At 42.5% G+C, this 72,089-nt stretch overlaps 2 protein-coding genes across 2 annotated transcripts in view; both read right to left on the bottom strand.

Moving 5' to 3' along the window:
• Window positions 1-19,523: 19,523 nt before the first annotated feature.
• On the bottom strand, window positions 19,524-42,986 carry LOC142256303 (formyl peptide receptor 2-like). Its single transcript, XM_075327917.1, has 4 exons — window positions 42,904-42,986; window positions 42,651-42,721; window positions 41,804-41,875; window positions 19,524-20,988 (listed from the first exon to the last, which is right to left on the bottom strand). The coding sequence occupies exons 3-4, from the start codon at window positions 41,860-41,862 to the stop codon at window positions 20,010-20,012; spliced, it is 1,038 nt and encodes a 345-aa protein (XP_075184032.1). The 5' UTR covers window positions 41,863-41,875; window positions 42,651-42,721; window positions 42,904-42,986; the 3' UTR covers window positions 19,524-20,009.
• Window positions 42,987-71,207: 28,221 nt separating this feature from the next.
• The window catches only part of LOC142256026 (C5a anaphylatoxin chemotactic receptor 1-like), a 12,215-nt gene continuing 11,333 nt past the window's right edge, over window positions 71,208-72,089 (bottom strand). The window contains exon 3 of the mRNA XM_075327521.1: window positions 71,208-72,089. This exon is cut by the window's right edge and continues 2,472 nt beyond it. The gene's annotated coding sequence lies outside the window, so the exon portion shown is untranslated.

Below are 72,089 nucleotides of genomic sequence, written 5' to 3' on the forward strand. Positions count from 1 at the left end.
CACCGTTCGTACTCAATAATGGGCAACACCCTAGGGTACCGGTACCGTTTCCCGCTGCTGCACCTCCTCCTCTTGTGGCCGACTGGGCAACTAATGCCAGAGAGGTTTGGGATCGGACTCAAGAGTCGATCCAAGCAGCTAAGGACCGTATGAAGACGGTGTCCGATCGGTTTCGTCGCCCGGCTCCTGTCTTTTCTCCAGGGGACTTTGTGTGGCTCTCTGCAAAACACGTGAGACTTAGAGTGAGCTCTGTCAAATTTGCTCCTCGCTTCCTGGGTCCTTATGAGGTTCTTCGACAGGTAAATCCTGTAGTCTATCAATTGAAGTTACCTGTCCATCTTAGGATTCATGACAAATTCCATGTCTCACTGCTAAAGCCGGCTATTTTACCTCACGCTCGTGAAGTGCACTCTCCTGCCTCTGATTCCTCTCGCTCTAGCTATGAGGTACGAGCCATAGTTGGTTCTAAGATGGTTAGAGGGCGCAGGTTCTTCTTGATAGATTGGGAGGGCTATGGTCCGGAACATCGCTCTTGGGAGCCTGAGGAGGCTGTCCATGCTCCCGACTTAGTTGCCGATTACCTGCGTCGCCGGGAGGGGGGCCCTTGAGGGGGAGGTACTGTTACGGTTGCTGCGAGCACTGGAGACTATGTCCAGATTTCTTGCTACTGCACATGTGCGAGCGCTGGAGACTAAGTCCAGATTTCTTGCTACTGCACATGTGCGAGCGCTGGAGACTAAGTCCAGATTTCTTGCTACTGCACATGTGCGAGCGCTGGAGACTAAGTCCAGATTTCTTGCTACTGCACATGTGCGAGCGCCGGAGACTAAGTCCAATCTTGGAGCCATTGCACATGTGCGGGTGACATCATCGCTGACACGAGGTCACATGTCTCTGACACCTTCTATGCCGATTGGTCGCTGGTCATGTGCTTGTGACGTCTTGCTCGGTGATAGGCCAGCATGACGTCACTCCTGTCGTTCTGGCAGCGGATTGGCTCTGGTGTCCTCCATCTTGGATGAGGCACAGAGTCTATATAAGACCCTGACACACGCCGCATGGTGCTCAGTCCTCTTGGTTCATGCATATGAGTAGACGCTCTGTGCGCGTTCCTCTAGGCATTCCTCTGTCTATGCTAGGTGAGCGCTACCGGCAGGGTAGCGTTCTTATACCTTACAGCTTCGGCTGCTGTCCGTATCCTTACCTCTTAGGGGAGCGGACATAGGCAGGTGCCTGAGGCACATGGTCTGGCTGGGCCTTGTGATTCTACTCGTAGGTGGACGTTGCCGCTAGGGTAACGTTCCTTATACTGCGTCTGGCAGTTGTTCGTATCCTCGCACACTAGGGGAGCGAACAGAGGTAGGAGCTTTGTGCGGCTTACGCTGCTGTTCGTCTCTTTTGCACCACTAGAAGAGCGGACCTAGGCAGGTGCCATATCTAGTGGTTCGTGTCCTCGCACACTAGTGGAGCGAACGCAGGTAGGAGCTTTGTGCGGCTTATGCTGCTGTTCGTCTCTTTTGCACCACTAGAAGAGCGGACCTAGGTAGGTGCCATTTCGCACACATTGCCTTTGTCTCTGTGATTATTAACAGAGGTCATTCCACACACCCTCCAAGTAAGGGAGGAATTGCTTTACTTACTTATTATATCCTTCTGTGAGTTAACAGAGGTATTGCACTCTGCCATAGTCTGCAGCAAAGTCTTTGCACGGTGGACCCTGACTGTCTGATACTCCTTTCGGTTATTATCAGACAGCCCCCCGTAACAGGGGGTGGACAAAAGTATTGGCACTGTTTGAAAAATCATGTGATGCTTCTCTAATTTGTGTAATTAACAGCACCTGTAACTTACCTGTGGCACCTAACAGGTGTTGGCAATAATAAATCACACTTGCAGCCAGTTGACATGGATTAAAGTTGACTCAACCTCTGTCCTGTGTCCTTGTGTGTGCCACATTGAGCATGGAGAAAAGAAAGAAGACCAAAGAACTGTGAGGACTTGAGAATCCAAATTGTGAGGAAGCATGAGCAATCTCAAGGCTACAAGTCCATCTCCAAAGACCTGAAAGTTCCTGTGTCTACGGTGCGCAGTGTCATCAATAAGTTTAAAGCCCATGGCACTGTGGCTAACCTCCCTATATGTGGAATGAAAAGAAAATTTGACGAGAGATTTCAACGCAAGATTGTGCGGATGGTGGATAAAGTACCTCGACTAACATCAAAACAAGTTCAAGCTGCCCTGCAGTCCGAGGGTACAACAGTGTCAACCCGTACTATCTGTTGGCGTCTGAATGAAAAGGGACTGTATGGTGGGATACCCAGGAAGACCCCACTTCTTACCCCAAGACATAAAAAAGCCAGGCTGGAGTTTGCCAAAACTTACCTGAGAAAGCCTAAAACATTTTGGAAGAATGTTCTCTGGTCAGATGAGACAAAAGTAAAGCTTTTTGGGAAAAGCCATCCACATAGAGTTTACAGGAAAACAAAAGAGGCATTCAAAGAAAAGAACACGGTCCCTACAGTCAAACATGGCGGAGGTTCCCTGATGTTTTGGGGTTGATTTTCTGCCTCTGGCACTGGACTGCTTGACCGTGTGCATGGCATTATGACGTCTGAAGACTACCAACAAATTTTGCAGCATAATGTAGGGCCCAGTGTGAGAAAGCTGGGTCTCCTTCAGAGGTCATGGGTCTTCCAGCAGGACAATGACCCAAAACACACTTCAAAAATCACTAGAAAATGGTTTGAGAGAAAGCACTGGAGACTACTGAAGTGGCCAGCAATGAGTCCAGACATGAATCTCATAGAACACCTGTGGAGAGATCTCAAAATGGCAGTTTGGAGAAGGCACCCTTCACATCTCAGGGACCTGGAGCAGTTTGCCAAAGAAGAATGGTCTAAAATTCCAGCAGAGCATTGTAAGAAACTCATTGATGGTTACCGGAAGTGGTTGTGCGCAGTTATTTTCAGGAAGAAACTGAGTATTCTCTGACAGAATTGCAGGGGTGCCAATACTTTTGTCTGGCCCATTTTTGGAGTTTTGTGTGAAATGATCAATAATTTGATTTTTGTTTCATTCTCTTTTGTGATTTTTTCATTGCAAGCAAAATAAATGAAGACAATAATACCAAAGAATTTTTGATTGCAATCATTTTCAGGAAGAAACTGAATATTCTCTGAAAGAATTGCAGGGGTGCCAATACTTTTGTCCAGCACTGTATGTAAAGATTTCAAGTTTCTCCAGCTGTGCAAATAGGTCATAGTTAGGCCCTACTATCCACAACAGCCAAATGCGCTATTGATAGGGCGTACATGAAAGTATACAGCATGCCGGCTGGTATGCAAATTCCAAACCACGAGAACCTCTTCTTAGGCCAAAGTCCAACAACAATTATATTAGGCTTTGTAAATGATGAAACATTTAGTGGTTTATATATAAAAATCTTTTGTGCTTTAATCATTATAATGTAAACCACCCGATTCTTTACCTGGATGGTGAGCAGTAGAGATGAGTGAACCTGAGGTCTATACTTTGAGGTTCCGGTTCGAAAACCGACTTCCAAAGAATGAAGGTTCGGGTACGAAGTTCGAGTGAGTTATGAGGCAAACCACTGAAGCGAGCAGCGCTGTGCTTGGGTATGAGTGATGCTCAGCGAGCCGCATGCAATGTTTTAATGGCTCACATTTGGGGTAAAATCAGCATGATCAGATGCATTGTTCACACACAAACAAAAGAAATTGAATAAACTCACCCAGCTGCCCCTGGAAGTGTTTACTTATGGCTGGCTGTATGTGGGCGGAAAGACAAACTGCCTAATTTCTGACTTCCATTGAGGTTCTGTTTCAGTCAGGGTCACAAACCGAACCCTATCTAAAATTTGAAGGTTACTGGCTAACCAAACCTCCAAAGGTTCACTCATCTCTAGTTAGCAGATACCAGTTCGGCCATACCAACCTCATTTCAATGTATATTTAGATGTCAGAGAGTATATGGCTCATGCCCAATTATCTTGGAAGAAAAAGTTTGATGATTTATGGGTGGAGTCACATTATTAGCATTTGATTTATCCCCCGATCAAGAGCCAGGAGGCCATTTTTCACTCGTTAAAACAGGTAACCTGCATGTTAAAGTGTGGTTTGCGCTACCTATGCCACACACTGTAAATATGATCGTATATGCCCTGAAGTCAACTATACTTGAAATCAATCACAGAAGAGAAGTGTTATTTGAATAAATCTAATTATGGATACCCTGTAACTCACAAACCTGTTATAGTCCAATCACTATACAGAACCTATATTTGCTGGTGTATATACTTATGATTTTTTATCATCATATAGAGTGGCTCAGAGACCTGCTGTATACATTGTGAATACAGACGCCACGAGTCAAACCGGTTGCCATTGGATGTTAGTGATACTCTGCGATGATAAGAAGGCAGTATTGTTTGATAGTTATGGGTTCTCACCAGTCACTGTACTTTTTTCCCACCGAGTTTGTAAGTTTTTTAAACAGAAACACTGAATTATACTGCTATCAAACCCCTCAATTACAGAATACGCATAGTAGTGTGTGTGGCCAGTACTAAGTTTACGTTTTATACCATATAGCACGGGATATGCCAAACAATAAGACATTACAATGCTTTAGTACTAATTAATAGGGATGATCGAATACCCTATTATTCGCTTCGATGGATATCCGGCGAATACCTCGCCGCTATTCGAGTATTCGCGATTATTCGTCCCCCAATGTAAGTCTATGAGAAACTCAAATAATTTTATGTTGAACCTGTCGGTGACCTGTGGTGACTGAGGAAAAAGCTGAAATGGATGGGAAAAGGCTGAGACAGTATGGGCACAGCCTGTAGAAGGTGCCTGACTGCATTTCTGGTGTCTTTGAATAATGGGGTCAGAGCAGCACGTGGCGTTTATGTAGTCACCAGAACAGCTCTCAAACCAAAGTAAAAGAGGGGAAACTGCTAAGAAACAGTTTCTAGTGCCTAATAAATGTAATAAAACATCAAATCAAGCCACGACCTCCCAAAAAAACCAAAACACTTTAGCATATGTTCACACATTTCGTTTTTTATATTTTTCCTTTTTTGATTAGAAAGGGCTGTAACTTATACATTATATTGGTGTCTGTCTCACACCTCCTTTTTTGGGACATATTTGACAGCACTTTAAAAGGTCAGCTACAATGTGCCCGTTGGGATGTTGACCTTGCCCTCCTCCTCCTCCACCAGCACCTCCAGCTCCAGTGACCCTCTAAGGGCCACTGGCTGTCCTCAAATCTCAGACTTCTTAGGGCTCTCAGGTGGGCCCTGTAACATACATTGGGGAGGGATTGCAGTCATTTGTAGTTTTCTGCGTCCCCCATATCATTAGTGTGAAAATTGGAATACATACTCCATAACACTTTACAGTGCTATTGCCAATGTGGCCATTTGGGTGTTGGCCTTGCCATACTCCCCCTGCACCAACACCACCGGCTCCAACACCACAGGCCCTCTATTCAAATTCTATTTAAAAGATTCAGAAATGTATGTTTTATGGACAAACGAACGCCACGCTGGGACATCGAAGCTGATGTCATTGATGATGATTGCATCTGACCAAAAGCAGGTTGGGAGCAGGAGGCATCATCGCCTGCAGAATAGAACACAGTTTGTGAAGCATGCAGCACCGTGAAAGTGGCAGTTGTTTCACTCTGGAACTCAGGCTTTATTCCAAGGATTTCAAAAAATTCAGTTTTCCCAGGGGCAATGGTTCAAAGACCATGTAGCACAGCATCAGAAGTTATTCCCAACAGCTCCCAACAGTTTTTTTTTTTCAAAAAATTGATAGGATTTGCAACAGGGCATAACATGCCAAGGAGTTTAATACATTCAGTTCCCCTAGGGTGTAGTGGTTCAGACACCATGTAGCTAAGCATCACAAGGTACTCCCAACAGTCCCCAACAGCTTATTTTTAAAAAAAATTGGTAGGATAAGCAACAGGGCATAACATGCCAAGGTGTTTAATACATTCAGTTCCCCTAGGGAATTGTCCATTTTGTGTAATTCTCTAAATTCCCCTTAAGCCATGCAGATATGGGTGATCGAAGAGAGGAATGTAGCTTCTATCAATGTTCCAGATAGTTAAAGATAAAATGCAGAAACAAAAAAAATAATATTTCATTAAGACGTTGACAGACAGCAAAGGCAAATCATGAAGATCAAATGTATAGTTATTGCATGTGTGCAAAAAAACTATTAAGAGATACTAGAGCCAAATCATGCAGAATCGTATTATTGTATAGAATGAACTAACATCAATGAATCCATGTGCAGTGCCTTGAAAAAGTATTTATACCATTTTAACTTTTCCACATTTTTCATGATACACTCAGAAATTTAAATGTATTTTATTTGGATTTTATGTAATATAATAACACTAAGCAATAAGTATTTGTGAAGTGTAATTGATACATAGTTTTCTAATTACTTACAAATAAAAGAATTTGAAAATTGGGACCTCAAAAAAATGTGAAAATTGTGACCTCATGATTCTCCTGATGCTGCCGGATCCTTCATATTCTTAGGGGAACTTTGCACGCTGCGACATCGCAAGCCGATGCTGCGATGCCGAGCGCGCTAGTCCACGCCCCCGTCGCTGCTGCGATATCCTTTTGATAGCTACCGTAGCGAACATTATCGCTACGGCAGCTTCACATAGACTCACCTGTCCTGGGACGTCGCTCTGGCCGGCGACCCGCTTCCTTATTAAGGGGGCGGGTTGTGCGGCGTCACAGCAACGTCACACGGCAGGCGGCCAATAGGAGCGGAGAGGCGTAGATGAGCGGAATGTAAACATCCCACCCACCTCCTTTTTTCCGCATATCCTGCGGAAGCTGCGGTGATGCCGGTAGGAGATGTTCCTCGCTCCTGTGGCTTCACACACAGCGATGTGTGCTGCCGCAGGAGCGAGGAACAACATCGGACCGTAGCGTCAGCGTAATTATGGATTACGCCGATGCTACACCGATGATACGATAACGACGCTTTTGCGCTCGTTAATCGTATCATCTAACCTTTACACACTACGATGTCGCATGCGATGCCGGAAGTACGTCATTTTCAATTTGACCCCACCGACATCGCACCTGCGATGTCATAGTGTGCAAAGCCCGCCTTAGACAAACCTCAGACTAAATTACACACAGGGGGACTCAATTTACTAATAATGTAAATTCTGGAGGCACCTTGTCAGTCCTGCTTTAATTTAGGGGTATCAATAGATTTTCAGTCACTTACCTTGTCATTTCTCAGATTATTCCCTTCTACAGAAGATACAATGTATCATGTTATCCAAAGAAATAACCAAAGAAGAAATAAATAATGTGACTTTATATATATCGGCTTAATATACAAAATCAAGTGACCGGATGTTGAGATTGTACAATCTGATTAGTCAGAGAAATGTTCGCAGTTATCTTTCTGTGCAGTCACATACGGACGGGACCAGATATCACAATGAATGATGTATCTGATGTTACTTGGCATCTAATCATAGTTATATGTCTCATTATGACCGGTAAGGCTGGAGGTAAGGTTCCTTCTGTGGTCGGCAGATCTGGCTTGTATCCTGCACAGCAGATAGATCCTCAGTCTCCATTACCTTTATTGTATCATAAGTAAGAATTTGTGTCTGGGGTACAAGGACCATTAACTGCTATAGAAGGCCGATAGAGGGGAACAATTTTATTGATTTGATGTAGTAATAAAAATGCACATTGGAAACATCTATTACAGGGAATAATACTGCTTTAAGTGCATTTTTTTTTACCTTTGCAAAATCCACATAATTCATTGCCCAGAAGGAGCCTAATACTACTGGAAACACAAGGGAATCTACCAAACAACATCACTTTCTTGTCCGTGTTTTCGTTTTGTTTTCTTTTGCTCCCCTTCTTCCCAGAGCCGTAACTGTTTTATTTTTCCATCAGTCTTGCCATATGCAGACTTATTTTTTGTAGGACAAGTTGTACTTTTAAATAAAATAATAAGTTTTACCATATTGTGTACTGGAAAATGGCAAAAAATTTCTAAGTGTGGAAAAATTGTAAAAAAAGTGCAATGTTTTTGGGGATATTTTATTCACCGTGTTCACTATATGGTAAAACTCATGTGTTGGTGTGATGCCTCAGGTCGGTACAAGTTCACAGACACTAAACATGTATAGGTTTACTTTTATCAAAAGGGTTAAAAAAATTCTTAAGTTTGTCCAAAAAAAGTGGCACACTTTTTATGCCATTTTACAAAACCTGTAGCGTTCTCATTTTTCAGGATAAGGGACTCAGTGACTGTTTTGGTTTTTGCGTTCCAAGCTGAGGTACAATTTGCGCAGATGCTACATTGTGATCGCCTGTTATTGCATTTTGCGCAAAATTTGAGGCAACCAAAAAAATTGTAATTTTGGCATTTGCAATTTTTTTTTCCGCTACATTTGCCAATCAGGTTAAGTGATTTTATATTTTGATAGATCGGGCATTTTTGAACATGGCAATACAAAATATATGTATAAATATATATTTTTTTAATCTTTTAAATTTCAATGGGACAAATGGGGAAGGGAATTGAACTTTTAGGCTTTTTATATTTTTTTAATTTTTTAAAACTTTTTCTAAACTATTTTTTACTTTATTAGTCCTCCTAGAGGCTACAAAGATCAGCAGTTTGATCACTTGTTCATATCTCCTGATCATAGCTGCAGAGCTCAGACCAGGAGAAAGGCTACTTTTCTTTTACAGGCAGCTCTCTGCCGGCTCTAAGTGGAAGTGAGTTATGATAGCGAAAGGAGTCATCACATGACCCTGTGCTACCATGGCAATTATTGGCTACACGTAATCACATCACAGGGCCTCCAATGGCGGCAGGGAAAGGCAATTTCCCCATTGCGGCCATATACATGTGACATTTTGATCTAAGGGGTTAACAGGCACAGGTGTATTGAGAATCCACCTGCGTCTGTTAGCCGCACAAGTCAGCTGTTCAAATCAGTTGGCCCACGGCTGCAGCTGGTGGGGATTATAATGACATTAGACAATGTAGTAAAGAGGTTAAACCATGTAACAAATGGGTCATTACTGTACACAGTAGCCTGGAAAAACAACACCTTTCACCCAATCACCACACACCAATCTCATGTTTCTCCATTCCTCTTACATTCTTTCCTTTCTTTGTCTGCAGTCTACAGTTGTCTCAATTTGCTCTCTGGTTATGTAGTTCTTTGGTAGTGGTAGGATGATGGCTGGTTTATGGGAAATATCTGGGCTTCCCTTGCCTTTTCCTTCATTAGAGCTTGGACGTTGATGAAGGTAACTTTTTTGGGAAGCTTTAGTGCTCTGAACTGTTGTCTGAGCCCTTTCATCATTGCGTACAGCAGGGGTCCCAACCTGTAGATCAAGAGCCACATGGGACTTGTGAGCCCAAGATGTATGACACAACAATCTGAAAGCTTGGTGCATTAGCACTTGGTCTACCAACAAAAATGAAGAGAAGATCTCCACACGGTGACTTATAACAGTAGCTCCTCACAGAATAGAAAATATGGATGTGCGTATACTTACAGGATTATGATAGAGAGAAATAAAAATAGAAGAATAAAGATAGAATGATACTGTTAGAGGAAAGCTTGAAAAATGCCAAATCAGATTAAAGTTGGAACAATTGGATGTCATTATTCTGCCTATATAGGCACTAGATCTCAGTGTACTTTCTGTGGGAAATGTTTTGGCTGTCGTCATACCTAAAATGGTGGGCTTTGAGTGTCCCTTCTCTAGGTTTCTTGTCTGAATATGGCACACGACCATGCCTCAGATTAAAATGTGGCTCTCGATGTAAGAAAATGTTGGGGACTGCTGGTGTATGGACTTAGCTTTGTATCCAATGAAATACCTGCTCTTCCGGAAAAGTCATGTGCCACTCCGAAAGCATACCTGGAGTCAGTACAGATATTTGCTGTATGATCTTCTACCATTGTACAGACAGCAGCAAGTGACTTCTTCTCTGCATACTGTACTGAACATGAGGACAGTAGAAGTTTCTATCTTCTATGGTAACCACCATAAAGCTTTATAGCCTCTTTTCTGCAGTCATAGTGTAACCCTGTACATGTTGGATAATTTTTCCTTCTAGCTGCATATTTTGCCATTTAACTGACTTTATTAATAACAGTTGATAACAATTAACTGCTCAGTCACAAATAGAGATGGTTGAGTTTGGTTCATGTTCATCAATTTTACCATTGTTTACTGAACAGTGTGACAAACATATCCAAACACCATTGAATTCAATGGGAGGAAAAACTTATGTATTATAAGGTTTAGGGGGGCCGGTGTTAGTAAGAAGTAGGGGGCTGCAAAGAAAGAAAATAACTCTACTTCTTGGTCTGATCATTAGCTTTCATGCATATTCACTGCTTCCCCAATCCACAATAATTCCCAGCATACATCTAGTGATTGTCGGCAAACTGCTTCATCAGGGAGAAGAGAATTCATCATAATTTAAAATGTTTATTAATGTATTATGGAAATGGCTGGTTCCAATGATGTATTTGTAGGTTAAGGCAGTTGCTCTGGTGGGGACCTGATGAAGCTTATTGTGTAGCGAAACAGCTGTCATCTGATGGATTTTGGCATTTGAGAAATAAAGAATATTCTCTTAGATTAGTGAGCGCCACTTAAATTTTCTTTGTGTATATAGTAATAAAAGACATTACACTCTCGGAGAATAAACTCTCAATTAATTAAATTTCCAGGTAAAGTTCATGTGAATAGAAGAATTCAAATTTAGCTTAAGTCTTTTACTTTCATTAATTATCACATCATTCAGAACATAATGCAGAATGGAAATTACATAAAAAAATATTTATAATTTTCACACAGTCTGGTTACAAAGTCAACTTTAACACTAGTTGATGACTTTTTTATTTTTGATTTATATTTGTTATAATATTTTTATAATTGCAACTTATTTATACATTTAATACATTTTGCTCATGATATTCTGTTAGACATTCATGAATTACATTTCAGATTACAGAGATATAAGATTATATCTGGTAGAACATTATAACACAAGAGCAACAAAGCATGTAACATATATAGGTAATGTCATATTCTCATGGTGCAGGACACGTCCCACCTCGGGACCAACATCTACACTGGAATTTGGGGTCCCCCGTCCTGTGAATAATGTATAAATGTCTGAGATGATATTACCTCTAGAAGAAACACAACTGTGAGGAATAAGATTAATATCCAGAGACATTACAATGCCACATTACTACAATGCGAGAGGCCATTATTATTTCTCTTCTTGTGATATAACATTGTTATTATTGGAGCAGAGAAATACGTCGCACATTTACTCCTGTAACTTCTATATCAGTAAATACTGCTCAGGTTACAGATATAAGATTATTAGTAATTAGTGACATCAGTGATAGAAAGATACAAGAACACACTGGAGTAATATTCTCCGGGCACAGGACACGTTCTACCTATTACACACATTTCTAGGCGGGAACTTGGGCTCCGTCCTGTGATTGACTATAAATGTCTGAGATTATATTACAACTTTAAAGAGAATGTTAAATATACATAAATATATTAGTTATCTTATATCTATATTTATATGTAACATATACAGATGTGGGGTGTGTGACTTTGGCATTTAGTGCAGTGAATCTTCCCAGGTGACATGATTATGGGATGTCGCTCGCCATCGCTGCCATATTGCTTCTCCTGAGAGGATCAGTCACTGTTTGATCTTCAGAAGAGGCCGAGATTTCTCCAATATCCTGTAATACTATGTGATCGCAGTGCAAAGAATAAGTCATCACAGGGTCACATTACCTAGCAAAATCTAAAATAAAGGAATAAGATAAACAATTTGTATTTTAAATAATAAATTATATTTCAACTTTTTCCTTTGTAAAAATTGTGAAATTATAAACTAATCATAATAGACATTGTCACATCTGTTGTCTCCATCAAGAACATTGGAGTTTCTGTTTTTGAGTTTTTGTTTTTTTCCTCTCCTTCTTCAAAAAGCCAGAACTTTTTATTTTTCCATCAATGTAACTTGTTTTTGTGGATCAAGTTTTTTCCTATTTTGATGAACGATTTCTAGTTTAGCCGAAAACATTAATTGTAGCATTTAATGTAAAGGGAAAAAAAATGTAAGTGGTGTAAAAGAAATAATATTTAACCATTATTTTTTCGGGTATTTTTTTTTTTTTGGGATGATCGATATATAGTAAAAAATGACCTGAAAACAGGATTCTCCAGATCAGAACAATTACATAGGCAGAAAATTTGATGTGAACCTTGTTTTTTGTGCGGTGAGCTGACAATTTTGTTTTGATACTATTTTGGGGTAAATTGGACATTTCCATCACTTATTGAATTTTTGGGGCAATAACAGGAACAAATTCATGAGGATGTATAAAAAAAACACCGGACGACGCTGGACTTAAAGCTGAACTGAAGGAAGAGGAAGAATTTATAAATCATATGGATACATGATAAGAAATAATACTGTATCTGGAGCGACGTCAGAGACCTCCGTCTGTCCACTACTTTCCAGGACTGAGGGGGAATGTTTCTCTGCGCTTATGTAATACTTGTTTCAGAGATCAGATAAAATTTAAATTAAATTGTACTCATTAACTGAAGGGAACACCAAAAGCAATAGGGGCTTATCCGGTGGAGATTAATCCAGGGGAGGAGTAAGGGAATTACTCTCCTATTGGGGTTGTTTCACCCGCAACTGAGGAGGGAAAGTATGACATCTGCTGCAGAACGCTCTGGTAGGGAAATCCCACCATGGACACCAAATAGTAGGAGGATAGGAGTGGTAGTTTCCACTGCTGGTAATAAAATCAAGAAATCTGAAGACCGTATTCAAGATCGGATCAGGAGAACCTGATGAAAAAGCTGTTTAAGCATTGAAACACATAGAGAATAAACTGCATTGTCTTATGCTGAATATGGTCTCTGGATTTCTTGATTCCATTACCAGCAAAGCAGATTACTACTCCTATCCTCCTTATATTTGATTGTTCTCATTAAGCCCTTTACAACTTTCTATATACTGGTTCATCCAAGGTCGATGCAGGTGTGGCGCCCTGGACTAGCCAGGGGCCACAGGTAACAACACACACACACCCCCACCGCCAGCAGTTCACAGCTGTCATCCCCAGTGAGACCTGATTTCTTCCCTCGGGTTCAGACAGACACACCAGGTGGGTGGAGCTAAGCAGATAGGCACGCCCACCGAGGAGTCTAGCTGGCCTGAGGCAGAAAACAAGTGCAGACAAGTCCAGGCAGAGGAAGGGAGAGGAGGTCTGCAGAGAGGCAGATGCAGACTGGGGCCTAGGTTGGAGCCTAGGGCCCTCGTGTAGCCAGTCAGGCAGAAGGTAGTGGCCGTCTGTGGGGCCGGGAAGACAGTGTTGGTGGAACCGTAGGTAGCCGGGGTTGGGCGGTGGCCCACCGGTACCGAACCGGGGAGCCAGCTGGAAACCAGGGCGCAGGAGGAGCGTACAAGAAGGTGCAGGAAAGGACTTACACTACCAAACTGGGGTCAGGGGAAAAACACCGCAGCCACCTGTGGGACCCGTCCATCCAGCCGTTTGTTTTACCAGAGACTCCGTGTACGTTACTGGCTGAGTGAGTGCCACCGTGCCATCCGGCACCGCGCTGCCACCACGACCCTGCACCTCACCTGCACTGCATCCCTCCCTTCAGCCCTTACCGGGCACCGGGACCACCAACCCCTACCCACAGAGGGGGAAAACATCCCAGCTGCTACCTAGCAACGCTCCCGGGATCCCCGTCACCAGCAGCGGTGGTGCCCCAACCTCGCCGCGACCCATGGGTGGCGTCACAAACTCGATCCCCAAACCAGACCAACCCCTTTCACTCATGGGCGAGGAGCGCCGCTCAAATCCCCGGATCCGGCCCACCGTAGCAGCAGCCGGACCCGAGCCGCAAGCGCGCTCGAGCAGCGCACCCCCCGCCTTCGGCACAGGCTCAAAAACAATACTAGTAAAAAAGAATCAGATCAGGCCTTAAAAAATAAGTCATTACAGCCCCAGATCCCAAAAAGTGAAGACGTTACTGTTCTCGGAAAATAATGACACATGCCAATTTCTTTTTTTTTTTTGGGGGGGTGGGGGCAAATGTCTATATTTATTTCACCAATAAAGTAAAAAAAAATCCATATAGGTTTGGTATCTCCGAACTTGTACTGACTTAGGGAATCATAACCTGATTAGTTTTACTATATAGTTAATAATAATAATAATAATTAAAAAAAACAATTGTGAATTGCACTCTTTTTACCTTAATTTGTTTTCAATTTTACCAGTACACTATATGGTAAAATGAATAGTGTCATTCACAAGTACAACTTGTCCCACAAAAATGAAGCCCTCATATGGCCATATTGACAAAAAATAAAAAATAGTTATAGCTCTTTGAAGAAGGGGAGGAAAAAGCAAAAGTGCGAAAGAGGGAATAGGCAGGACCATGAAGGGGTTAAATTAATGTGAAATACAAGAACTTTGACACTAACTCCATCCCCTACAAATTGAGCCACTCATCTATAATCACCATAGATGTAATGTCCGGGGCAATCGTACTGCCGTGTAAAAATAGACAGAACCGGAGAACGAGAGTGTTGAATGCAAATAGGTGGAAACTTTATTAGAAAATTAAAATCATACACAAGGGTCAGATAGACAGATTGTTGGGTGAGGCTGGAGAAAACCCAGTGGTTATGGTGCACATTGGTACTAATGACAAAGTTAGAGGCGGGTGGAAGGTCCTTAAAAATTATTACAGGGAACTAGGAGAGAAGCTGAAGTCCAGGACATCCAAGCTGGTGTTTTCAGAAATACTACCGGTGCCACAAGCGTCACTAGAAAGACAGCAGGAGCTTAGGGAGATAAATACGTGGCTTAGAAATTGGTGCAGGAAGGAAGGGTTCGGGTTCATGGAGAACTGGGCTGACTTCTCAGTCGGCTACAGGCTCTACGGTAGGGATGGTCTGCACCTCAATGGGGAAGGTGCAGCTGTGCTGGGGGAGAAAATGGTCAGACAGATGGAGGAGCTTTTAAACTAGGATCTGGGGGGAGGGAGGGTAGTGGAGCAAAAAAGGGGACAGATAGAGCAGATGGAGACAGTGAGACGGTAGGGGTCAATGAAGGATTAGGGGGGAATGAGACATGCAAGGAACGTAGGGAGGGTAGGAGTAATAAATGTGTTAATAGGATTAAATGTCTACTGGTAAATGCAAGAAGTCTTGCAAACAAAATGAATGAATTAGAGACTCTTATGTCAACCATGGATTATGATGTGGTGGGCATTACAGAAACCTGGCTGGATGAAAGCCATGACTGGGTGACAAACATAGAGGGTTATAGTACATTTAGGAGGGACAGGAAAGACAAAAAAGGTGGTGGGGTGTGTATATTTATCAAATCTAACCTAAAACCTGTTTAGAATGATGACATTGGGGGGAACTGCAACAATGTAGAGTCAGTATGGTTAAATGTACATGGGGAGGGGAATAATGGAAAAATGCTAATTGGAGTTTGCTATAAGGCTCCTAACATACCTGAAGAAATAGAGGGTGAAATGCTGTAACAAATTGAAAAGGCAGCTAATAATAATAATAATCGGGGTCTTATTATGGGGGATTTCAACTATCCAGACATACAGTGGGACATAAAATCTTCTGGTTGTGCTAAAAGCTTTAAATTCTTATCCACAATTCAAGACAATTTCCTCTCTCAGATGGTAGATGAACTGACGAGGGGAGTTAATTTCCTAGATCTGGTCCTGTCAAATAGACCGGATACAATTTCAGATCTACAGGTCCGGGAGCACTTGGGCACCAGTGATCATATTATGGTAAGCTTCAATGTAATATTCAATAGAACATATCAAAGGGGAAATGCTAAAACCTGGAATTTTAGGAAAGCTGATTTCAACAAATTAAGGGAAGAGCTTAAATGTGTAGATTGGGACCAAGTCTTGGTAACTGGGGATACTGAACTTAAATGGGGTAAGTTTAAGGATATACTCCTAGAGTCCTGTAAAAAACGTATACCCTCTGGTAATAAAATGTCCACGAATAAAAAGAAACCACTATGGATAAATAAAACTGTACAAAGTATAATAAAACAAAAACAAAGGGCGTTTAAAATCTTAAAGGCTGAGAATACAGAAATAGCATTTCAGAAGTATAAAGATATCAATAGGAAATGTAAAAAAGAAATCAAACAAGCAAAATTAGCTACTGAAACAAAAATCGCCAATGACATTAAAATAAATCCCAAAATCTTTTATAAATACATTAATGCTAAAAGGAAAACATAGGATTGTATCAGCCCCTTAAAATATAATAACAAGTGAGTTATAGAGGACAAACAAAAGACTGAGATATTAAATAGGCATTTCTCATCTGTGTTTACCAAGGAACTGACTGTACCAGGGATCATTCAACAAGTGAAAAATCAAAGTTCACCACCCGAAATAATTAATTTAACACAAGAAGAAGTACGCCTACGTCTGAGTAAATTAAACATTGACAAATCCCCAGGGCCAGACGGCATTCATCCACAAATATTGAGGGAATTGAGCTCCATAATTGACAGACCGCTGTATCTCATCTTTTTAGACTCGCTTGTAACAGGGCTGGTGCCTCAGGATTGGAGGATTGCTGATGCAGTGCCGATATTTAAGAAAGGTAAGAGGGTAGATCCAGGCAACTACCGTCCAGTAAGCCTGACATCAGTGGTATGCAAAGTTTTTGAGGGCATTTTAAGGCATGACATGCAAAAATATATTGGAGAAAAGAATATAATAACTGACAGACAGCATGGATTCATGAAAGATAAGTCGTGTCTAACCAACCTGTTGGGGTTCTATGAGGGGTTAAGTGCAAACCTGGATATTGGTAATGCAGCTGATGTGATTTTTTTGGACTTTGCAAAGGCATTTGATACTGTACCACATAATAGCCTTATACTAAAGCTCCAGAAGCAAAGACTAGGGGAAACTATATGCAACTGGGTAAGGAATTGGCTAAAAGATAGGAAACAAAGAGTAGTCATAAATGCTACATTCTCTAAATGGGCTATAGTCAGCAGTGGGGTGCCGCAGGGATCTGTGCTAGGACCGATTCACTGGGGAACAATTTGAAAAACAATTTCTGTTGAGTTAGGTTTTTGAGCTGATTTATACTAAAATTGGCTGCTGATTCCAAAAATGTAGTCAGTTTTCTTCTATCACGTCAAGTTTTTCCTCCTCAACTTACCTGCCATAGAAGCACAATTGCACTGATTTCTGTAATAAGACTTGTTATCTGAGTACAATTCGACTCACATAGAGCTACGTGGCAACATGAGTGTTAAAAAACATATTTGTCATGCCTATTTCTTATATATTTCATTTTTTGTTCATATTTGTACTATTTAAAAAAAAAAACACTTTTTAGGTACAGTAGTTTACATACTTTTGAGAAGACAAAAATCCTATAGTTCAAAAACTTGACATGATAGAGAAAAACTGAGATAATTTCTGATCAGATCTGATTCAGCATCCAAAAATTAATTAAGAACAGTTGTCAGACCTAACTCCTAAAAAATTGTGTTCCCCAGTGTTATTTTTAATCTCTTTATTAATGCCCTTGTGGATGGGATTGATAGTAAAGTGTCAGTCTTTGCTGATGACACCAAACTATGTAGGATATTAAAAACTGACCTTGATAGTACAATATTACAAAAAGATCTGGATAAGATGTCAGAATGGGCAGACACTTGGCAAATGAGATTTAATGTTGATAAATGTAAAGTAATGCACCTAGGACGGAGTAATCCTATAGCTACGTATACATGAAATGGAAGTAAACTCGGGACTACAGAACAGGAGAAGGACTTGGGTATTCTCATTACAAATAAGCTGAGCAGCAGCACTCAATGTCAGGCAGCTGCTAAAGCAAACAAGATTCTAGGGTGTATAAAAAGGGATTACATCCCGGGATCCCACTGCATTGTTACCCCTCTATAAATCACTTGTAAGGCCACATCTGGAATATGGGATACAGTTTTGGGCTCCGCATTTTAAGAAGGACATTCAGAAGTTACAGTCAGTTCAAAGGCGGGTAACTAGACTTCTACAAGGAATGAAGGCCGCTCGTATGATGAGAGGTTGGAAAAGTTAGATATGTTTAGCTTAGAAAAAAGACGTCTCAGAGGAGATCTCATTTATATGTATAAATACATGTGTGGTCAATATAAAGGACTTGCAAATGACTTATTCCTTCCAAAGACAATACTAAGGACCAGGGGGCACTCACTGCGAGTGGAAGAAAAGAGATTCCGACAGCTAAATAGGAAAGGGTTCTTTACAGTAAGAGCAGTCAGACTGTGGAATGCCGACCACAAGAGGTAGTAATGGCAGATACTATAACAGCTTTTATATCAGGGCGGGATGATTTCCTCAGTACAAAACATTGTTGGTTATAATTGACTTAGTGACCAAATGTAGAACTGGTGGAGGAAGGTTGAACTGGATGGACCTAGGTCTTTTTTCAACCTTAGTAACTATGTAACTATGTAACTATGTCAGCAGAAAACCGTGCAAGGATAAAATGCATGAAAGGGTTGTGACAGAATGGACAAAGAATACCTCAAATAGAAATATTCATAGCAAGGCACCAGTGAAAAATATGAAAAAGACCAAGTTGTTATTGGGAACAAAATACATAATATAAAGTGCCTAGTGCAAGATAATACCCCATTGGAACGATGGATACAATATACATCAGTGGTATTATATACAAGCAAGTGGTGTATAGGTAATATAGCTCAAAAGACCAAGATTGGGTTCGGCCATAGCACAAATCGCACAGAAGGTGACAAGGGAGTATCATCAGGAGGTACATAGGTATATTACCTTCTGTGCGATTTGTGCTATAGCCAAACCCAATTTTGGTCTTTTGAGCTATATTTCCTGTGTTGTGCGTTGCTCTAATGATCTGATCATCTATGGAGGTGGGGGGGTAGCCTTGGTTTAGAAGATGGGTTAAGTGTTCATCCCCGTCTGCAGGGCTGGAACAGATATGATTTTATCGAAGGGCCTGGCTGTAGACAATGGACAATGGACAAGGTATCCCAACAAGATTATAATTTTGTTTCTCTCACTGAGAACAATCAGTCATTGAGCTATGTTACCTATACACCATTTGTTTGTATATAATACCACTGATGTATATAGCATCCATCGTGACAATGGCGTATCATCTTGCACCAGGCACTTTACATTATGTAGTTTGTTCCCAAAAAAAACTTGGTATTTTTCATATTTTTCACTGGTGCATTGCTATGAATATTTCTATTTGAGGTCCCGTCCATGGGTATTCTTTGTCCATTCTGTCGCAACCCTTTCATGCAATTTAACCTTGCACGGTTTTCTGCTGACCCTTGTGTATGATCTTCATTTTCTAATAAACTTTTGACCTATTTGCGTTCAACACTCTCGTTCTCCGGTTCTGTCTATTTGCTGAGTGTGCATGGCAATGGTTTGCCTGAGGTGGCACTCGATTTGCTACAATGAATTTTGATAATTTGAAATTTTTTATATTGATGCTGCGTAAAAATGCATTAAAAACTAAACCCAAAGAAATATGGTGGAATGCGGATTTTTTTTTTACCATTTCACTTCACTTAAGGTTTATATTCACCCATTTTCAGCACATTATATAATAATGAAGGATGACTTTAAAAATGAGAAAGTATCCTGCAAAAATCAATCCCTCATTAGGTTGTGAGGATGGAAAATACAATGTTCTGGTTCATGAATGAGAGGAGGAAGGAAAGAAAGTGAAAAAATAAATGGCCAAATCTTCAAGGGGTTAATAGGTGTCTTATACGGGAGATAACAGCAATATATATTACACACCAGTAGAGCGAGTATTTCCTGCATCTTCTCCTTCTCTGCACAGATCATTAGGAGGATCACTTAAGGCTCTTTCTACCCTGGCGGGGACGGATCTGAAGAAACCTTGTCGGAAACCCGGTCCCATAAACACATAAATGATTGGATTCATGCAGCTGTTCAGACAAGCCAGGGTGGTAACAATCAAGTGTAGAATAAAAGAAAAAAGGAGATGTACATCATAATACCAGTCTATAATTGGCCAGATGTAATATGGAAACCAGCAGATGAAGAAACACGATATAACAGCGGTGATGATCCTGGAGGATCTCTGAGATCTCTGGGGTCTCTTACTTTTTTTAATCTTGTAGAAAATGGTGACATAAGAGGTGATGATGATGAGAAAAGGGATCACACACAGTATAACGAATCTGATCAGCTGCATGGTCTCATTTAACATTGGGTTAAAAGGAGTTATGTAATGATGAAATAGACACCATTCATGTACAACACCTACACGGTATCTATATACGTAATACAGTACACCCGCCACAATGAGGCTCAGCCCCCAGATGATCGCTGCACAGATTCTCACCACATTACAGGTTCTATTAAATTTGGCCCAGAATGGCCACATGACGGACACCCAGCGGTCAATACTCATGGCCGTCAGGAGGAGAACACTGGCGGTCATGTTTAGATTAAACAGAACAATGTTCGCTGTGCAATTTGCAAAACTTGGGAAGTAGCTGTCGGAGAAAAGTGCAGCCCACTCAGCAATTCTCAGAGGCAGAGACGCACAGCACAGGAAGTCCGCGATGGCCAGGTGGAGGAACCATACGGCACTAACCGTCTTCGTCATCCTGAATCCGGCAATCCAGATGACTAATCCATTACCGATAACCCCGAGAGCAAAAACAATGCTGAATACTGGAATTGATATCTTCTGTGCAATGTTATGGTAATATTTATAAAAGTCATAATTGTCAGAAGACCTGAGGAGACAGGATAGAGTAGACATTAGGAAAGTTTACAATAATAATAAATAAATAATAATAATAAAGTTTTCATAAATGTCTGCCTTGCTGGGGCGGCCTTGGCCAGGTTGGAGGGGGGCTAGAAGAAGAGATGCCCCCCCGGACCGGTCTACTAGTAACTCTTCAGGGCCAGATGCTTCAGCCGCACTGTACTGTGAATACAATCACTTGTGGTCTCATCACAATCTGTAATGTGAGTTTGTGCTGTGACTGCAGACGTGATACAAGGAACAGTGATGCAGAAGCAGCCGGCGGCCCTGACCCTGCCCTAGTGGAGCTGCACCTTTACATTACTGCTAAGCAGAGAAGAGAAAGTAAGCACAGAGTACTGGGAGCATTACAATATATTATACTTTATCAACATGAAGAAAAAAACCCTAAAAATAAATTATGAACAATTAAAGAAAATGCACATAGGCTACAAGAAACCCATTAACGGATTCCTATAGAACCGTAACCCTCAATGAATCAGGGAATAGCGATGGGCGATCTCTCCAATGGATGGGGTTGGGGAGACTCGCCCGATCGTTTTGTAAAGATCCGGATTGAGATAATATGATCTTGCGTCCGATCGACGATCTTGGACTTTACAGTTATGGGATGGGGGAAGGCTGTAAAATAAAGAATATAGTTAATAATAAACTTTGTCATTATACTTACAGGTTCTGCAACACGTCCTGCAGACTGTTTCCTGCCACTGCTGTTTCCGAGTCTGATCATCACTGTGCTGCCCGGTAACCAGCACTGAATAAAGGACCTTCCGTGATGTCATAGCCATGTGACCAATCAGATGTGAATTTTGCATTACCTCGTTGGTTATGGACTGGTCACATGGGTATGACGTCACGCAAGGTCCTGTAGTGTCAGTGAATAAGGATGGGCGAGCATGCTCGCTAGTACTCGGTGCTCGCCCGAGTATCTCAGTAATCTCAGTACTCGAGATACTCGTTGAGCACAGAGTACCGGCAAGATGCTCAAGCACATGCTCGGCTCCTCCTCCCTGCATATTGGCGCTCTTTACAGAGTCAGCCCACATGCAGGGATTGGCTGCCACACACTGTAATGCCACTGCCGGTGAATAGCGGTGTCGGAAATCAGGTGATCGGAGATCACCATTGCTATTGTAATGTTAGGTTACTATGACAATGCTTACTAACACGCAGTCTCGGCTCACTCATTGAGTAATTACACAGCACGGGGAGCAGAAGCATTCCGTGCTTTCTGATGTAGCAGAGCTAGATCAGTGACAAAAGACAGAAGAAAGAAGACAGAAGAAAGAAGACAGAAGATCATGATCGTGGAGGAGTGAGAGGGAGTAATAAAGATGGAGTTCCTAAGTGTGTCTGTGTATTTATTTCTAATATATTATTTTTCTCTGTGTGGTGTCTTCTTTTAACCCTTTATTGGAGATTCTTAATGGCCGGGTCAAACTTGGTCTGAAATTAAAAATTTCAGGCTTAATACCAGCTGGTAAAACAAAGCTGGTAATAACCCCTTATTACCCAGCGAGCCACCCGGCACCAGAGCTGCTTGGAGAGTTGGATACAACGTCAGAAGATAGCGCTTCTATGAAAGCGCCATTTTCTGGGGCGGCTGTGGACTGTATTTCACAGCGGGGGCAGAAAGCATGGGTCACCCTGCACTGCGGATTCCAATCTCCAGCTGCCTAGTTGTACCCGGCCGGACACAAAAATTGAACAAAGCCACTTAGTTTTTTTTTAATTAGTTCATGAAATTCATGAAAGTATAATCATAATGTTTACAATAATGTGTTTTTTTATAGCCCCTGGACCCGATCTGTACCTGAACTGTAACACGAACTCCCCAGGACAGCTCGTGATCAGGATCGTGTGCATGATCCCTATATGATCGGTACGATCCCCAGTCCTTACAGATCGGGATCGCCCATCACTACCAGGGAAAGACTTACATATGAAATAAGCGATGTAGAGAATGCTAATTTACAATGGCTATTCAGCATGAAAATGACAATAAAATACAATTCAGTCACAATATGCTGTAGATGTTATAATAAAGGAGGGAATGTAAAACACCTGTATGGAAATAGGTTACTACAATAATAAAGTGTATGAATACAGTATAATTACACAGATCAGAAAATTATCATCAGTATCTACGTGCAGTCATAAAGGTGATAGGTATAAAGTGTGGTTAGACATGCATTAGGATTAGAAGTAACAAAATGTTATCAGCTTTCACCTCTTGAAGTTGAAGATATTTATGAGGCAGCAACAAAATTATTATAGAAATAGTGGAGCAATAAAAAGGAGAGATAGAAGAACAAGTGCAACAAAATGTAAAGTAATAAATGAACAAGCAAAGCATAGAAGAGTGTGGCTACAATATGGAAGAAAGACAAGAGGGTGGGTGGCACACCAAACCAACGGCAGAATAGGAGGCCGAAGAAGTGTGAGCCAGAGCTTGCAGGATTATAATGGGGAGGAGAATCACCCTACAAGTATCGCCACCTGCAGGGTCGGAAGAATGGCTGTGGTCAGAGAATGCTTTATATATGTACAAAGAACAAAAACATGAACTTTACCAGGTGCGTAATACATGCATGCATACTCAGATATTCAAAGCATTTAGCTCAGTTGTGTGAGTGTGTGACATGGAGGGTAGGTCATGAGCACTAATCTGCAGCTGCGCAATTCAGACAATGTCTGAGCAAGAACTCTTGATGCCACATTCCACAACTGCTGTTGCTGAGTCCGCACAGCCAATTATACTACTACGGCTGCATAGAGCCAAAGTTTCTGCAGTTGCATGGCTACAGCAACACAAAGCTACTGCGGCCGCACAGTCCTGGGGACATGTGTCAGTCTTGTGGCTCCGTCAATCCACTTGATAAAATTGTGGAGTGAGTCATAAAGTAACTGAGGATTACTGCACCTTGTAGGCTTGGAAGAAGTAGGCCTTCAGACTCCTTTTGACGGTTTCCAGGGTAGATGAAAGTCTGATGTTTTGGGCTAGAGTGTTCCAGATTATGTAGAAAGCATGGGAGAAGTGTATGTAATTGTGGGAAGAAGAGATTAGATGTGAGGAAAGAAGATCTTTTGTGTATTTTTGGTTTTGAGCAGTCCCAAAAGACTAGGTCACTGATATATGGAGCAGACAGGTTTTGGATAGCTTTGTATATCATGGTTAGGGTTTTGAACTGCAGTCTTTGAACATTGGGAAGCCAGTGACGGGAACGGCAAAGAAAAAGGCTGGGAAATAGCAGTGGGACAGGTGGATTACTGTTGGAGTAGAGTTTAGAATAGGTTGAAGGGGTACAAGAGTGTCATAGAGCACGAGGTTGCACTAGTCAAGGCAGGAAATGATGAGGGCACGCACTAATGTTTTTGAAGAATCTTCATTTATGAATGAATCAAATGTAATAGGCCACATTATATACTGCAAATAGAGTAAAAGTCCTGCACCGCCTGCCCTCAGGTTACCTTGTGGTTTTTTTCACACACGTGCAGAGGATGGGGTTGTAGCGCTTAGTAAGCTCCGAGTGCAGCGTGCACGTCAGAAAAGAAGATAAATCTCAGTCATCCAACAAGGAAGGAAGAAAACTGACTGCATTCAGCTGCTGTGCCGGAAGATTTATTTAGGATTTTTCTCCATAAGTGCAGGTAAAAAAGTGGGAGGTGACCTGGATGTGAGTCCCTCCAGGAGGATGACGGCCGTTTCGCCTGTCAATCAGGCTTCTACAGGTCCACATGTGGAGGCGATCGTACACTCCTTAAATAGGGGAGTGCACCCAGGTCACATCACCACACATTAAAAACAGAGGAATCACCACAAGTCAGTGATTTGCATATATGCAATCAAATGCTCAACATTAAAAAAAAACAAAAAACATGTTTACAAAGCATCACTGGACAAATTTAAAAGCAACATGTCCAACAGAAAAAGGAACAAAGGGTTGCATGGGCATAATACAATAACATATCATGATATACGAATTTTTTTTTTTGCAGACTCAATTGTCTGCTTCAAAATTATTTATAAGAACACAGTTAAATCGTTGCGGTCATTCAGTCCCAGATTACCCTGTGCTCCAAATTTTATTATTAATTTAGCCTCCTTTTGCAACAATAATTTTTGGAGATCGCCCCCTTGGGGGGGGGGGCAAGGAGATCTGAACTAAACCCGCAAATCGCAGGGTATCAGGGTTACCTTCATGTGCTGTACATATATGTTCTATTAATCTCGGGAACCCTTCCCAGTGGCGATGGATTTATAATGTTCCCTAAAGCGTATGTACATACATCTGATTGTTTTCCCAATGTAGAATCTTCCACATGGGCAATATATAATGTACACAACGTACTTCGTTTTGCAAGATATGAACTGCTTGACCTGGTGTGAATAGGAACCAATCCGGAGAGAGGTGCCGGTGATGTGCAAGCTACAAAACTTGCATTGACCACAGCGGTAATTCCCTACTGGGGAGCATTTTTCTAACCCCGTGGATGAACAAGTTAACCTATTCCTCACCAGCAGGTCTCTCAGATTGTTACATCGTCTATAGGAAACTAAGGGTCCTGCATCTGTCATTTTTTTCAAATCGGAATCATTTGCAAGAATGTGCCAATTTCTATTTATAGCTTTTCTTATTGCGTTATCCAGGGGGCCGAATTTAAAACTGAACACAAATCTATTTTCAGTATTTTTTCTCTTTCTTCTCTTTTTTACTTTCACCTCATCCTGTCCTGGAGTACAGACATGCGTAACCAAGGGCTCCTCCAGCTCCTCAACTAAAGTTCTCTTATAGGCTGAATCAACTACTGTATTAGGGTACCCCCGTATTAATAGCCTTGATTTTAAATTTCTAGCTTGTTCCTCAAAGGACTCCCTGTTATTATTGATCCTTTTTAATCTCAAAAATTGGGAATAAGGTAAAGCCGTCTTCGTGTGAATGGGGTGGGCACTCTGGTAATGTAAGAGGGAGTAGGAGACTGTCGGTTTTCTATACACTTTGGTCGATATCGTCCCCTCTTTTATCTCCACCTCTATATCCAAAAAAGTAATTGTACTCCCTCCAAACAAAGAAGTGAGAGGCATGTTCATGGTGTTAACGTTGTTCAGGTGAGTGACAAAACCTGAGAAATCCTTCTCAGTTCCATCCCACACCATGAACACATCGTCCACATATCTTAAATACAATTTAATATGTTTTAGGAAGGGGTTTGTGCTGCTGAAAACGTACACACTTTCAAAAAATCCCAAAAAGATATTAGCCATGGCACAAGATATGGGGGTACCCATAGCGGTACCCCCGCACTGAACGTACCATTTTTCAAGGAACATGAAGGCGTTTTTAGACAGCACAAATTCCAGGGCCTCATTCACAAATTCACAAAATAAACGGCTTTTACCACAACGGGCCACGGTTTCCCTCACTGCCTGCATACCCCAAACCTGTGGAATACGTGTATATAAACTTTCCACGTCAATGGATGTTAAACTGAAACCATCCTGCCAATTAAAACCTCTCAACAATGACACAAAGTCGCCGCTGTCTTTAACATAAGAGGGAATTTTTTTCAATAATGGCCTCAAAAGCCAATCCAAATAGTGGGACAGGGGTTCAGTCAAAGATCCGATCCCCGCCACTATTGGACGGCCAGGTGGTGGGTTATTGTTGTTTTTATGTATTTTTGGTATGCAATACCAGTGGGGTTTTGTTGGAAAAGCTGGGATCAATTTTTCAGCCTGAGTACGTGAGATAAAGCCCAGTGTCACATATCTGTCCAACAAACGTGAGTTGTTTTTTATATTCATTTGTGGGATTTGACTGCAAGGGAGTATATGTGGAGCTGTCCTGTAGTTGTCTTAAGCATTCTTTAACATATGCTGCACGTGTCAGTAACACGATATTACCGCCTTCATCTGCTTGGCGGAATATCGTGTCCTCCCACGTGCGCATTGTTTTTATTGCAGCCAACTCTCCTTCACTCAAATTCCTGTCCAAGCTAGGATATATCAAGGCCTCTACAGTGCCTACAAGTAGTCTTCAACCCCCTGCAGATTTAGCAGGTTTGATAAGATGCAAATAAGTTAGAGCCTGCAATCTTCAAACAAGAGCAGGATTTATTAACAGATGCATAAATCTTACAAACCAACAAGTTATGTTGCTCAGTTAAATTTTAATAAATTTTCAACATAAAAGTGTGGGTCAATTATTATTCAACCCCTAGGTTTAATATTTTGTGGAATAACCCTTGTTTGCAATAACAGCTAGTAATCATCTTTTATAAGACCTGATCAGGCCGGCACAGGTCTCTGGAGTTATCTTGGCCCACTCCTCCATGCAGATCTTCTCCAAGTTATCTAGGTTCTTTGGGTGTCTCATGTGCACTTTAATCTTGAGCTCCTTCCACAAGTTTTCAATTGGGTTAAGGTCAGGAGACTGACCAGGCCACTGCAACACCTTGATTTTGTCCCTCTTGAACCAGGCCTTGGTTTTCTTGGCTGTGTGCTTTGAGTCGTTGTCTTGTTGGAAGATGAAATGACGACCCATCTTAAGATCCTTGATGGAGGAGCGGAGGTTCTTGGCCAAAATCTCCAGGTAGGCCGTGCTATCCATCTTCCCACGGATGCGGACCAGATGGCCAGGCCCCTTGGCTGAGAAACAGCCCCACAGCATGATGCTGCCACCACCATGCTTGACTGTAGGGATGGTATTCTTGGGGTCGTATGCAGTGCCATCCAGTCTCCAAACGTCACGTGTGTGGTTGGCACCAAAGATCTCGATCTTGGTCTCAGCAGACCAGAGAACCTTGAACCAGTCTGTCTCAGAGTCCTCCAAGTGATCATGAGCAAACTGTAGACGAGCATTGACATGACGCTTTGAAAGTAAAGGTACCTTACGGGCTCGTCTGGAACGGAGACCATTGCGGTGGAGTACGTTACTTATCGTATTGACTGAAACCAATGTCCCCACTGCCATGAGATCTTCCCGGAGCTCCTTCCTTGTTGTCCTTAAGTTAGCCTTGACTCTTCGGACAAGCCTAGAGCACAGGGTAATCTGGGACTGAATGACCGCAACGATTTAACTGTGTTCTTATAAATAATTTTGAAGCAGACAATTGAGTCTGCAAAAATAAAATTTCGTATATCATGATATGTTATTGTATTATGCCCATGTAACCCTTTGTTCCTTTTTCTGTTGGACATGTTGTTTTTAAATTTGTACAGTGATGCTTTGTAAACACGTTTTTTTTTTTTCTTAATGTTGAGCATTTGATTGCATATATGCAAATCACTGACTTGTGGTGATTCCTCTGTTTTTAATGTGTGGTGATGTGACCTGGGTGCACTCCCCTATTTAAGGAGTGTACGATCGCCTCCACATGTGGACCCATAGAAGCCTGATTGACAGGCGAAACGGCCGTCGTCCTCCTGGAGGGACTCGCATCCAGGTCACCTCCCGCTTTTTTACCTGCACTTATGGAGAAAAATCCTAAATAAATCTTCCCGCACAGCAGCTGAATGCAGTCAGTTTTCTTCCTTCCTTGTTGGATAATAGGCCACATTAACCTCACTAACCATTAACCAGACTAAAGCTGGGGTTAAAGTGGCCTAGGCCAGATTATATCCCTGGTATATTATGGCCTACAACAAACTGTACCACAGGGTATAAATTGACCTAGGCCAGATTATACTCCTCCAGGCCAGAATATACCCGATGGGGTTTAAAGTGGCCTAGCCTAGACTATACCCACCTGGCCAGAGTACTGGTTTGTTTTTGTAGATCAGATTTATTGCTAGTGCTACAGTATATACGGGTGCACATGTATACACCATGTACAAATGCATCTCAATAAATTAGAATATCATTAAAAAGTTCATTTATTTCAGTAATTCAATAGATAAAGTGAAATGCAAATATTATATTGAGTCATTACACACAGAGAGATCTATTTCAAATGTTTATTTCTGTTAATGTTGATGATTATGGCTTACAGCCAATAAAACAAAAAGGTCATTATCTCAGAAAATTTGAATATTATCTAAAACCAACTGAAAAAAATATATTAAACTCAGAAATGTTGGCGCCTACTGAAAAGATGAAAAGTCTGTACATTAAATGCCTCAATACTTGATCGGGGATCCTTTTGCGTGAATTACTGCATCAATGCGGCATGGCATGCAGGTGATCAGCCTGTGGCACTGCTGAGGTGTTATGGAAGCCCAGGTTGCTTTGATAGCCGCCTTCAGCTCATCTGCATTGTTGGCTCTGGTGTCTCTCATAGATTCTCTATGGGGTTTAGGTCAGGTGAGTTTGCTGGCCAATCAAACACATTGATACTGTGGTTAGTAAACAAAGTACTGTTACTTGTAGCAGTGAAAACAGGTGCCATGTCCTGCTGGAAAAGGAAATTTACATCTGCAAAAAGCTTGTTGGCAGAGGGAAGCATGAAGTCCTGTAAAATTTCCTGGTAGACGGCTGTGCTGACTTTGGTCTTGATAAAACACAGTGGAGCTACACCAGCAGATGACATGGCTCCCCAAACCCTCACTGATTGTGGAGACTTCACACTTGACCTCAGCAGCTTGGATTGTGGCCTCTCCACTCTTCCTCCAGACTCTGGGACCGCGATTTCCAAATGAAATGCAAAATTTACTTTAATTTTAAAACAACCCCCTGGACCATTGAGCAATAGTCCTGTTCTTTTTCTCCTTGGCCCAGGTAAGATGCTTCTGGCGTTGTCTATTGGTCAAGAGTGGCTTGTCACAAGGAATGTGACAGTTGTAGCCCATGTCCTGGATACGTCTGTGTGTGGTGGTTCTTGAAGCACTGACTCCAGCACCGTCCACTCCTTGTGAATCTCCCCCAATTTCTTCAATGGCCTTTTCTTAACAATCATGTCAAGGCTGCAGTTATCCTGATTGCTTGTGCACCTTCTTCTGCCACACTTTTTCCTTCCACTCAACTTTCCATTAATATGCTTGGTAGAGTTGAGCGCGGTTCGCGGTTCGCGGTTCTCCAGTTCGCGGTTCGAGTGATTTTAGGGGGTGTCCTAGATCGAACTAGAACTCGAGCTTTTTGCTAAAAGCTCGACAGTTCGAGTTATGTTCGAGAACGGTTCTAGCAGCAAAAGCAGGGCTTTTTACAGCTACAGTGTGCAGGGAGCCATAGCTGGCAGCCTGCGGTAAGCTGGTAACCAAGAAAAACATCGGGTATAGAAAGCAAAGCGCTTTTGTTGGTAAACCGATATTTATCCTGGTTACGTGTGCAGGGAGCCAACACTTCCCTGCTCAGCTCGCTCCTCCCCCTCCTGCACGCGGCATGTACACACACACACACACACTCACACACACACACTCACACTCACCTGTCCCCAGCCTGGCAGTCCACGACACTGACGTCCTCAGTGCCACATGGCCCCGCTAGGCTCCGCCCACCTGGCACTCTGCACACGTGACCCTGCTAGGCTACGCCCACCTGGCACTCTGCACACATGGCCCCACTAGGCTCTGCCCACCTCGCACTCGGCACACATTACCCCGCTAGGCTCCGCCCACCTGGCACTCTGCACACATTACCCCGCTAGCTCCTCCACCCACCTCGCACTCCGCACACATGGCCGTGCTTGGCTTATCTGCAATGATGAAGTCCCGCCCTCCCAACCGCAGCGCTGTCACTGTCCTCCATGGCCGCCGCTTGTTACATCAACTTCTCTCGCTTCCGACCCGAGACTGTCAATAGCGGTGACGTCACAGGCTCTCGCGATACTTGGCTGTGAAGGTCATTGAAGTCAATGACAGGTGCTGTCAGCAGTGCCGGAGATCAGCACAGGTAATGTACCTCGCTCCTGACAGCAGCACTTGTCATCCCCTGCAGTGACCTGGGCTGACCTATTGATGTTAGCTCCGGTCACTGCATTGCTCTCCCAGCCAATGGGGAACATCTTGCTCTTCATTGACTGGGACAGTGTGGATCGTCATGGTAACCGCTTGGATTACAGCAGACCTGGATTTGTTTTTCTTTCTAATAAATTGGTGAAAGATGGAATGCGTTGGGGAGTGTTTTTTCAAATAAAAATGTGTTTGTCGTCTATTTTTTTTATTACTAACTTTGTTTGTGATGTCGGGTATCTGATAGACGCGTGACATCACTAACCCCAGGGCTTGATGCCAGGTGAAATTACACATCTGGTATTAACCCCATATATAACCCCGTTTGCCACCGCACCAGGGCACGGGATGAGCTGGGGCGAAGCACCAGGATTGGCGCATCTAATGGATGCGCCACTTCTGGGGCGGCTGCGGCCTGCTATTTTTAGGCTGTGGAGAGTCCAATAACCATGGACCTCCCTAGTCTGAGAATATCAGACCCCAGCTGTCTGCTTTACCTTGGCTGGTGATCCAATTTTGGGGGGACCCAGACGTGTTTTTTTTTAAATTATTTATTTAATTTAAAATGACAGCATGGGGGGCCCTCAGTTTTGGATTACCAGCCAAGGTGAAGCTGCCAGCTGTGGTCTGCAGGCTACAGCCGTCTGCTTTACCCTAGCTGGATACAAAAATAGGGGGAACCCCACGTCATTTTTTTTCATTTTTTTGGCTAAATACAAGGCTAAGCACCCCTTAGTGCCACATGAAAGGCACCAAAGGGTGCAAAATTACAAAATGCAGGAGAGTGGGATATTATGTGTCTTTCTGCTATTATAATGACAGAAGAGACTGATATGAAGTGTACAAGCACAAGAAAATCACCAGAGCGCTCTACGCTGTGAAAAGCAGTAGAAAATGGCACTGGAGTGAACATGTGACCGCCTCATGTAGTTTGAAGCTATGGATCCTGGGTAAATTTATGTATTTTCCCTCCTTCAGTTTTTTTGCAGTACGCAAAAAAAACAGAAGGCACACGGATGACAAACAGATGACATACAGACCGTCTACGGAACGGAAACGGATGCCACACGTATGCACCCGTGAAAAAAACGGACTGTTATTTGCGGACCGCAAAAATGGATCGGTCGTGTTAATGTAGCCTTATTCTGATCTGCCGTTTATAAACAGCAGGCAGAAATAAGTAAATAGCGTCCCCCAGCGTCAGAAAATCTCCGGGGTTTCAGGGCTAGCTGAGACCCTGGAGATCATGATTCAGGACGTTTTTTCCGGTCCCCGCTCACGTGATCACTGGTATAGATAAAATTATTTATCTCCCATTGCATGAACAAACATGATAAATCTCCTCCCCGGTCCCCTCCGGTCTCCCGGTGTCGCCAAAGTGCCCCTTCTGACCCCCTCCCGGAAATCCAAGATGGCCACGCACACAGCAGCGCGCCCGGCCGCATTCACCCTACTCCTCTGAAAACTCCTCCCCTGGCCCTGCCAGGTCACCCCCTATAACCCCACTGGTGTTCCCCGGTGTCCCACGGTACCTGTGCAGCGTTGATCCCCCACAGCCCTCTCCTTCACAATAGACGCTGCCGCATGCACAGAGTGGCTGTCAGCTCAGCTTCCTGTGTTCAGACACAGTAAGTGGTGGTTATGCATCTGTAAACTGAATGGGCGGCACGGTGGCTCAGCGGTTAGCACTGCAGTCTTGCAGCGCTCAGGTCCTGGGTTCAATTCCCAACAAGGACACCATCTGCAAAGAGTTTGTATGTTCTCCCCGTGCTCCCCGTGTTTGTGTGGGTTTTCTCCGGGTACTCTGGTTTCCTCCCACACTGCAAAGACATACAGATAGGGAATTTAGATTGTGAGCCCCAATGGGGACAGTGTTCCCAATGTATGCAAAGCGCTATGGAATTAATAGCGCTATATAAATGAATAAATTATTATTACTGCAATGCCTCCTCATGAGGTAAGGAACATAGTTGATTAGGAGAGCTATATTACATTTCCAAATGGAGGTATTTGATTTTATAGTTGCCCTGCTGAATGACTACCAAACATGAGAGTCCGTTATACGCCACAAGAAAACACGTCTAAATAGCGAGCTCTGTTGTTTAGTATTCATTCAGCTGGATAACTGGACTTAAAGGGGTATTCCATCTCCAAGATCCTATCCCCAATATATAGTAGGTGGAATAGCAAAATTATCAGCTAATAATAATATTTGGAAATGTAGAATAGTTCTCCTAATTAGGCATGCCCTTACCTCATGAGCAGGGCATTGCAGCTTTGGTAGCAACTGTTACGACATGGACTCTGCTGCTGTGAACCCGGGGGAGAGTGAGTGCAGATTCATTGCACCCACACTCCTCACATGGAGGGTCTGCACTCCTAGAAAATGGGGGATACGTTCCCTGAGTGTCTCCCCCCATATTCTAGACGGTCCAGAGTTGTCGTGGGACCCCCTTATTTTTTTTATTACAATAAATTGGTGAAAGAGGGAATGTTTTGGAAAGTGTTTTTTCAAATAAATTTTTTTTGTCTGTTTTTTTTGTTAGTGCTGACAGTTTGTGATGTCGGGTATCTGATAGATGCCATGACATCACAAACTGCTGGGCTTGATGTCAGGTGACTTTACAGCTAGTATCAACCCCATTTATTACCCCGTTTGCCACTGCACCACGGCACGGGATGAGCTGGGGTGAAGCACCAGGATTGGCACATCTAGTGGATGCGACACGCCTGGGGTGCCTTCGGCCTGCTATTTTTAGGCTGTGAAGGCCCAATAACTATGGACCTTCCCACCCTGAGAATACCAGACCACAGCTATCCGCTTTACCTTGGCTGGTGATCCAATTTGGGGGGGACCCTACATTTTTTTTGTAATTATTAATATTTATAAAGTAATTATAAAAAAAGAGCCTGAGGTGACCTCCATATTGTATCCCCAACCACGGTAAAGCTGCCAGCTGTGGTTTTCAGGCTACAGCCGTCTGCTTTACCCTAGATGGCTATCAAAAACGGGGGGACCCAATGTCATTTTTTTTAACTATTTTTTAAATAGAAAAAATTAATGGGGTTCCCTGTATTTTGATTGCCAGCCAAAGTAACGCCAGGCAGATGGGGGTGCAACCCATAGCTGTCTGCTTTATCTGCACTGAGAATCAAAAATACCGCTAAGCGCTACGTCATTTTTTTAAAGATTTATTTTTACAGCACTGTCATGTCCAGCAATCAAAATACAGGGAAGCCCTTTTTGTTTTTAGTTATTTAAATAAATAATTAAAAAAATATATATGGGTTCCCACTGCATTTTTTGTATTGCTTGCTAAGGGTAATTCAAGCAGTTACTGGCTGCTAACCCCCACTGCTTGGTGTTACCTTCACTGGCAATGGAAAATCCAGGGAAGCATTTTTTTTATTTTTTTTGCCAAAAAACTACAAAAAAAATTACGTGCGCTTCGCCATATTTTTGTATGCTAGCCAGGTACAGCAGGCAGGTACAGCTGCCCCCAAACCCCAGCTGCCTATTTGTACCCGGCTGGGAACTACAAATATAGGGAAGCCCTTTTTTTTACTTAATTCATGAATTTTATGATATAATTAAAAAAAAAAAACGACGTAGGCTTCGCCCCATTTTTGTGTCCAGCCGGGTTTAACTAGGCAGCTGGGGATTGGATCCGCAGCACAGGTTAGCCCGAGGTTTCTGGGCCCCCCTGCTGTGAATTGCAGTCCGCAGCCGCCCCAGAAAATGGCGCTTTCATAGAAGCGCCATCATCTGGCGCTGTATCCAACTCTTCCAACAGCCCAGAAGCCGGGTGGCTTGTTGGGTAATCATGGGTTAATACTGGCTTTGTTTTACTAGCTAGTATTAAGCCAGAGATTCTTAATGTCAGGCACATTTGACCCGGCCATTAAGAATCTCCAATAAAGGGTTAAAAAAAAGACCACACAGAAAAAAAATACTTTATTAGAAATAAATACACAGACACATTAGAGAATCCATCTTTATTACCCCCTCTCAGCCCTCCACGATCCTGCTCTTCTGTCTTCTTTCCCCTTCAACACATGCAGCTCTGTCTGCTCCATCAGACAGCAGTGCATGGGAGAAAGGACTCTGTGCTCCGTACGTGATTCCGGTGCCGCTGCGTGCTGGTAGCAGGACGTCCCCGTCACCGCTACCAAGCGCGTTGCTATGGCAACGGTGATCTCCGTTATTGACCGGCTGTGTCAGCTGGTCAGGAGCCGGCTTCTGCAGATGCTGGTAACTACGGTAAACATCGGGTAACCAAGAAGCCCTTTCCTTGGTTACCTGATATTTACCTTCGTTACCAGCATCCGCCGCTTTCACGCTGCCAGTGCCAGCTCCCTGCTCCCTGCACACATAGCCAGACTACACATCGGGTAAAACTAATTAATTAATGTGTACTCTGGCTAGGAGTGCAGGGAGCCAGCGCTAAGCGGTGTGCGCTGGTAACCAAGGTAAATATCGGGTTGGTTACCCGATATTTACCTTAGTTACCAGGCGCAGCATCGCTTCCACGCGGCGCTGCTGGCTGGGGGCTGGTCACTGGTTGCTGGTGAGATCTGCCTGTGTGACAGCTCACCAGCAACCCGTGTAGCGACGCTCCAGCGATCCCTGCCAGGTCAGGTTGCTGGTGGGATTGCTGGAGCGTCGCTTAGTGTGACGGTACCTTAAGGGAACGGGGAAGCAGAGCGGGGAGTCGAGCTAGAGCATGTCGCTGGTACACGGCGATACACAAACGTGCACCGTGTAACAGAGAGATGCAATGACAGGTCCTAGCATGAGGCGTCATAGTCATGTGACCACTCTGTAGCCAATGAGATAACAGACACGTGACTGGTCACATGCTATTTTGATGACGTCACGTAGGTCCTGCATCACTGCTGGTTGGCAGGAGGACGCAGCGATTATCGGGAGGAATAGCGGCAGGAGACAGAGTGCAGGACGCATCCCGGGGACAGGTAAGTGTTATGGCAATGTTTATTAACTGTATGTGTACATTTATAATGCATTTTTATGTGTTTGTTATTGCCTCCCATTGTTTCCTATGGGGTTCGAGTGGTTCGCCGAACCGATTCGCCAAACCAAACTCGAAGCAGACCTCTGTTCGGCAAACCGAACTCGAGCCGAACCGTGGCCGGTTCGCTCATCTCTAATGCTTGGATACAGCACTCTGTGAACAGCCAGCTTCTTTGGCAATGACCTTTTGTGGCTTACCCTCCTTGTGGAGTGTGTCAGTGACTGCCTTCTGGACATCTGTTAAGTCAGCAGTCTTCCCCATGATTGAGTAGCCTACTGAACCAGACTAACGGACCATTTTAAATGCTTAGGAAGCATTTACAGGGGTTTTGTGGTAATTATTGTAATTTTATGAAATAATGACTTTTGAGTTTTCATTGGCTGTAAACCATAATCTACAATATTAAAAGAAATAAACACTTGACACAGATCACTCTGTGTGTAATGACTATATATTATATGCATTTCCTTTTTGTATTGAATCACCAAAATAAATCAACTTTTGATGATATTCTAATATATTGAGATGCACCTGTATATATTAGGTGCTACTGTATCTAAATAAAAGTGCTATGACATCCATAAATATGCTATGACATACAGCTGATTTCATGCTTATGAGTTCCATTGAGTGATATACTCAAGAATTACTTAATTTTTCTAAATTTTATTATAGGTTCAGCTTTGCCAGGAAAGTGAGAAAGCTAAATGACTAAGTGCTCAAAAGGTTACATACATTTTTTTTTATTTCTTGGCCTTTTTTCAGAGAATATGAATGATAACACAAAAACATTTTTTTCACTCATAGTTAGTGTATTCGTTCCAAATAGCAAGTGCAATGCAAGTCAATGGGAAATGCGAGTAATTTTCTGCTGGACCCAACAAAGAGGTCTGGGGCTTGAGGAAAAGGCTGAAATGGATGGGAAAGTGATAAAACTGAATGTGGAGAGTCTGGAGGATATGCCTGCATGCATTTCTGACTCATATATGATTTCTGGGAATAAGGATGTCACAGTATTATGCTACTTATTCTCTCTCTCTCTACCTCAATCTCTCCCAGTGGTTCATACTCATCGATCCCCTGCATGGTGCGGCTGTCACACTGCTCCTGCGGCCTCTCATTTTTCTTCCCTACCCACTCAATAGGCTCATACATATTCACTGCACACACTCATTATTCTCATACATATTCACTGCTTCTCCTGACCAGACCCGCCCCCACGCTGGGTAACATCTGTCTCACTGGAACCAATCACAGACACCAGTGGGAGGGTCTATTTTGTACAGTAAAAAAATAAATAAATAATGAAAAAAACAGCGTGCGGTCTCCCCCAATTTTGCTACCCAGCCAATATATAGTCCCACAGCTGCGGGCTGGTATTCTCAGCCAGCAGCTGCCTGGATTTGCTGCATCCATTAGATGTGACAGTCCCGACACTTTACCCAGCTCTTCCCGACTGCCCTGGTGCAGTGGCATTCGGGGTAATTAGGGAGTTAATGGCAGCCCAGAGAAGCTACTAAATCCTAGATTAGTCATGGCAGGCATCTATGAGACATCCCCTTCATTAATCTGTCAGTGAAAGTAAATAAACACAAACACCCCAAAAATCGGGCAGGGAAGAAGAATGAGAGGCTGCAGAAGCAGTGTGACAGCCGTGCCACGCCGGTGATCGGTGAGTATGAAGCGCTGAGAAAGAGGCAGAGACAGAAGGACAGCGAGAGAGAATTAATTTATCCTGGAACAATGTGAGTGACCCTATGATGCTGCATGGCCAGCCAATCACGGTAATGCCCCCACCAAGATGACTGCAACATTACTGTGATTGGTTAAGAAGCTCAGCATGTTTAGTGGCTGCAAATCAGGTGCCCAACCTTCTGGGCGGGACATTTTAATACAATATACAAAAACTTGCAATGTAACGAGTAACCTGAACACCGTCCTATCCGTGCAAATACAAATAGTAACGATTACACTCGCTCATCACTAGTGGTGATGCGCCTCACTTCACATAAATTCTCCAACCAATCAGTGTCTCAAATCATAAGACCTTAAAGCTACTTCCTCATAATGAGCTTTTGGTAAGTTTTTGATTTTGCAAATTTTTTAACTCCAACCAATATTTAAATTAGTTTATGAGCGTTTTTATCATGTTTTTGATGCTGTGATTTTTGTCTTTTTGGGGTGTTAGGCTGCCATGTTTTTGATTCTTCCTGGAATTTCACTTTGACAAAACTTTATTGATATTATCATGTGCAGTTTACATGTGTTTTGGTGTGTTTCAATATATGCGTTTTGTTAATTGTGAATTTAGCACATAACACACAAGAGAAATTCTCATGTTTCGGTTTGGAATCTCGCAACGCAGGTCACTTTATGCTGAATATAAAACAAACTCCAGAACTGTACCATGTTTTGCTTTTGATGCAGAGAAAATTTGCAGTGTTAAAAACTTATCAAAAACTCATTGTGTGCACACAGCCTAAGGCCTCATTCACACTTTCGTGTGACCCGGGTGTGTTATATCTGTTTTTTTCACAGATACAACACATACATTGTATTCTATACTGCTGTTCACATGCACACGGATGGCATCAGTGTACGGTTCATGTGCTCTCCAGCTTAACATTACAAGGTATAGAAGAAGCTTTGTAATTTATTTATTTATTTATTTGTTTATTTATCATCTGCAAAAAACATTTATGACATATTGATGATAAAAATGGACTCACTGATGACACCGGTAACATTTTTCATGTACGAGTTTAAATACTGATGTGTGAATGAGGCCGAACAAGAGCAACAAAGTGCCGGCACCAGAGCAGCAGCGGAATCAATATTAAGGTATAAATATACACAGTACAATTTTATTTTATGACATTCCCTTACTTTAGAAAATAATTATGTATTCTATGGACCTCAAGTCGTAATAAACTTTCACCTCATCTCATTTCTTAAAAAATGATATATCTTTGAAGTGTTTTTTATTGGTGAATAGGGCAGCATAAAGGCTACTTTACACCTTACAATTTCTCGTGCGATCGCACCCGCCCCCATCGTTTGTGCGGCACGGGCAATTTGTTGCCCGTGTCGCACAATGTTGTAACCCCCCGTCACACGCACTTACCTTCTAAACGACTTCACGGTGGGTGGCGAACATCCACTTCCTGAAGGGGGAGGGACGTTCGGCGTCACAGCGACGTCACACAGCAGATGGCCAATGGAAGCGGAGGGGCGGAGATGAGCGGGACGTAAACATCCCGCCCACCTCCTTCCTTCAGCATTGCCAGCGGCCGCAGGTAAGCTGCAGTTCATCGTTCCCGGGGTGTCACACGGAGCGATGTGTGCTGCCCCGGGTACGATGAACAACAGGACGTGCGATTTTTAGAAATTGAGCGATGTGTCAGTGATGAACGAGAAGGTGAGTATTTCTGCTCGTTCATAGCTGTCACACGCTACGATATAACCTACGATGCCAAATGTGCGTCACTTACGACGTGACCACGCCGACATCTCGTTAGATATATCGTAGCATGTAAAGCCCGCTTTAGGCTGCGTGCCCACGATCAGTGTTTACAGTGTTTTGAATGTAGCATGCTTCAGCTGCTTCCAAGACGCTGCAATGTACAGTACAAGCACAGTGGACAGGATTTCTTGTTTTTTTCCAGACTGCAGCATGTCAATTGTTTGCTGCGGATTCGAATGCGTCCCCCGTAGGGAGAACTCAAGCAAGAGACTGCAGCGTACTGAACTCTGATCATGTGTACGAGCAGCTGCGGTTTCCTGTGGAGGATACTCGTGGCCCCGAAGGTCAAGACCCACTACATTTAGGACACAGCGAGTCTTGATGGCACATAACGTTAGTGTGACCACAGCCATGTTTATGGGTTAAATTGCAATTCCTATAACTTAATATCCAGAGAACATCACAGATATAGAAGCCGCCATTGCTAACACAAGACCAGATTAGAAATGCACTACAAGATGCAACAGACCCATAATAACGATGGGGACAGCAAAATACTGATGGAACAACCACTCACAATCTATAAATTCATGGAGGAGGTGGCTGCTACTATTAGTCATGCACACAGGGGACGTTTGTGTAGGACACCAGTCACACAGGTATGTGTGGTGCACAATGTCTGGGTCACAGCCTATTGATGACGCCCATACTATTAGATCGGGCAGCTGCCCTGCGCTATATAATTGCACCACACAGGACATACAACATTTTAGCTTTCATCTTTGTGCAGGATGCTATTATTGTTTGGGTGAATTGGGGTGTATGCCTTTGTGGGGTGTACTTATATAGTGCTAGGCAACTCGCCTGATCTTATAGTATAGGTGTCATCAATAGGCCATAATCTGGACACCATGCATCACATATACCTGTGTAACTGGTGTTGTATGCAAACTTCATCTGTGTGCATGTGTAATACCAGAAGCCACCTCCTCCATGAATTGATGGCTGTGAGTAGGTGTCTCATCAGTATTTTGCTGCTCCGCCTTTATCATGGGGATCTGCATCATGTAGTGAATTGGTGATCTGGTCTTTAGTTGGTAATGGCGGCTTCTTTATCTGTGATGATTTTTTAATTTATGTCTTATGTGAGACGCCATATATCCAGAAATCAGAGTGATACAGAATGGCTCGTACTCACAGATATTTCCAAGCACTCAGAGTAAATAAGGGCAAAGATTGGTTTGATGCAAGTGAATTTATTAACAGACTGCAAAAAGCGGACCTTGACCAGAGCAACACCAACGTTTCGGCTTTTACGCCTTTTTCAAGGTAGTTGCGTTACGCAAAAATACCAGATTCTGCGGGTCACACTGACGACCGTCTCAGAAAGTTTTGACAAGGGTCTTCACATTTTGCAGAACATAGTCAGAGTGGTCGTGTGAAAGTGGAACAAGGTAGAAGGAAGCGCCTGCAGAGGATGCCAAGGGGAAGCGTAATGTGCGGTGGCAATGGCAGTTGCGGCGGTGGTGATACTAGCAGGCCCCCTCCTCCAAGAATTGATGGTTGTGAGTAGGTGTCTCATCAGTATTTTGCTGCCTCTGCCTTTATCATGGGGAGCTGCATCTTACAATGGCTCGTACTTACAGATATTTCCATCCTTAACTTTCCCCAAAATGTAAGTATTGTATGGTCATCAAGGGAACCTGTCTGAGGATTCATGCTGCATAAACCATGAGCAGAAGAGAACAGCCGGCTGTGTGATTACAGATTACAGATATCTATATTGTTCTGATACTCTCCGGCATTTGAGAGAAAGTAGAGATACAAGATCAAAGATGGAGACGAGATTAGTCCAGTGCTGCCTCCCACCGGCTGTTCCCAAAGCTGCTACTGGTGATTGACAGGTCTCCCCTTTTATTATTTTAAACAGATAACCCCCAATAAAGAGAAGATCTAACTCATGTTAGTAAGTACATATTCAGATGAGACAGACTTGATTAGATGTGGGTTTAACATATCTGGGCATGTCTGCTGCTTTCTATACATTATTTTTGCTAAACGAAAAAATAAAATTGAATAAAACCTGCTCTGTACTTGTGTCTCTTCCCAATAAATGAATGCAGTGAGAAAGTCTATGTCCGACTCCGGTCCCAACTGTGTTATCATACAGGAGCCACAATACAGAGCCGAATTCTCTGCACAACAGACGCCACTGACGCCTGATGGACGACACTGATGTGTAGAGGGGTTTTGTGGGTTATGGTAGGAATAATGGCGCTGCAGGTGGAGCAGATGTATCCCTATGAATATTGATGTAATCGGGGCGGAGGCTCGGATATAGATGTGAATAGAGTCTGCACTGATATCTCAGAGAAATGAAGAATTAGGAATATAAACTTACCAGTTGTAGTATTCCTGAGTTGTATTATATGTGGTCAGATTATCATCACCAGGATCCATCCTGAGGATTCACCTACAAGAAAAGTAAATGATAATAATAACAGTAGTAATAATAATAATAATAATAATAATAATAATAATAATAATACAGACTGTCATGTAATCATCGTCTCTGTGCATCAGAAGTTGTCTACTTTTATTAACGATCACTGCCGTATTTCTGCCATTTTTTTTCTTTTACTGTCCCCTCTGTCAGCAATCAGTAATGTGTGCAGAGATTATATGACATTACATTCCAGTCTCCATCTTTTGCTGTTTCCAACTTTCCTTGCCCTGTTCCGAGTCTCATTGACAGACACTGAAAAGTGCCCTCTGCTCCACAGAGAAGAGGCTGAGTGATCCGGCAGGACAGAACTGCGGTCACATGATGGTGGAGTAGACTGGAGCAGCGCTGGAAACGGCAGAGGATGATGACTGGTAAGTATTGTATTACATTAATCACATTTATCTCCATCTTACACAGTATTATGGGGAAATTATAAAGGCGGCTGGAGGAAGATGAGCGGCACGCTGTATAGTTCTTGATGACAGCATCTAGAAATATTAGCATTGAGCACAATAAGGAAAATATAGAGAATAATATTATTTTTTTATTATTTTATATGGCAGTGCAAGGACAATGGCCACAAATCTACCTATATTATGAGATGCAAATATGTCTCCAAGGAGAGTAGGATCCCATCGCTGATAAAGACGTCATGTTCTGCTGTGGAATGACTTACTACAGTTATATCATTATCACTCATCACACGAGACATAACACCCAAACCCATCAGCTCAATATCTACCTGGAGACGCACGAAAGGGAATCTGTCTGCACAATCCTCTCCACACACTGATTATAGGGTCCTGTCCCTCTCTGAAAATAATAAATAGACAAAACATGACCGTAATAATATCAATATAATATCTTGCTGTTCTGTAATAAATAGAGATCTAATAATAAAAATAAATGATAGATCGAAAGATAGATAGACAGACAGAGGGATCGATAGATAGATAGATAAATAGATAGATATATAGATAGATAGATATCATTACCTTCCTTCCTTCTCCTCCAGGTTCCCTTCTCTTTGGTCAGTGAGAGCTGCGGATCCTTTGTCTATAACCAGCATTGCTCCTGTATATATATATATATATTCTTTCCTCCACCCTCCAATCCATCAGACACTTCCAGTAAGTGCAAATAATTATCAAAGTAGAAAATAATTTTTGATTATATCATTTATTTAGTTGTTATTGAAATATTGGGATATGTTGCTTTATACATATTTTATATATATATCATTTTTAATGCTTTTTCTTGACTCATAATTATTTGCGCTTTGAGTCCATTATGAGAAAACTTCAATACAAAAGTGTTTGTTCCTGTTGAATTTAGTGATAAAATCATGTAAATATTAATGCATTTAGTTAGGTATTAGACATACACTAAAGATGATAATGAGAAAACAACACACAATTTCCTAAATGTTGCAGTCATTGTGTCGTCCTATGTGATTATATCTTAACATGAGAAAACTTGCAGGATTTTCTGCTTATTTCATAAATTTAATTTATTATAAAGCCCATAATATAAATGTAAATCAGATAAATGAAAAAGACACTGATCAAAATTAGAGAACACTTTCAGATATCTGCAAGTTATTGGTGTTAATCTGGCTCTTGGTGCTAATTCTTTAATTATCCGACAAACCTAACTGGCAGCCTAACTTTCCAGTTTGCACTGACTTTGCAAAAATAGTGTGCCATTCCAAAGTGACTGAAACCCTTCAGCAGCAAATTGTCTAGATGAAGACCAAAGGGATGACCCTATCAGCAATAGCAAGAGAAAGTCTGTGATTTAAAGAATATTTCATCATTATAACATCACAAATGCTTTCTAGTCCCCCAAGAAGTCTGGTCTCCCTTGAAAGACAAATGCAAGCGAGGACAGGATAATGTGGAGAATCTCCATGGGTAATCATTCCAACACTACAGCAAGAATTGCTCAGCAGTTCAACACTGAACAGGGTAAGGATCTGTCTTGTTGTACAGTGTCACAACGTTTAAGGGCATTTGGACTGAAAGCCCACTCTACAGTGATTAAACCTCTCATTAGCGGAAAGAATCACAAGGCTAAACTCTTCTTTGGTGAGGAGCATGTTGTGTGGATAGAGAAGTGTCCACAGTTCATTTTAGTGATGAAAGCAAGTTCAACTTATTTGGGTCTGATGGAAATCATTATGTTTATCAACAAACTGTGGAATGACTGAACCCAAAGTGTGTTAAGAAGTCAGGGAGAGGCAGTGTAGTTAAGGTCATGGTTTTTGGAATGTTTTCTGAAGAAGGAGTTGTATCTCTCATACAGCTACATGCAGAGTTAATGCTAGTGTGGATCAGAACCTTCTTCACAATACGTGGCTCTTTTCTTGCATTCATCACTCAATCAGCAGCAAATTTCATGCAGGGCAATGTCCCCTGTCACACAGCAAAACAGGTAAAGCATTTCCCTGAAACATAAAACATTAAATCAATTAAATGGCCCCAGCCCGGAGTCCAGATCTTCTACTCAATTGAAAACTTCTGGAAAATCCTTGGTGACAAAGTTATGGCCAATTAACCCACAATAGTCAAAGAAGTGTGGACAAGAATGGAAGAAGAGGTGACCAAAATCCCACCAGAGCAGTGTGAGAGGCTAGTGATGTCCTGTGGCTGCAGATATGCTGAAGTCATTCACAGCGACGGCCGGTGCACGTCCAACTGATAGGTGACTTTTCACCTGCAGAACATTTACTGATATTCTTCCTCTGTGCCACGGTCATTGTTGTTCTCTAATTATCATCAGCACCTTTTGGGCAAAATACAGGTTTTATGTTGATAAACATTTAGATTTGTTGTAAAACCCTGTCCTAGTGACATAGTGCAAACTTTGCAAAAAAAAATATCTTCAAATATTGATCAATGTAGATTACATTATTTCTGAAAAAAAATCAAGTGATCATACAGTACATTGCTCTCTAATCTCGATCTCCAGTGTATATACCTGAGAACTTGGTAGTGTTTTAAATGTTTTCTGACTCTATACATTTTTATTTGTCTTATTAGGATTTCTTCTTTATTTCTGCCAGTATGGAGAAATACATTGTGCTGAATTCAGTCTGTGCAGCGTCTCGTCTCATATACTACAAATGGACAGTATTTGTTACTAAAATCTATACATATTGGAGTATCACAGTGAACACTCGGAAATGTATTTTGTATTTCTCTGCCTTGATACGAAGTTCTAATATGGCATCGAAACGAGCAAAAAATCCTAGTGTGAGGGAATGTTTTTCTTTAATTATCAAACTATTTTTTCTGTTTCCTTTCCTTTCTTGCGCTATATTATACCTTACCTACAAATCTCCAGATGAGTCTATATAGTGGCAGCAAGCTCAGTCTATTGACACAATCCTCCATGTAAAGCAATATGAAAGTCTAATACAGGTGAGAGCCGGTTAGTCATTAGTCATTGATTCACCATATTTACTATTTCTTCTTGAGCCTTACAAGTTATACCATGTAACAAATGGGTCATCTTTGTAGTCCGTAATCTGGAAAAACAACACCTCTCACCCAATCTCCGCACATCACTCTCATGTTGCTCCATTCCTCTTACATTCTTTCTTTCCTTTCTTTGTCTGCAGTCTACTATTATTTCTAGTTACAATCTAGTTATGTAGTTCTTTGGTAGTGGTGGGATGGTTGGCTGCTTTATCGGCAATATCTGGGCTTCCCTTGCTTTTTCCTTCATTAGATCTTTTTTGGGCAGCTTTACTGCTCAGAATTGTTGTCTGAGCTATTTCATCATTGCATAGAGCAGGGGTCCCGAACTTGTAGCTCAGCAGCCACATGGGACTTGTGAGCCCAAGATGTGACTCACAGCAATCTGAAAGCTTGGAGCATTAGCACTTGGGCTAGAAACTAAAAATGCAGAGAAGATCTCCACATGGTGACTTATAAGAGTAGCTCCTCACAGAATAGAAAATATGGATGGGCATATACTTACTGGATTACGAGGTAGAGAAATAAAAATAGAAGAATAAAGATAGAATGATACTGTTAGAGGGAATATTGAAGAATACCAAATCAGATTAAAGTCGGAACAATTGGATGTCATTATTCTACCTATATAGACACAAGATCTCAGTGCACTTTCTGTGGGGAATGTTTTGGCTGTCATCATACCTATAATGGTTTACTATGAGTGTCATTTCTCTGGGGTTTCTTGTCTGAATATGGCACACTACCATGTCTCAGATTAAAATGTGGCTCTCGATGTAAGAAAAGTTAATGACCGCTGGTGTATGGGCTTATCTGTGTATCCAATGAAATACCTGCTCTTCTGGAAAAGTCATTTGCCACTCCAAAATCATACCTGGAGTCAGTACAGATATCTGCTGTATGATCTTCCACCATTGTACAGAAGCAGCAAGTGACTTCATTTTGTGCCTAACATGAGGACAGGAGCGGTTTCTGACTTTCATGGTAACCACAATATAACTTTATTGTGTATTTTCTGTACATGTTAGTTTATTTTTCCTTCTAGCTTCAAGTTTTGTCATTTAACTGACTTTATTAATAACCGTTGATAACAATAAACTACTCTGTCACAAGCACAAACTGAGGTAAAATTCTTGGGCAAAAATGAGCGCACATCTGACTTAGGAAAGATGGAAATCTAGAGGAACACTTGTCTCTCTTTGGGCTTTCCTATATTCTTTTCCTCCTATCCTTGTCCTCATCCTCTCAGTAACAGCAGTTTTTGTGTTTTCCTTTCTTCTCCAGTTCCTCTTTCTCTTGCCTTTCTCTCCTGCCACTACCTTTTTATTGTCATGCTCACCATCCTTCCCTCAATCTTATATCCGTAGCTGATCTCACAACAGTTTTCTTGCTCTCAGTTTCCGGAGCCTGACGTCCTTGGGTTCCTGTGTCTCTCTATTATAGAGCCTCCATCTCCTGAGTTATTCATGCACTACAATTAGTCAGAGATATTTTGGGATATAAATGATTTTTAAGGCCTTTGTGTTAATTTTACCCCTCACTATATCCATTGATGTACATGTAGTCATAATACTATACGACACATCTTTGCTATTTGGAGTCAATATGGATTCCCTGAGACTGATTCCAGGTGGCTTCGAATGTTCTTAGTCTCAAAATCTGGTTCCCTTTTGCAGACTAATTTGAAGTATATTGAGATGGTTCTAGTCTTTTATTAAACTAATTTTAGGTATGTTGAAATACTTCTCAACATTCGTGAAAATAATTTCAGAAATTGCAAAATAATTCTAATCTCCTATAAAATTAACATTTAAACTTTCATTAGTATCATTGGACTCTATCATCTTACAAGATGTTACAAACGCATCCAGTAAATCAACTGTTTTTCTCTGACCAAAGTTACTTTGAAACATTTTACATAAATATATTTTGCATTTGGCTTTGAAAATGTTGATCCTGAAATCAACAAAGTCACAGTCTTCTTCTATACAAAAGTTAAGTCCCTTTTTTAGACCTGAATTACGCCATCATCCAACTTGTGTGTAGTAATTACTTATCAATTATTTTTTGCTGATTCCCAAGTTAATTTCTCCATGTGATTTGCTTCTGTTTTCTTCCTCTTATTGTATTTATTCTTCCTTATGCCCATCCTAATCTATCTCCTAAAAAATATGTGATCCTGAGACAATTCCTTATAAATCCTCAAAGCTGAAGGTCTAGGGCATTCCAAAGAGGCACTTGAATCTGAGTCTGTGGTCTGTGGTATTTCTTCTATTCCTCTGCATTTAATATTTTCATGATTATTATTATTATTATTATTATTCAAATTAAACACTTGTCTCATTTCATAGTCTCTTTTTTGTCTCTCAAGAATTTTTCATTTTTTAAAGAAGTTACTTTTTGTCCAGTTTAATAAGAAATGCTGTCTCTTGTTGGCCCAGTTACGCTTGTTAATAATGAAATTTTAACTTTTTACAGCTTTAAATTCACTTTCACATGTTCTTTTTCATTTTGTTCTGAGACCAACTTAACCAAATTAATTGCGAAGTCATGATTAGAGTTGAGCGCGGTTCGTGGTTCGTGGTTCTCCAGTTCGCGGCTCGAGTGATTTTGGGGCATGTTCTAGATCGAACTAGAACTCGAGCTTTTTGCAAAAGCTCGGTAGTTCTAGAAACGTTCGAGAACGGTTCTAGCAGCCAAAAAACAGCTAAATCATAGCTTGGTTTCTGCTGTAATAGTGTAAGTCACTCTGTGAATCAAACTATTATGACATTTCAGTGTATAGTGTGCGTGAACAGCGCCTTCAGATCACTGCTGTTTCTATAATGGCGATCGCCATTTTTTTTTTTTTTTTTTCTTGTCTTCCTTCCCTAAGTGCGCGCGTCTTGTGGGGCGGGCCAGCATGTCAGCCAATCCCAGACACACACACAGCTAAGTGGACTTTGAGCCAGAGAAGCAACGGCATGTGTGATAGGATCTGCATGTCACATGTCCCTGCATTATAAAACCGGACATTTTCTTCACGGACGCCATTATCTGCCTTCTGCGTCTTTGGTGTCAGACATCACTGTCGCAGCTCCGTCTTCCTGAGTCCTATAGCCGATACAGCTGTATGCGCTGCATACACAGCGTTAGACAGCTTAGGGAGAGCACTTTATAGCAGTCCTTTTAAGGGCTCCAACCGGCAGGGTCAGAGAGCCATAGGTGACAGGTCCTGCAAACAGCAACAGCGTCTGTGTAGCCCAGGTCAGGGATTTCCTCCCTGCATTTCACCATTAGGAGGGAATAGAAAGGCAGGCTTCCATTCCTCTACCCAGAGCACCACAATCCTGCCACTGTACCCTCTTGTCCTCTGCACACTCCAACTGATAACTAAGCCATTATACTAGCAAACACTCAGTGTACCTAGTGGCATCCTATACGTGGCTATTGGACTTTGCTATAGTCCCACTAGTGCAAAGACATTTGCAGAGCGCGTCTGCCTGCATTGCACACTACAACTCATTCTAAACAAGCCATTATACTAGCAAACACTCAGTGTACCTAGTGGCATCCTATACGTGGCTATTGGACTTTGCTATAGTCCCACTAGTGCAAAGACATTTGCAGAGCGCGTCTGCCTGCGTTGCACACTACAACTCATTCTAACCAAGCCATTATACTAGCAAACACTCAGTGTACCTAGTGGCATCCTATACGTGGCTATTGGACTTTGCTATAGTCCCACTAGTGCAAAGACATTTGCAGAGCGCGTCTGCCTGCATTGCACACTCCAACTCATTAAAACCAAGCCATTATACTAGCAAACACTCAGTGTACCTAGTGGCATCCTATACGTGGCTATTGGACTTTGCTATAGTCCCACTAGTGCAAAGACATTTGCATAGCGCGTCTGCCGGCATTGCACACTCAAACTCATTTTAACTAAGCCATTATACTAGCAAACACTCAGTGTACCTAGTGGCATCCTATACGTGGCTATTGGACTTTGCTATAGTCCCACTAGTGCAAAGACATTAGCAGAGCACATCTGCCTGCATTGCACACTACAACTCATTCTAACCAAGCCATTAGACTAGCAAACACTCAGTGTACCTAGTGGCATCCTATACGTGGCTATTGGACTTTGCTATAGTCCCACTAGTGCAAAGACATTTGCATAGTGCGTCTGCCTGCATTGCACACTCAAACTCATTTTAACTAAGCCATTATACTAGCAAACACTCAGTGTACCTAGTGGCATCCTATACGTGGCTATTGGACTTTGCTATAGTCCCACTAGTGCAAAGACATTAGCAGAGCACATCTGCCTGCATTGCACACTACAACTCATTCTAACCAAGCCATTATACTAGCAAACACTCAGTGTACCTAGTGGCATCCTATACGTGGCTATTGGACTTTGCTATAGTCCCACTAGTGCAAAGACATTTGCAGAGCGCGTCTGCCTGCATTGCACACTCCAACTCATTAAAACCAAGCCATTATACTAGCAAACACTCAGTGTACCTAGTGGCATCCTATACGTGGCTATTGGACTTTGCTATAGTCCCACTAGTGCAAAGACATTTGCATAGCGCGTCTGCCTGCATTGCACACTCAAACTCATTTTAACTAAGCCATTATACTAGCAAACACTCACTGTACCTAGTTGTATCCTAAACGTGGCTATTGTACTTTTGTCAATTCACAGTATTGGAACGTTATTTGCAGCACGTCTGCCTGCATTGCACACTCAAACTTTTTTAAACTCAGCCATTTATAGTAGCAAACACTCAGTGTACCTAGTTGTATCCTAAACGTGGCTATTGTACTTTTGTCTATTCCCAGTATTGGAACGATATTTGCAGCACGTCTGCCTGCATTGCACACTCAAACTTTTTTAAACTCAGCCATTTATAGTAGCAAACACTCAGTGTACCTAGTTGTATCCTAAACGTGGCTATTGTACTTTTGTCAATTCACAGTATTGGAACGTTATTTGCAGCACGTCTGCCTGCATTGCACACTCAAACTTTTTTAAACTCAGCCATTTATAGTAGCAAACACTCAGTGTACCTAGTTGTATCCTAAACGTGGCTATTGTACTTTTGTCTATTCACAGTATTGGAACGATATTTGCAGCACGTCTGCCTGCATTGCACACTCAAACTTTTTTAAACTCAGCCATTATACTAGCAAACACTCACTGTACCTAGTTGTATCCTAAACGTGGCTATTGTACTTTTGTCAATTCACAGTATTGGAACGTTATTTGCAGCACGTCTGCCTGCATTGCACACTCAAACTTTTTTAAACTCAGCCATTTATAGTAGCAAACACTCAGTGTACCTAGTTGTATCCTAAACGTGGCTATTGTACTTTTGTCAATTCACAGTATTGGAACGTTATTTGCAGCACGTCTGCCTGCATTGCACACTCAAACTTTTTTAAACTCAGCCATTTATAGTAGCAAACACTCAGTGTACCTAGTTGTATCCTAAACGTGGCTATTGTACTTTTGTCTATTCACACTACTGCAAATCTATGTGCAGCACCTCTGCATGACAACCTCGTGCTCTGTTTTTAATAAGCTATAATGATAGCACAAAATACTGCCATTTTGTGGCATCATAGAACTGGCTGTTGTATTCCATTAGTGCCCCACTGGTGACAAGCTATTTCTAGCACCTCTACATCACACCCTCATGCACATTTAGCTACGCTAATGTTATAGCAAACTCATGGAATTCATTGCTGCATTTCATAATTCAGAGGGATAGAAAGTCAGGCTTCCTTTAGCTTTTCCTTCTGTTCATAGACAGCATCTCCAAGACAAATTTCCCCTCCACGTCTAAGTGTGGAGAGGCAGCTAGTGCGCATGCGTGTGCCGATGTACCCCAGCTGCATCATAATTACAGTGTTTCGCCTAGTGAGTATGCTCAGCCTGACTGTGCCATTCCTGACGCTAAGTCTTCATTTCGGGATACAGCGCATGCTCCCACACTAAGTGTGAAAAGCCTCTTTGCACAGGTGCTTGCATTCTGTGCCGGGTCTAAGTCCTGTTTTGTGCCTAGACACCATGCTAAAGCTGATAGTCTTTTTTCAGAGACTGTATTTCATGCTACTGAGCATGCTCAGGCACTTCCTGCATCAGAGACTAGGTCCGGTAATGAACTCTTTGGCCCTGGCCCTGATGTGGGGGTCCCATATAGACCACAGGGCATCAGGTGTCCTCCCAAATGGCTTGCAGAGGCCCACACCTATGACTTGTCACCGCATTATTGATGGTCAGACGATGACTGGTGAGGTGTTTGGGTCATGGCAGCCATGAGGTCATCATTGAAGTTGCGTTTCCAAATAGGACGCTAGTTATGCCACTCATGACGTGTCACTCTGCTTTTGTCTCCAGGAGGTGCATTGTGGTTCACCCTGGTTTGGGGCGGACCCAGGTTATAAAAGGGGCTGGAGCCAACAAGGAGGTGCGCAGTCTTCTATTATGCTCCGAAAGAGCACACCTCCATGTGTTGAACCCATTGCGGCTTTAGGCCAGAGGTAGGCAGGGATAGGGTGGTGGATGCAGGCCACCACCACAGTTGGTAACGCAGAACGGTTAAGACCAGCTCCTGTCCTAACAGTCCTGCTTGTGCAGCCCAGTGGCATTAACAGGCCTGCTGCTGCTGATGCGCCTGCTGTCCACAGGTGTGGCCCCTACGCACACGGTCAGCGTACTCAATGGCCCCTGTGTTGTTAACAGGGAGTTCCTGGGCTGGGTGGGCATGTGGACCCTGTGACGCTAACAGGGCTCACAGTCTCCAGATCCGAATGGCGTCTAACTCGGTTCAGGCTACTATTAGTTTCATAGCCACACAGCTCTGTATCCTCCACCAAACCTTCAAGTTGCCAACCTCTCCTTTTCCAACTGGGAGCACGGTGGACACTGACTGCTGAAGGTGATATATACCTTTCTCTTTCTTTTCTTATTAATTTTTGTTATATAGCGGTCACAGATTATATACCACTTTATCCAAATCTGCCAGTCCCACTGTAACAGATGTTGTTTCTTCAGCAAATGTTACAGTTGTTTAACCACCAAATCCACGGACCCAAATTTTTTTCCCCTTTCCAACACACCTGTTCCCCTTTCCAACAGCATCTGTCCTTTTTCAACTCATTTTGGGATATGACCAAAAGTGCAACTGTGCAGGGACACCGTACTCAACGCCATCTCAGCACAGCAGCCATCCCTCGGTCCCTCCGATGTGGACAAGTAAAAGACCATTTCCTCCTATCCATGACAAAGTGTTGAGATTCACTCTGTGCAGCACTGGTGTTTAGTGGAAAAGTAGATCTAAGATTGCGTACCACATTCTGCAGATACTCCTGTATACGTGCGTCTATTTCTATGGCAGGAATTAGTTCGCCAAATTTTGTCTTGTACCGGGGATCTAACAGTGTGGCAACCCAGTATTCAGGATTACTTCAAATTCATACAATCCGAGGGTCATGTAGGTAGTGCAGCAAGAAGGCGCTCATGTGTCTTGTGCATCCAGGAGGACCAAGTCCTTGGTGTGTTGGTGGCAGAGAGGTGAGAATCGTGCATCCTTCCTCTGCCCTCTACCCACAACCTCGCACAACCGAAATGTGAGCAAGCTCTCACTCATCTGCTGAGTCTTCCATGCCCATCGCCAGTTCGTCCTCCATTTCTTCATGGGCTCCTGCACTTTCATCAACACTTTTTGCTGATACTATGCGCCCTTGTTAATCCCTCTCCCTCACCATGACTGCCGCATAGGTGCCGCTGACCATCTGGACCTCGTAGATCTTGTTATCCCTTCCGCATATGACTCCTCCTGTACTTCCTCCCCTTCCTCTTGTCCCAACACCTGACTCCGAATAATAATTACAGTGTGCTCCATCATGTAGATGACCAGAATTGTCACGCTGAGAATGACATTGCCAGTGCTAAACATCTTCGTCGACATTTCAAAACTGTGTAGCAGGGTGCATAGGTCCTTGATCTGACACCACTCCAGCAGCGTGATCTGCACCACCTCTGGATCAACTTATCCCAGGCTATATGTCTTACCGTATTTCAGCAGGGCTCTGCGGTGCTGCCACACACGCTGCAACATGTGCAGATTCCAATTCCTGCGTGTCGGAACATCGCATTTACGGCGTTTAACTGCCAGACCCTAAGACTTCCGGAGTTAATGAAAGTTGTTGAGCTGCTGTGTGCGCACGATGGAAGTGAGCACATAGCGAGCGTGCCCGCTGCACAAGGACATGTAGGCCGTGATGGTGTTTTAAAAATTGCTGGAGAATTCGGATCAACACGGGAGCCATAAAAGGCACGTGTGTCACATTGCCCTGAGGATGGCCCGCAGCCAGGTTTGCATCATTGCCGCACACGGCTGTTAAGTCACCAACGGAGTCCGCTCCGTCAATTTGTACTCCGGTCGCCAGGTGACAACGTGTTCCTTTCATGAATAGTGCTGATGATGGGAGAGTAGTCGATGCCAGCGGCGCAGGTGGACGCAGGTTATGCTCACCCACTGGGCTGCATTACCTTGACAGATGCAGAATCTCTGGCTGAATGTAGCTGGTGGGTATCTCACAGATGAAATACCATCATTCAGCTACAACCAATGGGAAGACACCACACCCTTTTTTATGCCCATCCTGTCTGCAGACCACTGCCAGACATAGCTATGAACCTCTGGTTAATTTTACCCCCAGTTCAGTTTTATGATTTTGTGTGCTTGTTACCTGACTACTTTTCCTGCTTGCTGTTTATGTACCTTGTTGGCCGATACGCATTTCACCTCTGCTTGTTTTCTGATTAAGTCCTGGCCGTCCCATTCTGTTCCTGTTCCTCAATTAATGTTTTGACCCTGCCTGACTACTATTCTCTGTAATAGCGGTGTGACTCACATTTCCCATACATTTCAAAGTAAAACTTTGACCGCCTGATGGCATTGAGCTCTGCTGCCAGCATAGTAAGGAGGTGTGTGGTAGTCCTTGTGCGCAGTTGCAAGGAAGGGTGGCCTGACCACACAGGGTTTGCGCAAAGATAGAGGACCCACACGAGGTTGAAGAGGCAGAAGCAGTGTATTAACTTCTACATACAGAACAAGGATTGAAACAACTCGTGGGGACGGCAAGACTTGTACAGCAGACCCTTCTCCATCTCTCACCATAGTTTGCCAGTGCCCAGTCAGTGACATGTAATGACCCTGTCTATGCTTACTGGTCCAAGTATCTGTGTTGAAATGCACCCTGTCGCACACAGATTTTCTCAAGGAAGTGGTGATGTTGTGTGCGACATGCCGGTGTAGCGCGGGCATGCTTTTCTTGGAGAAGCAGTGGTGATTGGGCATCTGGTACTGGGGCACAGCGACAGACATAAGGTCTGTAAAATCCTGTGTGTCCACTACGCGTAAAGGCAGCATTTCGGTAGCCAACAGCTTACAGAGGGATAGAGTCAACCACTTAGCTTTGTCATGGGTCGCAGTAAGTGGCCTTTTATTTGACCACATCTGAGGGACAGAGATCTGGCTGCTGTCTGTAGACGGTGTTGAGTAGGGTGTCCCTGGAAAAATGCAGGTTTGTGAGAAAAGTGCAGGTGGAGACATGATGTTGGCTTCATCTTGCCTTCAGATCTGTTCATCTTGTATCATTTTTAAAAAACACAGCAAGCAAGGGTTACTCCAAGCGGAGTCTCCCTTTTTTTCCAAAAATTGGGCCCCACACAGACACCTTATCAGTGGCAGCACTTGTGCCCTAGTTGCAAACAGGATGTTTTGATTTGCATCAAGCACATTCCAAATCCACAAGCATTTACTCTCCCCAGGATGACACAGGGGTAGTAAATTCCTTCTGGATCCATGACTTGTTCATTTTGATGAACGTCAGTCTGTCCACATTGTCACTGGACAGACGCGTGCGCTTATCTGTCAGCACACACCCAGCAGCACTGAAGACACGTTCAGAGACAACGCTGGCAGCTGGACACGACAAAATCTTCGAGGCGTAACTGGAGAGCTCTTGACATTTTTCTAGATTTGAAGCACAAAAGGAGCAAGGCTCCATTTGCAAAGTCATTGCATCGATGTTCATTTGGAGATACTCCTGTATCATCCTCTCCATCCGTTGACTATGTGTCAGACTTGTTGTCTCTGGTGGCCTTGCAAAGGAGGGTCTAAAAAAATTATGAAAAGATTCCATAAAATTGCTGTTACCAGCACCAGATACGGTCCTACTGGTACGGGTAGACTGTTGAAGATGACGAGGCCGTCCCATGTTTGTCAAGTTACAACTGGGAGAATCACTCCCTTCACCTGCACGGTTGTTTGGTGGAAAAGCCGAGCTAAGATCGAGTAACAGCTTCTGCTGATACTCCTGCATACGTGCGTCCCTTTCTATGGGTGGAATTATGTCACAAAATTTGGACTTGTCCCGGGGATCTAATAGTGTGGCAAGCCAGTAGTCATCATCACTTCTAATTTTGACAATACGAGGGTCATGTTGGAGGTAGTGCAACAAGAAGGCACTCATGTGTCTTGCGCAGCCATGCGCACCAAGTCCACGCTGTGTTTGTGGCATAGAGGTGCTAACCGTTCTTTCTTCCTCTGTCATCTCCCCCCAACCTCTTTCAACTGAAATTTGACCAAGGTCCCCCTCATCTGCTGAGTCTTCCATGTCCATGGACAGTTCGTCCTCCATATCTTCATGTCCTCCTGCACCTTCCTCAACATCTCACCTGCTACCATGCGCCCTTGTTGATCCCTGTCCCCCATGGTCCCATGCCTGCCGCGTTGGTGATGATGAACGTCTGGACCTTGGTGATGTTGTTGTGTCTTGCGCATATGAATCCTCCTGTAGTTCCTCCCCTTCCTGTTGTCCCACCCCCTGACTACGAATAGTGTTTAGCGTGTGCTCCAGCATGTAAATGACTGTAATCGTCATGCTGATAATGGCATTGTCAGCGCTAAACATATTCGTCGCCATGTCGAAACTGTGCAGAAGGGTGCATAGGTCCTTGATCTGAGATCACTCCATCAGGGTGATCTGCCCCACTTCTGCATCTCGTTGGCCCAGGCTATACATCATGACGTATTGCACCAGGGCTCGCCGGTGCTGCCACAGTCGCTGTAACATGTGGAGAGTTGAATTCCAGCGTGTCGCCACATCGCATTTCAGGCGATGAACCGGCAGGCCGAAAGACTTCTGTAGCGATGCAAGTCGCTCAGGTGCGGCGGTTGAACGGCGGAAGTGAGCACTGCAGACAGTTTCCGTGCCCTGGTCAGAAGGCCATCTAGGCCGGGATAGTGTGTTAAAAATTGCTGGACAACAAGGTTAAACACGTGAGCCATACAAGGCACGTGTGTCACCTTGCCCAGGCGAAGGGCCGCACCCAGGTTTGCAGCATTGTCGCACACGGCCTTACCAGGCTGCAGGTTGAGTGGAGACAACCATTTATCAAAATCAGTCTCCAGAGCTGCCCACAACTCAGTCGCTGTGTGACTCCTATTTCAAAGACATGTCAAGCTAAAGACCGCCTGATGCCGTTGCGCTCTGCTACCAGCATAGTAATGAGGGGTGCGTGATTCCTTCTGCGCAGTGAGAACGCTGGTGGCCTGACCAGGCAGGCTTGGGGCGGAGGTGGAGGACCCAGATGAGGTGGAGGATGCAGAAGCAGTGGCGGAACTTGGACAGACAGAGGATTGACACACAAGTCGTGGGGACGGCAAGACTTGTGCAGCAGACCCTTCACCATCTATCACCATAGTTACCCAGTGGCCAGTCAGCGACATGTAACGTCCCTGTCCATGCTTACTGGTCCAAGTATCGGTGGTGAAATGCACCCGTTCACACACAGAGTTTCTCAAGGAAGCGGTGATGTTGTGTGCGACATGCTGGTGTAGCGCGGGCACACCTTTCTTAGAGAAGTAGTGGCGACTAGGCATCTGGTACTGGGGCACAGCGACAGACATAAGGTCTCTAAAATCCTGTGTGTCCACTAGGCGGAAAGGCAGCATTTCTGTAGTCAACAGCTTACAGAGGGATAGAGTCAACCTCTTCGCTTTGTCATGGGTCGCAGGAAGTGGCCTTTTATTTGACCACATCTGAGGGACAGAGATCTGGCTGCTGTGTGTAGACGGTGTTGAGTCGGGTGTCCCTGGAAAAATGCAGCTTTGTGAGGAAAGTGCAGGCGGAGACATGATGTTGCCTTCATCCAAAGTTGGTGCTATCGATGTCTGAGAGAGCTGTACACACTCACTTGTTTCCCCTTCCAAACCAACTGACGACCTACCAAGCAAACTGCCTGTTGCGGTTACGGTGGTGGAAGTTGTGGGTGGAAAAACAGGTGTGACAGCTGTCCCCACAGTCCTAGAAGATGACGAGCGCGCGGATGCACTGGAAGGGGCAGGCGGTGGATGGTTCGCTCCGCTAGGCCGCATTGCAGCACGGTGAGCTTCCCATCGGGCCATATGATATTTATTCATGTGACGATTCATGGAAGAAGTTGTCAAACTGCTGAGGTTTTGACCTCTACTAAGAGAACCATGACAAATTTTACAGATCACATAATTTGGGCGATCTTTTTCTATGTCAAAAAAGGACCTGGCTAGGCAAGGCTTAGAGGCCATGCGACCTGTTGATCCACCCCGAATAATGCTCAGAGGCAGAGTGGTGGCTGAGGATGCAGTTGTAGACGTGCTACCAGTGCTCCGACTGTGTCCAGGAAGGCGCCAGGTTACTTCGACGTCGGTTGCATCCTCCTCCACCGCCTCTGTTGACCTCCTCGAGTGTCTGACTGTGGGTTGACAGTAGGTGTGATCTAGAACTTAATCATCAATTGTTGTGTTTGCACTCCCCTACCCCTCAGACCGAGTTTCTTCTTGCCCTGACCGAATATTTAAGTTGTCATCCCAATCGGGTATCTGCGTCTCATCTTCATCAGTATGTTCCTCATTGCCTATAACCACAGTTGTTGGAAAGGCAGCATTTTGGTAGCCAACAGTTTGCATATGATGAAAGTCAACCTCCAAGCCATTTCATGCCCTTCTAAAAGCATGTAAAACACAGCGAGGGGACTCCAACCACAGTCTCCCTCGTTGCCACTAACTGGGCCACACACACCCCACTTGACTGGCATCGGTTGAGCCCCCCTTTTGACAAAGAAAAAGATGCTTTGCATGAAGCACTCTCAAAAATACGCGTGCCTTTCCCGTCCCCTGGCTGACCCAGGGGAAGAAAAGTCCTCTGAGAGCCATGACTTGTTCATCTTGGTTCTTTTAGAGACACAGCGAGGGGACTCCAACCACAGTCTCCCTCGTTGCCACTAACTGGGCCACACACACCCCACTTGACTGGCATCGGTTGAGCACCCTTTTGAAAAAGAAAAAGATGCTTTGCATGAAGCACTCTCAAAAATACGCGTGCCTTTCCCGTCCCCTGGCTGACCCAGGGGAAGAAAAGTCCTCTGAGAGCCATGACTTGTTCATCTTGGTTCTTTTAGAGACACAGCGAGGGGACTCCAACCACAGTCTCCCTCGTTGCCACTAACTGGGCCACACACACCCCACTTGACTGGCATCGGTTGAGCCCCCTTTTGAAAAAGAAAAAGATGCTTTGCATGAAGCACTCTCAAAAATACGCGTGCCTTTCCCGTCCCCTGGCTGACCCAGGGGAAGAAAAGTCCTCTGAGAGCCATGACTTGTTCATCTTGGTTCTTTTAGAGACACAGCGAGGGGACTCCAACCACAGTCTCCCTCGTTGCCACTAACTGGGCCACACACACCCCACTTGACTGGCATCGGTTGAGCCCCCTTTTGACAAAGAAAAAGATGCTTTGCATGAAGCACTCTCAAAAATACGCGTGCCTTTCCCGTCCCCTGGCTGACCCAGGGGAAGAAAAGTCCTCTGAGAGCCATGACTTGTTCATCTTGGTTCTTTTAGAGACACAGCGAGGGGACTCCAACCACAGTCTCCCTCGTTGCCACTAACTGGGCCACACACACCCCACTTGACTGGCATCGGTTGAGCACCCTTTTGAAAAAGAAAAAGATGCTTTGCATGAAGCACTCTCAAAAATACGCGTGCCTTTCCCGTCCCCTGGCTGACCCAGGGGAAGAAAAGTCCTCTGAGAGCCATGACTTGTTCATCTTGGTTCTTTTAGAGACACAGCGAGGGGACTCCAACCACAGTCTCCCTCGTTGCCACTAACTGGGCCACACACACCCCACTTGACTGGCATCGGTTGAGCCCCCTTTTGAAAAAGAAAAAGATGCTTTGCATGAAGCACTCTCAAAAATACGCGTGCCTTTCCCGTCCCCTGGCTGACCCAGGGGAAGAAAAGTCCTCTGAGAGCCATGACTTGTTCATCTTGGTTCTTTTAGAGACACAGCGAGGGGACTCCAACCACAGTCTCCCTCGTTGCCACTAACTGGGCCACACACACCCCACTTGACTGGCATCGGTTGAGCCCCCTTTTGAAAAAGAAAAAGATGCTTTGCATGAAGCACTCTCAAAAATACGCGTGCCTTTCCCGTCCCCTGGCTGACCCAGGGGAAGAAAAGTCCTCTGAGAGCCATGACTTGTTCATCTTGGTTCTTTTAGAGACACAGCGAGGGGACTCCAACCACAGTCTCCCTCGTTGCCACTAACTGGGCCACACACACCCCACTTGACTGGCATCGGTTGACCCCCCCTTTTGACAAAGAAAAAGATGCTTTGCATGAAGCACTCTCAAAAATACGCGTGCCGTTCCCGTCCCCTGGCTGACCCAGGGGAAGAAAAGTCCTCTGAGAGCCATGACTTGTTCATCTTGGTTCTTTTAGAGACACAGCGAGGGGACTCCAACCACAGTCTCCCTCGTTGCCACTAACTGGGCCACACACACCCCACTTGACTGGCATCGGTTGAGCCCCCTTTTGAAAAAGAAAAAGATGCTTTGCATGAAGCACTCTCAAAAATACGCGTGCCTTTCCCGTCCCCTGGCTGACCCAGGGGAAGAAAAGTCCTCTGAGAGCCATGACTTGTTCATCTTGGTTCTTTTAGAGACACAGCGAGGGGACTCCAACCACAGTCTCCCTCGTTGCCACTAACTGGGCCACACACACCCCACTTGACTGGCATCGGTTGAGCCCCCTTTTGACAAAGAAAAAGATGCTTTGCATGAAGCACTCTCAAAAATACGCGTGCCTTTCCCGTCCCCTGGCTGACCCAGGGGAAGAAAAGTCCTCTGAGAGCCATGACTTGTTCATCTTGGTTCTTTTAGAGACACAGCGAGGGGACTCCAACCACAGTCTCCCTCGTTGCCACTAACTGGGCCACACACACCCCACTTGACTGGCATCGGTTGAGCACCCTTTTGAAAAAGAAAAAGATGCTTTGCATGAAGCACTCTCAAAAATACGCGTGCCTTTCCCGTCCCCTGGCTGACCCAGGGGAAGAAAAGTCCTCTGAGAGCCATGACTTGTTCATCTTGGTTCTTTTAGAGACACAGCGAGGGGACTCCAACCACAGTCTCCCTCGTTGCCACTAACTGGGCCACACACACCCCACTTGACTGGCATCGGTTGAGCCCCCTTTTGAAAAAGAAAAAGATGCTTTGCATGAAGCACTCTCAAAAATACGCGTGCCTTTCCCGTCCCCTGGCTGACCCAGGGGAAGAAAAGTCCTCTGAGAGCCATGACTTGTTCATCTTGGTTCTTTTAGAGACACAGCGAGGGGACTCCAACCACAGTCTCCCTCGTTGCCACTAACTGGGCCACACACACCCCACTTGACTGTCATCGGTTGAGCCCCCCTTTTGACAAAGAAAAAGATGCTTTGCATGAAGCACTCTCAAAAATACGCGTGCCTTTCCCGTCCCCTGGCTGACCCAGGGGAAGAAAAGTCCTCTGAGAGCCATGACTTGTTCATCTTGGTTCTTTTAGAGACACAGCGAGGGGACTCCAACCACAGTCTCCCTCGTTGCCACTAACTGGGCCACACACACCCCACTTGACTGGCATCGGTTGAGCCCCCCTTTTGACAAAGAAAAAGATGCTTTGCATGAAGCACTCTCAAAAATACGCGTGCCTTTCGCCTCCCCTGGCTGACCCAGGGGAAGAAAAGTCCTCTGAGAGCCAGGTCCACATTGTCAGTGGACAGACACGTGTGCTTATCTGCCAGCAGACCCCCAGCAGCACTGAAGACAGGTTCCGAGAGAACGCTGGCTGCAGGACACGACAAGATCCTCAAGGCGTACGTGGCGAGCTCAGGCAATTTATCCAGATTGGAAGCCTAAAATGAGCAGGGCTCAAGTTGCACAATAATGGAATCGATGTTTCTTTGCATATACTCATATATCTGTGTGTCTCCCTCTTTTTCCTTGTCCAGCTGTTTTGTTTTCACATGAGTATATGTCCTTGTCACTTTCCCATGTGTTTGTGTTATGTTGTGAGTTGTTTGTCACCTTTTGGACACCTTTCAGGGTGTTTTCTAGGTGTTTTACTGTGTTTGTGATTGCCTGCCATTGTTTCCTATGGGCTCGAGTTCGGTTCGTCGAACGTTCGACGAGCCGAACTCGAGCCAGACCCCCCGTTCGGCGAACCGCCTCGAGCCGAACCGGGACCGGTTCGCTCATCTCTAGTCATGATGGATTTTTTTTCCCATGATACTGAGAATTCTTTGTTATCATGGAATTACGAAATATTTTCAAAAATCTGAAACCAAAGGAAACCCAATTGCTCTCTATGCATGATTTTAATGCATTTGTAGTCCAGGATAACCTGTCCTCTTTTTTGGACACGTTTGTAATTTTTCCTTCCAAAGATATGGTACTAATGATTTGTAATTCATCTTGCTTGCTACAGTTGGTGAAAAATGCCACCGAGTCTTCTCTACCCTCCATTATTACAGTATTAGCCATTGGTTATAGAGTAGAAGCCCCAATATTCATATAAATGAGTAGTGTGGAAGCAACATGATCCATAAAAAGTAATCTGACAGGTGTCACACCTCTATCAATGTGTATCAAACTGTCATGTGCCACGCCCCCTATGTATCAAAGTGTGGGGGGTTTTATTGACTTTTGATATCTTTTTTGGCTTTTGATATCTGCATTTAATCCTGATAGTTTATTATAATAATTTGATTATAATATAATATTATTCACACAGCATGATTGATTTTGTTTGGGCATATTATGTATGTGGCCAATTATTTCAATAATTTGATTTTTATTTGGTATATTATGTATATAGCCAACTATACTATTACCCACTGCCCTGCTATTAATCCTCTTTTATAACTCCTGAGTATAAAGTCTGTGTTTTTTATTGTTTGCATAAAATGAAAGACACATTATAAGTTTTAAAAGGTTTATTGAGACCAAAAATCAATTACATTTTAGATCAAAAATCATTTTTTTTATTTAACAAATATTACAGAACAATATAAAAGTATTACAACTATATACACCAATCTGAAATTAATAATATATACATATACATTACAGCAATGACATAAGAATTTAGAGCATTAAAACTAATATACAATTAATACAGAATAATATAAAAAATTGCAGAATAATTTAGAGAAGTTACATAATGAGCCACATTGATTGAAGTAACGGGAGAGTCCTTTTATTCGGCATCAAAGGGGTACATTTTAGAAGACGCATTGCACGGTAAAGTTATCTAAAATGATCCCTCCTCATTGATTTGTACGTCCATCAGATGATTTTCTTTAATAAAGCTGTTAAATTACACTGTCTCACCGCTGACACGTTTTTGCCTCAAAATTATTACTACTCTATAGATGTGATTCTCATCCACAGCTTTTTCTTGCAGCTCTTCTTTATAAAACGACCACTGTACATCTTTTCCGCTCAAATCAGCAATTTTATAGAGGTTTGTGAAATTTAATGTTGATAGATGTAATAACAAATATATATCTGTGTACATTTGTTCATACGCCTTAGCGAAAATTCCTTTATATCGTGACACTCTCACATCATCACCAATTGTTAAAAGTTTAATAGGCTTAGCAGTAATACCAAAAGTGTAACAATTTCTCCAGATTTGTAGCGAGCTACGTTTTGTCACATCATCGGGTCTACAGTGTATTGTAATCTAATAAGTATGGTTGTAGCTTCTTTGGTATCCGCTGATCATTTTCAAATATTAATTCACGTGATCTGGCAACACTTATCCTTTCTTATTTGATAAGGCCACGCACCATGCAAATTTTGATATTGCATCAATAACAGTCAGAATGTATTTGATATAATTTTCCCTTATTAATCAATCATGCTGACAAGATCCGCCTGCAAATTCTGCATCAATATCTGACAATAATTTTATTTGTCACAAATCTTTCTGTCACAGGCTTGTGTAGAGTATATGCATACTGATTATTCAGTAAATTAAACAGATCTGTCTTTTTAATACCATGTTTATGTGTTTCTCTATATAGCACCTCCAAAAAAACCAGAATTTTTAGGGTTGAAACATTTTTTTTGTAATATTTTTCACTATGCCTTGATACGATGATTAAATAAATAAGGATGGAGTGGTGTGCATCATCATCTGATTCTCTGTAGCATAAATACAAACTGTATAAATCCTGTTAAATGTATCTTTTCAATATAAATATAACTTGAAAAGTAATTTGTCATGTACTACGCCCCCTATCTATCAAAATGTATCAAATTGTGTTGTCTTTTTTGACTCTTGGTATCTTTTTATTGACTTTTGATATCTTTATTGACTTGTGATATTGTTTTATTGATTTTTAGTATCTTTATATTGACTTTTCATATCTTAATTGACTTTTGGTATCTTTATAGACTCTTAATCAGTGTTGGACTGGCTACCGGAGGAATCTCCAGTAATACCAGGCCTGGTTGCGGTTACCTCCATTGAACTCTGGAGCTCTCACCTGAACTCCGGAGTGCAGCATGGACTGAATTCAGGGTTTACAGGACTGAACCACGAGCGCCGACTGATTCCACGGCGATTGCAGTTCAGTTCATGACAGCTGCGGACAGGCCGGCCTGAACTCCGGAGCTCAGATGAGAGGTTCAGAGTTCAATGCAGGTAACTGCAGCCAGGATTGGTATTACTGGTGGTTCCTCCGGTAGCCAGTCTGAGACTGCTGTTGATATCTTTTTATTGGGAGTAACTGGGCTGTGCTTGTGGATGTGAACGGAATGTGTGTTTTCCGCTGTACAGCTTTATATACAGGCCGTGAGTGACTAGTAAACAATGTGCTTGCCAAAAACTAGCTGGGGTCAAGACAAGGTTAAAGCATCTATTCTACTCTAACAGTAAATATTAACTTTTTTATTTAATTTTTAACTTCTAGTATTATAGGCATAGGTAACGACAGCGGTCAAAAACATTGCTAAATGTGGTCACATCCCCCTCATCAGCTGTAATGAATCAGATAAACATGACCCCACAGGAGGGCTCCGGCATAGTTTGTGTTGCTAAAAAACAGCAAAAAAGAAAAAGACGTGTTCACTATTCACAGCCACATATGCTCATGAATAAAAATACTACCAAGAGATAAACGCATCAGAAAATAGTAACACTTTCTGTGGACAACATCTTCTAATCATTTATCATGACTTTCATACACGATGCTTCTGTAGTGTGCATAAAATCTGAACCAGATATTTTTGACCTCCCTTTGACACAAACAATTATAGAGAAATTGCTTCTTGTAGAAGTTAAACCTATCGCAGCTCCGTCAGACAATGCACCACTGGATTTTTTTATATCGGGAAGTGTTCAACATTATTATGATCTGAACAATGCGCTACTGTACATAAATTGCATCGGAATGTATCGGGAAACAGGATAATGCAGCTATCGCTGATGGGGCGCGTGTGGCCTTTACAAAATATCCTCTAGCGACTCTTTTTAATCAGGTCAATATCACTCTGGGAGGTCGCCTTAACTCACAATCGGATAACCTCTGCAGCCATAGTGCATGTATTGAAACTCTTTTAAATTACAGCTCGAAAACACTATAAACACAATTTACTAATGAATTGTTCTATGAAGGCAGTGCGGGTCATCTCATAATGAATGGATCTTGGATGGAGAAAATGTTGGGTTTGTCAAAAGAGCCTATATAACTGCCCACTCTAAGCTTGTAGATCTTTTGGGCACAATTTTTGAGATATATTTTTAATCAGCCGAAGCTCATACCAAATGGACTTGACGATCAAGTTGTCGAGAAATAAGTATACTTTCTGTTTGATATCAAGTGACGCAGATCTGTATAAAGTACAGATCTTACAAGCATCTCTCTATGTAAAGAGAGTGCAAGTTTCTCCAGCTGTCTGAATAGGTTACAGTCAGGCCCTACTATCCACAACAGCCAAATGCGCTATTGATAGGACCTGAATGAAAGTATACAGCATACTGACTGCTACGCAAATTATAAACCAGGAGAACCTCTTCTTATGCCAAACTCCAGCAACAGTTTTATTAGGTTTTGTAGATAATGAATCATTTAGTGGTTTATCACTAGAAGTCTCAGAGAGGGGTCATTAAACATTTCTACCTTTGGAACCAAAAGACGGGTCGAATGACCTGAAGGATTTTAGCTAACATCCTATAATAACCGTCTTTTGTTCTGTAATTAAGGCCATTACTGTCGCACCACAGGAGGTTTTTATTTTCCAATGAGTTTAGCCGTTTCCAGTTAGTTCTATTCAGTTTATTGTATAATGTCATTTGACCCTCTTTCGGGACTTCGGGGGGAGCTCGAAATTTCTGGGACTTCTAGTGTTATATAATAAAAATCTTTTGTGCTTTAATCATTATAATGTAAACCACATGGCTCTTTACCTGGATGGTCAGCAGTAGAGATGGGCAAACCAGAGGTTCATGGTTTGAGGTTCGGATTCGGAAACTGACTTAGAAAGAATCAAGGTTCAGGTATGAAGTTCGTGTGAGTTATGAGGCAAACCACTGAAGCGAGCAGCGCTGTGCTTGGGTATGAGTGATGCTTAGCAAGCTGCATGCAGTGTTTTAATGGCTCACATTTGGGGTAAAATCAGCATGATCAGATGCATTGTTCACACACAAACAAAAAAATTGAACAAACCCACTCAGCCGCCCCTGGAAGTGTTTTACTTATGGCTGGCTGCATGTGGGCGGAAACACAAACTGCCCAATTACTGACTTCCATTGAGGTTCTGTTCAAGTGAGGGTCACAAACCAATCCTTATCTAAAATTTCAAGGTTACTGGCTAACCAAACCTCCAAAGGTTCACTCGTCTCTAGTTAGCAGATACCAGTTTGGCCATACCAACCTAATTTCAATGTTGATTTAGCTGTCAAAGAGTATATGGCTCATGCCCAATTATCTTGGAAGCAAAAGTTTGATGATTTATTGATGGAGTCACAATATTTGCATTTGAATTATCCCCCGATCCAGAGCCTAGAAGCCATTTCTCGCTCGTTCAAACAGGTAACCTGCATGTTGAAGTGCAGTTTGCGTAACCTATGCCACACACTGTAAATATGATCGTATATGCCCTCAAGTCAACTATACTTGAAATCAATCACAGAAGAAAAGTATTATTTTATTAAATCTAACTATGGATACCCTGTAACTCACAAACCTGTTGAAGTTTAATCACTATACAGAATGCATATTTGCTTGTGTATTTCTGTAATGCCTGCCTGAATCCAAAGACTCAGACAGGCTGTAATGGACAGGCTAGAGGGAAGCCACTCACCAAGCAGGACCCCGAGAACCCTGAAACCCTTTACCCCCTATACAGGGATTTGGAATTATACAGGGCCCAAAGTGATCACTATCTGAGGAAGTCTGCAGTCCGAGAGAGTAGTAGTCAGTTAGGGTCAAACCAGGAATTGCAGAACAGGGACCGAATTAGCAGGCAAGGACGTAATAAGAAAACAAAGCAGAAGTTAAATCCGGATCAGGAAGCGAGGTACATGAACAGCAGGCAGGAGAGGTAGTCTGGAAACAAGCAGAAGTCAGAACACCAAAATCACAAAACAAAACAGAGCGGAACAGGAACCATTATTTTGGGAACTATCTCTGGCAGTGGTCAGTAGACAGGAGGGGAATTAAGAAGGGTGTGGTGTCTTCCCATTGGTTGTAGCTGAATGATGATAAATTCAGTTGGAAGACACACGCCACCTACAGTCAGCCAGTGGTACTGCAGATCCCAAGGAAACACAGCCCAGTGGATGAGCGGAGCTTGTGCCCACTGGTGCCGCTGGTGTCAACTCCTCTCCCATCACCAGCACTATCCACGGCAGGAACACGGCATCACCTGGCGATCGGAGTAGAAGTCGCTGGAGCGGACTCCGGGGGTGACGTAACAATTTCTTTGTGATTTTCTATCATCCTATAGAGTGACTCAGAGACCTGCTGCACACATCATGAATACAGACGCCGACAGTCAAAGTGGTCAGCATTGGATACTAGTGATACCCTGTGATGATAAGAAGGCAGTATTTTTTGATAATTATGGGTTCTCACCAGTCACTGTACTTTTTCCCACCGAGTTTGAAAGCTTCTTAAACATAAACACATAATTATACGGCTATCACACCCCTCAATTACAGAAAACGTATAGTAGTGTGTGTGGCCAGTACTAAGTTTATGTTTTATACCATATAGCGCGGGGTATGCCACACAGTAAGATATTACAATGCTTTATTACTAATTTAAAAAAAATATATGTTATAGTGGCTGACTTTGTAAATTCCATTTTATATAAACATTCAAGCAGTGCAGGACATCTTCATAAGCAATTCTGTATACCTCTTTGCAACCATTGATGTGTCCGCTCTTTTAGTTATGGGTGCAAGCAGGATAAAGACATACTGATAGGGATCATATGTTGTTGTATACTTACGTTGTTGTGAGCCGCGCCGAGTTTTCGGAGAGGGGCGGCATATAAGTTCAACCAATAAATAAATAAATAAATAAAGGGAGATAACCAGACTCTAAAACAGTATTGTATGGTCATCAGTATAGGTTTACACAACATGTTATAAGATTCTATAAGCAGAAATGTTGTGAAATGTGAGTTGTAATGCTCCATTATATTCTGTAATTGTATGGAATTGATCTGTGACTGAAGCATTGTAAAATGTTATTGATTTTTGGTCTTAATAAACCTTTTTAAACTTATAATGTGTTTGTCTTTCATTTTTAAAAAGAGTATAAAACACATGCTGTATGCTCTGGAGTTATAAAAGCTGATTAATAGCAGGGCAGTGGGTAATAGTATAATTTGCCATATACATAATATGCCCAATGAAAATCAAATAATTGAAATATATGTTCATAAACATAATATGCCCAATCAAAATCAAGTATAAGGTGTAAATAATATTATATTATAATAAATATATTATATTAAATAATATTATACACTGTGATCTACACTATCATGACTAAATAAAGATATCAAAAGCCAATAAAAGACAGTATAAAACACATACTTCATACTTGGGAGATAAATAAAAGCTGATTAATAGCAGGGCAGTGAGTAATTGTATAATTGACCATATACATAATGTGCCTAATCAAGATCAATTATACAGTGAGAATAATATATTATAATAATATTATGCAGCTATTGATGTGTCTGTCCTTGTTATTTGTGGATTGTAATCTTAACCAACTGCAACTGTATCTTGCTGCGGCACCATAAAGTGTGCGTATAATAGAAATCTATTTACATCAGTAGTTATAATTGGGCAGTTCTTACCAGTCTCATCATACAGTGCATATAATCACAGTATAAATGCAGAGATCTATCAGTAAAATGCTGCCAGCTGTAATTGCCTTTTGGTAAAGCACCATAGAGTGTGCATATGGTATAAGTCAATTTCCATCAATATTTGTATATAGGCGATCTCAAGGATATCCCCACAGCAAATATATATATATATATATATATATAAAAGATCATCCAATATAGGAAAAGAAAAAATAATATTGCACTCACCAGTTTTTTTGCTGTGCAGGGTGCAGTTTATTCAATGGTGGAGGTTACATGTGTGGAGAGGGCTGGTAGGGGAGGGAGTTCATGCTGTACGTGGCAGACGACAACCGTTTCGCACCTGTCCGGTGCTTCAGCTGGTCGTCTGCCACGTACGGCGTGTACTCCCTCCCCTACCAACCCTCTCCACACATGTAACCTCCACCATTGAATAAACTGCACCCTGCACAGCAAAAAAACGGTGAGTGCAATATTATTTTTTCTTTTCTTATATTGGATGACAATTGATATTCATATATATGCAACCCAGTTCTGCACTGATTCTAGCCTTTGGGCAAGAGACTCTTTTCTTAATGGACACAGTGCGCGCTGAGTAGTGCCCTGGATTTCCCTCCTTACATATATATAAAAGAGACCTACTCATCATATTCAGAGAGGAAATAGATAGAAGGCCAGACACATGTGCACCAAACAGAATTAGACCCCAACGTACATTTCCCATTTGTAGTCAAGATGCTTCATCAGGGTAAGAGAACTCATCATAGTTTGAAATGTCTATCACTGTATTATCGAAATGGCTTCTTGCACTGACGTAGGTGTAAGTTATTTAAGGAGTATGCTCTATGTCAGATAATAGGTGGGAACCTGATGAAGCTCATTGTGTAGCAAAACAGCTGTCATCTGAGAAATAAAGAATGTTCATTTACATTAGTGAGCGCCACTTGAATTTTCTTTGTTTATACGGTAATAAAGGACTTCACACTCTCGGAGAATAAACTCTCAATAAGTGAGATTTCCAGGTAAAGTTCATGTGAATAGAAGAATCAAACATTAGCTTAATCTCTTTATTTTTAGTAATTATAACATCATTCAGAACATAATGCAGAATGGATATTACATTCAAAAATATTTATCATTTTTACACTCTCAGGTTACAAAGTCGACTTTACCATTCATTGATGACTTTTTCATATTTGACTTTTATTTATTATCATATTTTTATAATTGCAACTTCTTTATACATTTAATACATTTTGCTCATTATATTCTGTTAGACATTGATAAAATACATTTCTGGTTACACAGATATAAGATTATATATGGTAGAACATTATAACACGAGAGCAAAAAGAATATATTAATAATATATATAAATATATAATATATATTAATGTATATAAAGAATATATAGGTAATGTCATATTCTCATGGTGTAGGGTACGTCCGACCTCCGGACCAACATCTACACTGGAATTTGGGGTCCCCCGTTCTGTGAATAATGTATAAATGTCTGAGATGATATTACCTCTAGAAGAAACACAACTGTGAGGAGTAAGATTAATCTCCAGAGACATTACAATGCCACATTACTACAATGCGAGAGACCATTATTATTTCTCTTTTTGTGATATATCATTGTTATCATTGGAGCAGAGTGAAATACGTCGCACATTTACTCCTGTAACTTCTATATCAGCAAATACTTCTCAGGTTACAGATATAAGATTATTAGTGATTAGTGACATCAGTGATAGAAAGATACAAGAATACACTGGAGTAATATTCTCCGGGCACAGGACACATTCTACCTATTACACACATTTCTAGGCTGGAACTTGGGCTCCGTCCTGTGATTGATTATAAATGTCTGAGATTATATTACCTCTGTAAGAAACATAACTTTACATAGAATGTTCTATCCATAAATATATTACTTATCATATATTTATATACCAATATATATATATATATATATATATATATATATATAAAATATATATATATATATATATATATATATATATATATATATATATATATACATATATATACACACACACTGTATATTTATATGTTATATGTACATATGTGGGATCTATGACTTTGGCATTTAGTGCAGTGAATCTTCCCAGGTGACATTATTATGGGATGTCACTCGCCATGGCTGCCATATTGCTTCTCCTGAGAGTATCAGTCACTGTTTGAGCTTCAGAAGATATTTCTCCAATATCCTGTAATACTATGTGATCGCAGTGCAAAGAATAAGTCATCACAGGGTCACATTATCTAGCGAAATCTAAAATAAAATAATAAAATAAAAAAAAAAAGAATTACCTTTTTCCTTTTTAAAAATTGTGAAATTGAAACTAATCATAATAGACATTGTCACATTTGTTATCTCCATCAAGAACATTGGAGTTTCTGTTTTTTAGTTTTTGTTTTTTTTCTCTCCTTCAAAAAGCCAGAACTTTTTATTTTCCATCAATGAAACTTGTTTTTGTGGATCAAGATCTTTGTTATCTTGCTGAACGACTTCTAGTGTTAGCTGACAACATTAATTGTAGAATTTAATGAAAGGAAAAAAATTAAATGGTGTAAAAGAAATAATATTCAATATTTTTGAGGGTATTTTTTTTTGTGGTGATCGATATATAGCAAACAATGACCCGAAAACAGGATTCTTCAGATCAGAACAATTACATCGGTGGAAAATTTGATGTGAACCTTGTATCTTGTGCGGTGAGCTGACAATTTTATTGATAACATTTTGTGTAAATTGGACATTGCCATCTCTTATTACATTATTGGGAAAATAAGAGGAACAATTTCACAAGGATCTATAAAGGGTCACAGAGGAAACACCGGATGACGCTGGACTTAAAAGCTGAACTGAAGGCAGAGGAAGAATTTATAAATCACATGGATACAAGATAAGAAATAA

The sequence above is a fragment of the Anomaloglossus baeobatrachus genome, chromosome 11 (genome assembly GCF_048569485.1).
Source record: "Anomaloglossus baeobatrachus isolate aAnoBae1 chromosome 11, aAnoBae1.hap1, whole genome shotgun sequence".
NCBI classification, from domain to species: domain Eukaryota; kingdom Metazoa; phylum Chordata; class Amphibia; order Anura; family Aromobatidae; genus Anomaloglossus; species Anomaloglossus baeobatrachus.

Excerpts from the sequence above, each read along its gene's own strand:
- LOC142256303 (XM_075327917.1), bottom strand. The coding sequence starts at position 41,862 with ATGGATCCTGGTGATGATAATCTGACCACATATAATACAACTCAGGAA. Across the intron at positions 20,989-41,803 it reads ACTCAGGAATACTACAACTG|GTCTTCTGACAATTATGACT; the intron begins GTAAGTTTATAT and ends CTGTCTCCTCAG.